At 40.1% G+C, this 72089-nt stretch overlaps 1 protein-coding gene and 1 pseudogene across 3 annotated transcripts; one reads left to right on the top strand and one right to left on the bottom strand.

Moving 5' to 3' along the window:
* Nucleotides 1-4151: 4151 nt before the first annotated feature.
* LOC100663152 (tripartite motif-containing protein 75-like) lies at nt 4152-6113 on the top strand (annotated as a pseudogene).
* Nucleotides 6114-27529: 21416 nt separating this feature from the next.
* On the bottom strand, nt 27530-62592 carry TMEM192 (transmembrane protein 192). 3 transcript variants are annotated; one of them, XM_064273598.1, is made up of 7 exons: nt 62462-62577; nt 60664-61644; nt 56257-56403; nt 51088-51352; nt 46873-47007; nt 43203-43305; nt 27530-37366 (listed from the first exon to the last, which is right to left on the bottom strand). In XM_064273598.1, exons 2-7 carry the CDS (start codon nt 60724-60726, stop codon nt 37228-37230), a joined length of 852 nt encoding a protein of 283 aa, XP_064129668.1. In that variant the 5' UTR covers nt 60727-61644; nt 62462-62577; the 3' UTR covers nt 27530-37227. The 3 variants fall into 3 exon arrangements, with proteins under 3 accessions (XP_064129668.1, XP_003415887.1, XP_023410729.1); XM_003415839.4 differs by lacking the exon at nt 60664-61644 and having other exon boundaries at nt 62462-62592; XM_023554961.2 differs by lacking the exons at nt 60664-61644; nt 62462-62577 and adding an exon at nt 60486-60653.
* Between the last annotated feature and the right edge of the window lie 9497 nt (nt 62593-72089).

Genomic DNA, 72089 nt, shown 5'->3' with positions numbered 1-72089 from the left:
TTTAAATAATATCATGTTTAAGGAGCAAGGCATGTACTCCACTGAGACCTTTGCAACTGAAAGGTAAAATTCAAAATTCCTTGTACTGCACAGTACAGAAAATCGCATACTATAATTAGATGGTTGAACTGTGGGTTCCAGCGGTAAATAGGCCTCACAAGCCCTTCAGGTCTTCAGATACCTCATCAGCAAAGATGGTATTAAAGAATGCTTAGAGAATCAAATAGAACAACATAGGTGTAAATGAGATCCTGACTATTAACACAGTGCCCGGCCCACACGATTTGATTAACAGAAGATCCTTTTCTTCACCAACCAACCATTCTCTCCCCCACTGCCCAGCCCTCTCCTCCCTCCTCAAGTGAGGAGCCACCAATCCTTTGGGGGAGGAGGGCTTGGAATCCTAAGAGCTCCGCCCTTCAAGTGGCGTACATGTGCCATGGTCCAACCACAGCCCAGGCCTTCTGGTGCAAGGCTGACTGTGAAGATAGTCTGGGAGAACCACCACAGCGACCGTCTGCAGCAGCCACCTTCCTGAGTCCCGGTTTGCTCCAGGTAAGACGGCGATGGGCCTTGTGGGTGCTGGAGGCTGGAGGCTGGAGCATAGGATGAGCCCTGGCTTCTGAGCACCTACTCGGTACAGGGCTGAGATCGCCCCTCGAAAGTGAATCCAAACTCGGCTTTGCGGTATTTTAAAACACATACATATATTATGGTTTTAACTGCTTGCCAAAAATACAGATACCCAGATCCCACCCAAATTCTAAGGAGCAGAAAAACAAACGAAAAAACCCGTTGCAGTCCAGTCGATTCCGACTCATAGTGACCCTATAGGACAGAGTGGAACTGTCCCATAGGGTTTCCAAGGAGGGGCTGGTGGATTCGAACTGCCAACCTTTTGGTTAGCAGCTGTAGCTCTTAACCACTGTGCCACCAGAGCCACAAGGAGGCAGAAAAGGGGGCGACTAAATATCTGTGTCTGACAAACGCCAGAGGTGACTGTCCTGAAGCCCAGTGGAATTCCTTTCCAGGATGTCTCAGTGAGTGATGGTTTTGTGTATAGTCGGGGTGAACGGAAGAATAAGACCCATGAGGCTAGATATCCCTGATATTTGGGCCCTGTACAGACACTGATAAGGAGCCCTGACGGCACAGCAGGAACCCACCAGCTGCTCCACAGGAGAAAAAAGTGGCAGCCTGCTTCTGTAAAGATTTACATCTACGGAATCTCTATGGGGAAGTTCTACTCTGTCTTACAAGGTCTCTATGAGTCGTAATTGATTTGACTGGCAATAGGGCAGATTTGATTTTCCTTAATCCTCACAGTGAGTCATCCTGCTCACACAGAACAGAGGCTCAGAGAGGTTAAGTAGTTTGCCCAGAGGCACTCAGCTCCCAAGGGAGAATGAGAAAGCTGGCCCAGTTTATTCATTTAATAGCTTTTTAGGTTAAGATTGAAGAAATACTGGAAGATACAATCATGATGGGGGTTAAGGGAGAGTGCTAGCCTACCTTCATGAAGGTTAGCAGTTTAGTTGGGACTTCAGACCTGCAAAATGTGGATAAAGTCACAACAGTCATTAAGAGTTCAAAGGAGAGGTGCATGATACTGTACTTGCTATACCTGGATGTGGTATGAGGGGAGTCCCCCAGACAAAGACATCAGGAGAAGCTTGGCTCTGGAGAAAGTGACAAAGCTTTTGAGAGCTCAAGGCAGCACAGGAGACAGCTAAGGCATCAGCTTGTACAAAGTTGCTGGGGCCTGGGGGAGCTCAACTTGCTGGAGACAGTGAAGGAAGGAGAGAGCTGCAGAGAACTTGTGCTGCAAGAAGCTGGGATGTAGGGAGGAAATGTAGTCCTCACGAGGACAGCAATCCTTGAAGTCTTTTAAATAGTGTTGTGATTAAATCCCTGTGAGTGGAGAGTGGGTAGGAGCCCCAGTTGCCTGTGGCTGGAGAGGTATGCAGGTGTTCAGAAGGAAGATTTGGTGGCTTTGATAAGGGAGTGGTTGTGACTGCACAGTTTGTGTCCTTTGATGATAGGATACTGAGTGTGGAAAGCCTGAGGCATTGCTGGTTTCCATTGAGTGCCTTCTATGTAGAGGCCTGATGCTAGAACACTTCTCCCTCTTCAGTCAGACCTTTCTGATCTGTCAAAGGTCACATCCCCATAAAAGGAGGAGCCAGGATTTCAGCCCAGGCAGCCTGGGTCAGAGTCTCTTCTCTCTCCACCCCGCCAAGGCTTCTCTTACTAGAGACTTCCGATGCCTGTCTCTACTGCCCATGTGTTAGCAATCTTTTAAAACTTTGCCAATCAGATGAAATACAAAGGATAATCTCTCTCTCTTTGTATTCTGGACTTTCTGGATTATTAAAAACAATGTGCATTATTTTCCTAATTGGCCATTTGTTTCTATAACCTTCCTCCTTTACCTTTTCTTAATATATAGATAGAATTGTTCATTATGTTTTACTTGAATTCATTAATGTATAGGATCTGTTTATATGTTTGAAAAACTATAGATTTTTTAGTTTCAATCAATCATAGTAATGGCTTCCACAACCAGATTAAAAGTATTCTTCCATAATTTATTCTCGTAGTCTATGAGTTTATTATTTTTACTTTTTGCTTTTAATGGACCTGCACACAAAAATTTGCACATATGTATAATGCTATATCCACCATCCAGATTAAGAAATATCATATTCCTAGGTCTCCAGAAGCCTCATACTTCCCAATCACTAGCCCCATCTTCTTCTCCAAATAAAAGCATTGTTGTCATATCTAACACTGTGAAGTAATTTTGCATGTTTTCAACTATGTAATCAGAATCCTACAGTCTATATTATTTTGTGTGTGTCTTTTTTCACACAACATTGTATTTGTGAGATTCATCCACTTTGTTGGATGTAATTAGTGCCTTTTCTTTGCTGATATAGTTCATTGTGTGAATAGGCCACAATGTATCCAGACAATTGCAGTGCCTTGAAGCTTGGGTCTGGAATGGAAAAGGCTGTCATGAAGATTTTATGTCCTAGTAAACAGATTTGTTCACATTTCTGATAGTTACATAACCTGTAGTATAATAATGGGGTCATAGGATACATATGTATATATAATATATATTTAAATTTAGTTGATAATGCAAAATAGCATTCTAAAGTGGTTGTACCAACATACATTCTCACAAACTGCATGAATATTTCAAGAACACTTCAATATTTCACCAACACTTCAAATTTTTAACACATTTACTTTCATGTTGGTCCTCACACAATCAAACCCAGATTGCCTTAATTCAATCTAGGCCTAAAATGATTAAATCAATCTGACCATTGAAAGGCTGGCCTATTATGGTTCATTCTTACTCCTAGCGAAAGCTTGTTGTGGTTGCCAGGGTTCACCTTCTATTGGGTGCCCTGAACTCCAAGCTTCGTTCCCTCAGCCCTGATAGTCAGCTGAAGCTCTACTCAGCCTCCTAGCCTCCATTTCAGGATCAATAATTACCTCTTAGGGAGAGCTCTGCTCTCCGGGCTTCCCATCACTTTTCCTGGATCTTGTCCCTACAGATCCTCACTAGTTGATAGCTTACCAATAACTTCAAAGAGTAGTTGTGTGTGTGTACATATGTGTCTGTATTTATGTTTTCCAGCTTTATTTTACTTTGTAATCCTGATCTCGCATTTCTTTTTGTGCATGTGAGTTTTCCCAGTTGACAGGGTCTTCCATAAATCTAATCTAATCCAGAATTTGATATCTACAGTTTAATATATCTAGCAATTGAGAAGCTTAGGTGAAAAGCAAGTAAGCTTTGCTCTTTTATGAATTCTTTCCTATCAGAAATATCTGTTGTTTAAGCCAAAAACTGTCAGATGCCTTTGTTCTGTGTTCAACAAGATTAAAATGACTAATACTGGGATTTTTATCCTTGTTTACCTGATTCTCTTAGAGTCAAGGATGTTAAAAAAATTTTCTCAGATTCCCCAGACAGTAGGTGAGTGACAAAGGCTAAAATCTAACCCAGTACTGGAGATCTAGTCCCAAAGCTCCTGCTGTTTCCATAGTCCCATGCAGCCCCAATATGGCTGATTTGGCAACAGGCAGATTGGTGGGGTGGAGACTAGAGTCAGTGGTTGCCTCAAATGTGGCACTGAGCAGGATCTCAAAGACAAATGGTAGCATTTTTTAAATGAAGGAATATTTTCTCATCTCCAGGAACAAATCAGCACCTTGAGGTCACGACTGGTTTCTGGCCAAGAGAATTGTTTAGTCCAGCTTCATACCCTCTGAGCTGCCAAAGGGCTGGAAGCCTAGCTGACCAACTAATGTGTGATCAGCGGCTGGTTGTGAGCAGAACCCCTATTGACACCAACCTCTGCAACTGAGACCAGCAGCCTCAAAGGATATCAAGGGGAGTACCTGCACAGCCCAGCCCTCCTGAAGAAAAGCCCCTCAGTCGAGACCTTCATTCCAAGCAGAATGGCAGTTGCGGCAGCCCTGGCAGAACTCCAGGCTGAAGCCAACTGCTCCGTCTGTCTGGATTACCTGAGAGACCCTGTTACCATCGAATGTGGGCACAACTTCTGTTGTTCCTGCATCCAGCAGTCCTGGGAGAATCAACAGGACAGATTCCCTTGCCCTGTGTGCTGCCATCCATCCCAAAAGTGGCATCTCAGGAGAAACACCCAGCTGGGAAATATAGCTGAAGTTGCCAAGCTACTCCACATCACCAGGAGCAAGAAGAAGAAGGAGGAAGAGACACGTCTGTGTGAGAAACATAATCAGGTTCTGACCCATTTCTGTGAGGAAGACCTGGAGGTGTTGTGTCCCCTGTGCACTCAGGTCCCAGGGCACCAGGATCACCATGTGAGGCCCTTAGAGGAGGCTGCTTCTCATCACAGGAAAAGGCTCATGAGTTACATGGAGCCCCTGAAGAAGCAAGTTGCAGACATTCAAAAACTAGTAACTACCCAAGAGAGAGAACCATTAGAGCTGAAAGAGAAGATGGAAAAGCAGAGGCAGAAATTACTCTCTGAATTTGAGCACCTGAATGAGTTTTTAGACCGTGAGCAAGAGGCAGCTTTCTCCAGGCTAGCTAATGAAGAGGAGCACATTCAACAGAAACTACATGCAAACATAACGGCGTTTTCCGAGTCCATTTCCACACTCAACAATCTACTAAAGGAGGTGGCAGGGAAGAGTGTGATGTCAGAAGTGAAATTGCTGACAGATATCGAGAGTATCTGTGACAGATGTGAAAGTCTGAAGACCCCACTCTCTATTCCTTCCAGTTAAGGAAGGAAGGATGCAGCCTTCCTCTGCAGTACTCGGCTCTGCAGAAAATTATACAGAAATTTAAAGAAGATGTGACCCTAGATACTGAAACAGCACATCCTAATCTGCTTGTATCTGAGGACAAAAAGTCTGTGACGTTTGTGATGAAAAAGAAAAGAATTTATCCTAATCCAAAAAGAGGTTTAAAGTTTACCCAATTGTCCTGGGTTCTGAAGCTTTCAATTCTGGAAGACATTACTGGGAAGTTGAAGTGGATGAGAAGCCTGAATGGATGGTGGGAGTTTTTGTAAGTTCCCTTTCCAGGAGGGGAAAGCAACCCCCCAACAAGGCAGAAGAGATGCTGGACAATTTAGCTGTGCGATGGTGACTATGTTGCACAAGGTGCTGTTCCAGTCACTCTGGTGATAAAAAACCCAGAAGAATTGGTATTTATCTGGACTATGAGTTGGGTGAGATTTCATTTTACAATTTGAATGACAGGTCTCATATTCATTCTTTCACTGATAGATTTTCTGGAACACTCAAACCTTATTTCTATATTGGACGTGATTCCAAATCTCTCACAATCTGTGCAGTCACGGATTATGACCGATAAACTGCCTGCGAAGCGGTCACATTGCTTAATTTTCTTTAATTTATGGGTTGTAGGTAGAATATTGTACAACGATCAGTGAATCCAGCACTAACAATTTTTATTTAATACTTCAATGATATGAAGAAAGTTGTTTTATCTCATTTTGCTTTATAGCAACAGAGATGTTGTAGGAATGAACACAAGTTTGGAGAAACTAACACAGAAACTGAGGTATTTCTGGAATTCTGAGACTCGAATGTAAAACAATGTAACTTCACAGTTCCAATAAATATATCTTGGGTACATTTACATATATTCTATACATTTGCCTATTTCTTAAGTACCTTAAAAATTCCAGGTGGAGGAGAAGTAATTATGGACAGAAAATTCTCTGGAGGTCTTTCACATTTTTTACATCTTGTAACAGAGGCACTGACTGCTCTACACTAACTTTACAAGGATGGTTGTAAGGGGAGCAACCTTGGAAGACAGAGATAGTATCTCCATCCAGAGCCAAGGGCAGATGTGTTTGCTGTTCTGTATAAAAAATATAATGTCTCCTTAAATGGCAGAAATCAGGCAAATTTACTGCCTATGATAAAGAATTTGGTTTTTGCTGTTTACCAGTGGTATGTTCTAAGTCAAATTTTCACATGAAACATGGAGCTAAGGCCCATCCTATGGAGTAATTATGAAGATCAAATGAGATGATATACATATCTTTGGGACATATTTACCTCAAAAAAGACATGTCTTCTTTTATCTATTATAAATATCACTTTGTATTGGTTTTTACTTTTTTTTAGCCCAATACAATTTTAATTTTTTTTTTAAACAGTAAAAGCAACAGATTGTTTCCATTTCTTTCCCATTCTCTCTTCATGTCTCCACGTTTCTTTCTCCAGTTCCAGAGTTAAGTATCTTTCCAGTCCACTTCTGGTTAACATGGTTATTTCAGTTTGAGTGTGGTTGGATTATTGTTATTTTTATTAAGAAAAGAAACTTACAAACAAGAAAAAAATAAAACATATAAATATCATTTAAAGACTAATAAAATGAAAATCCACATATAAAACACCCAGACTAAAAAGTATAACATTACACATTAGCGCTGACCCCCCTATGGACGCCTCCACGTGGCAGCACCCTCCTTTCTCTCACTCTTAGGGCACCCACTATCTTGATTTTGTATTAACAATGCCCTTGATTTTCTTCATAGCTTTATCATGTATGCATCTATTCACCAACAATATGCTGTATACTTTGAAAAAGCTGCTAACCAAAAGGTGGCCAGTTTGAATACACCAGGTGCTCCTTGGAAGCCCTGTGGGGCAGTTCTGCTGTGTCCTATAGGGTCACTAGGAGTCGGAATTGACTCAACGGCAATGGGTTTGGGTTTTTGGTTAGATGCAATCAACAGAAACCCCTGCCAGAAGCTCAGCTTTAGAGGGCTCTGCATATTGCAAATACACACATGCACACAAATTTATTAAGGAGTACATGGTTGTCGCTGTCACTCAAGATCTGTTGCTCAAAGCTAAGCACCTGTAAAACTAAATATCCACTCATGACTAACACTAATCTGGCCCCAGAAAAATGCTTTCCAATGTCTTGCCTTCTGTTCTCTAAACAAAAGGCTACTGTTTTGGAATGTCTTGGGGACTTTTGGGTTGTACTGCTGCCAACTTGAGAGGCCTCTATTTTGAATATTTTATAAAATTAATTAAATTTTTCAAAAAAGATTTAATAAAAAATTCAGCTGTAATTAATTTTTTAAATGTTCATACTCATATTTAATTTATATTTTTCCTTTAATATTTATAGATAATTTTGAATATTTTAAAGAAAAATAGTTTTGAAAGCAGTTGTTGCTGGGTTTATGCCATATTCAGAATAATGAATATCTTCATTATCCCCAAATGTTTCCTCCTTTCTCTTTATAATCCCTCTTTCCTACCCCGACTCCTATCCTGTCCCCAGGCAACAACTGATGTGCTTTCTTTCACTATAAATTAACTTGCGTATCTAGCATTTCATATAAATAAAATCATACACCATATACTCTATTTTTATCTGGTATCTCTCTCTCAGAATGATTATTTTGCCATTCAGCCATGTTGCATGAATCACGAGTTTTTTTGTATTCCTTTGTATTACTAAAGTATTCCATTGTATACGTATACCACAATTTATTTACTTATTTACCTATTGATGTATATTTAGGCTGCAAAATGTCTCTCCATTGAGAGAGACGGAGGGCTGACTTTATTTATAATAACAATGTCCTATGTCTTGCCCTTGTAATTACTGGCAATGACTACAAAGATCAGCAGGTCAGTCTAAACTCCCTTGCATAGGTTATAATGTAAACTGGAACAGCCTTAGACAACACAGAGAAGAAAATAATCAGAACACCAATAAAAATAAGCAAAGACATCAACACAGTTCACATGCACACAAAAGCTATACAGATAGCCTTTAAGCAAATGGAAGTTGCTCAACTGATAATGTAATTTCCTACACAACAGATTTGTCCGGAAGCTTGACAATATACATTGTTGGTGAGGCTATGAAAAACAGGCACTCTCATACATTACTGATGGGAGTGCAAAAACAGCACAAGTTCCATGAAAGGAAATTTGGATATACCTACCAGCATGCATTTATCCTTCATTCAGCAATTCTACTTCCAGTGTATATCCTGAAGCTACACCTCCACAAATATGAAGCAAATATGTATAAGGGTATGCATTCCAGCATTTCAGTCATTTCACGGTATCTGCAGGGGATTGGTTCCAAGACCCCCAGGGATACCAAAATCTGCGGACGCTCAAGTCCCTTGTATAAAATGGTGTAGTATTTGGATATAACCTACACACATCCTGCCATATATTTTAAGTCATCTCTAGATTACCTATAATGCCTAATACAATGTAAACAGTATGTAAATAGCTGTTAATGCTTACTTTTAATGCTCTCTCAGTCTTTACAAGCTCAAACATCAAGTTCTGGAGAGAGACTGAGGATCTGTGAAATGGCGGGAGGCTACAGCAGGGTATGCATACACATCATTTCATTCACGTGGATTTAGCATTGTGCTCCGCACCTGGTAAATTCAAGTTTTGCTTTTTAGAACTTTTGCTTTTTGAATATTTTCCATCCATGGATTCTTGAATCCACAGATGTAGAACCTTCAAATACAGAGGGCTGACTTTATTTATGATAGCAAAACAAAACAGATTTCCATTAAATTTCAGAAAGTGTGCATCAGAAACAATAAATTTAAAAAGAAACCCATGAGTCCATAGTTGTATTCCTAATATTAGTAATAATAAAGAGAAGGGAAGAGTGTGGCAAAAAAAGAGAAAAAGTCATTTTATGGAAGAATGCCAGCTAATTGTTAATATAGAAGAAATTATGGAATAAAAAATCAACATCCCCAATGTAATGAATGATTCATGTAAGAATCAACAGTGGTTGCGAAATCACTGTGTGAAAAGTTGTTGGCAAACAGAATATTCACTCAGTACCAAAATATCACCCTACAGACTTCTTACTAATTATAAAGGGGGGAATATTCCTTTATAATAGAGCTACAGTGTGGTTACCATCTTTATCAAGTGATCGACTTAGTTAAGCATCTCTAAGAGTGGGCCATCCTAATATGTCTGCCTGATGAAATGCAAGATGGTGTTCACAGCATCTTCATAATTATGCTTAACCTGAATCAAGCCTCTAGACCTAACTTCTAGTTGACAGGAAAACAGTGTAAAAGTGGATAGAGGGACTAGTTTTGGGAGGACAAATGAGGGTGTGACCAATATAGGACCTGCGAGCTGTCTCCAGGCTTGAAGCTAACCACAGTGCTGGCAAATACTCCATTCCCAGAAATGAGTAGGAGGTTGGGGAACATAACATCCTTGTCTCAAGAAACCATATCCTTGAGGGAGCCTGGATCCAAACCATAACATCTGGATATTTTGGACTTGGGGGAAGTGGATGTTGTGTCACAAACTCACATTAGCAGTAGTGCAGAGATCCACCCATTCTACTGCTGCACAGAACACCCATAATAAATCTTTGACTGCTTATCCAACTTGGAGTGGTCTGTCTCTCTCTTTGGTCTGTCTCTACCTTCTGCTTACAACGGTCTATTTTGGATTTCTTCCCAGGGAACTCCCCTGCCCACCACCACCTGACTAGTTAAAGGACACCATGAGAAAACAAATCAGACAAATCCAGAACTTTGGTTATTTCTACATGGCAACTAGGCTAAGTCTTCAAAAGCGCATAACTCTAGAAAACAAAAAGGGGAGCGGTTTTCCAGATTAAAAGAGACTACAGAGACATAACAACCACATACAATGCATTAACTTTAATTGGAGCATGGATGGGGGATCTATAAATGGCATTTGGGGTACTACTGGAGAAACTTGAAAATAGAATGAATATTAGACAACATTATGGAATCATTGTTAATTTTGTTGTCTGTAGTAAATGGTAAGCCATTAAGTAGGGGAATGTCTTTATTCTTAAAAGATGCATGCTGATGTATATGGAGGTGAAATGTTATTGTGTTTGCAATTTAATTTCAAGTTATTCAGTCAAAAAGGAAGAAGAATATAAATATACACACGCAGATAAAGCAAACGTGGTAAAATGTTAACTGTTGAATCGTTAAGTCTAAATGGAAGAGTGTTCGGTATACTATTCTTTCAACTTTTCTGTATGTTTAAAAATTTTCAGATTAAAATGTTGCAAAAAGAAACATAGTCATTGTATTTCTAGGCCCTTGGCTTAGTACCTGGCATGCAATAGACACTCACTAAACATTTGTTGAATCAATAAAGCCTGGGTTAGATTGCTGGCTCTTCTTTATCATCTGGGTGCCTTGGGGAAATCTCCTCAAGTTCTTTGAGCCTCACGTTTTCCTCGGTAAACAAGTGAACTGGAGGTAGGGATAAGGAAGATAAGTATTTAAGGTTTTTTATTCAACTGTTTACTGTTTATATTATATAACAGACATCTCAAAAATAGAAAATTCCCCAACCCTCACTGCCATTCCCAGGAACCTGTTCCTCCCTCAGTCTTCTCCACCTCAATCAATGGAACCTCCATTCTCCTAATAGCTAAGGCAAAAACCTAGAAGTCATCTTGGATTTCTCTTACTTCTTAACTCTTCACAGCCAATCAACCATCAACTTCTGTTGTCTTCCCTTCAGACTATGTTCCTGTATTCTGATACAGTCTTCTGGCAGACGCCTGGGAACGCCTTCTTGGATTGCCTGACTCCATCTTGTCCTCCCTCATATCCCTCAGCCCCTCCTTCAGAATCAGTGTTGTCATGTGGGATCCTGATGTGAGGCAGAAGATCTATTAAGAACACTAGTATTATGTGAGAACAGAACAAAGGACACAATAGAATCTAATGGAGCAAGCAGAGGAAATTGTCTCCTGAATAGAAAAAGTAATCTAAAACTGGTTGATAAAATCAAGTTCCTGAGAGATCAAAAAAAATTTTTTTAAGGGACTAAGAAACAATCATTGGACTTGGAAACCAGATACTGATGAAACCCTGGGGGTCGGCAATTTGATTCCACCCAGTGCTGCTTGGAAACCGTATGGGGCAGTTCTACTCTGTCGTATATGGTCACTGTGAGTTTGAATCGACTTGATGGCAACAGTTTTGGTTATTTTTTTATCCAGCGCAGTCATAAGGAAGAAAGCCAAAACACCTCTGGCAGAAGGTGTAAGAGGATTATTAGCTCTTCAAGGTAAGTATATCAGAAGATACAAGTGGAACAATTAATTTTTGAGGTCAATTTGCATTTGTGATATGGAACTACTACCCTCTATAATTCTGTCTGATTGGCCCCATTCTACAGACCAAAGAAAGGAATTGTCTTACACAGTGTGAATACCAAACATGAATTATCGTAATGTCTTGAACACTGATGGGGAAGTCTCACCTAGGCTATATTGTAATATTTGCTTTATTTTCCCCCTGGGGAAAGGACAAGTATGTCGAAATGAATGATAAGTTGAGTATATCAGAAATTTTAATCAGTTTATAGCCTTGGTATTCTAACCCTAGATATTTTTTTCCTGTGAAAGCTTACAAATTCAAAGGCTTTGATTTACCACCAGTTGCAGTCAAGTGGATTTGGACTCATAGATACTCCATGTGTGTCAGAGTAATACTGTGCTTGATAGGGTTTTCAATAACTGATTTTTGAAAAGTAGATCACCAGGTCTTTCTCCTGAGGTGCCTCTGGGAGGACTCAACATCCAACCTTTCAGTTAGTAGCTGAGCATGTTAACTGCACCCCCAAGTTCTCCTGGATCTTACTAGGGTACAAAAAATCCAAAGCGTCCAAATAGATTCTCCTTTCTCTCAAAACTGCAATTCCTTAGTACATTTTATGTCAGAGATTGCAGTAGAGAAAATGTGTTTCTTTTGGCATTTTTAGTATTGGAATAAAATAATAATTGGAATAGAGAAAATATATTTCTAGTGTTTTAGTATACTTGTATAAACTGTGATTAATTTCTAGTTTTTGAAACATAATTACATGCTCTGAAATCTCTCTCATGATTGTTTCTATGAAGAAGAATAGGGTAATCAATTTTTAGTTGTTGATTAAACTACGTTCCTCTTCCAAGGAAGAAAAAACACACAAAACCAAGGTAGCTGAACAAAGCTTAGATTCATCTTGTGACAGAAACCAGGATGGTGTGAATGGACTTGCAGGACTCCAGCATGACATGCAAAGACTTGCAGAACTTCAATAATAGATCACTTTATCATCATGTCTACCTCAAAGGAAAACCAACATGCCTGAAAACCTCTAAACCCTGACCTTACCCCTATAAAAACCCTCTAATTAGTCCTCTAGTTTAGACAGAAATTGAAGGAAATGTAACCCTCTCTGTCTCCTGTATACTGAAATTCAATAAAGCCCTCTTGTTGCTTACCTCCTCCTGTCTCAGAACTGGCTTTGTGGCAGGCAGCACAAATCCACAATTTGTGGTAACAAGATTGGCACCACCATTCAAACAGAAGTTGGCCATGCCAGAAAGCCAGGCCTCATTCCTGCCGTCTCCTTCTTCCTCACCCTCTACACCCAAGCATAACCGTTGCCTGATTAGGGTCTGTGCCCTGGAGCAGTCAAGCCAATGAAACATACTCCAAGTAAGTGAAAGAGAGAGAAAGTTTATTTAGGAGATGGCACCAACGGAAAGTCTGACAGCATTGCAGGCTATCTTCTTGGAATCCTGAAAGGCAGTTTTATATTACAGCTTACATATGGCATTTACAAGAGTTAAAAGTGTTTTTTTGGCACGTAGCCCACAGATAGCATGGCCAGATGAGTTATTCATTACAAAATAATTACAAGAGACACTTCATCAGACTAAAGAGATACATGCCAGACATCTCCTTATTAGGCTGAAGATATACATGCCAGACATCTGGGCTCTAATCTTCATGTAGGGGGTCATAAGTCATGGGTGGCCATACAGAACAAAACAAAGTCATTAACAAAAGTATGCAGAAAGGAAAAGCCGGGCAGAAAAAAAAAAAAAAAAACAGGTTCATCATGGTATTAGTTATGTCAAGCTCTCAATTGCCCATTTTGAAAAGGAGAAACATGTTGCGGAGTATTGGGATCACATAACCATCACTTCTTTAGTGAAGTCCTCACTGATCATTCCATAGTAGATAAGGTAAGCCTGCCACATGCATTCACGGTGCACTGTTCTATGTCACTCGTGACTTACATCACATTAAGGAAATGGCTCATTTTGTACCTGTCCTGTCAGCTAGATTATAAACTCCTTCCTACACTGTAAAACTCAGTGAAAGCAGACAGGACTTATCCAACTCTGTTTGACCATTTGACCAGTGCTTTAAGTGAGCATAGTGTCTTGAACAGTAATCGTTGAAAGAATAAACCAGCAAATCAGTGCCACAGAAATAGCCCATGGCACTAGAGAAATCACTTATATTTTAGAGTGAAAATCTTTGAACCCTGGGGGGTGGGTGGGAACATACAGATACAACACACAGAAGGAATCTAAAGATGTCCTCAAGCAGATAAACTGTAAACTCACATCTGACCAGCTGCCCACCCGGCCCCCAGCAATCCGTATTTTATTTCTGTAAGGGAGAAGACATTCTGGCCAGGCCCTTGCCTGACCATTTTCTCCTATTTAGATCCTTCTTCCATATCAGTATCAACCCCATGGCAATGGGTTTGTTGTTGCCTTTTGTTTTGTTTTAATTCTCTACCAAGGTGGACTCTCTGGGTGATGCAAACAGATAACACTGCTAATGAAGCGTTGGTCATGGAGTCCACCCAAAGGCAGTTCAGAAGAAGGCCTGGTTGGCTACTTTCAAAACTATGTTATTGAAAACCCTATGGAGCACATTTTTACTCTGACATTCATGGGGTTGCCATGAGTTGGAATCCATTACAACAACTCGTTGGTTCTCTATCAAGTTAACTGTGTTTTCTTTCACATCTAATGGCCACATAACCCTCCAGATTCCATCTTCTCTTTTCCTCCCTTCCCACACCCTGGGAACTGGAAATTACTAAATCAGACCTGGACTATATAAAAAGCAAGGTATTTGCATTAGAATAGACTTTACATGGGTTGGAGTCATACTTTCTACTTCCCGCCTATCTCTGTACTCTGGTGTAGTAAGTGGTTTAACATCCCTGGCAGAGATTCAGGGACACAGGGTAAAACTTTCATAACCTTCCTTCCTGCTTTGTTTTGAAGGTAAAGCAAGAATGTATGAAGTTAGTGGGATATTGTCATGTAGGATTTTATCTCAGAAAATTAATAGTCTTAAAGATGTTGAAGACTATACTTCCAGTAGTAAAGAGGGCACTGTTAATCCATGGTATGAAGTGGCAATAGAAATATGAAAAATATCCCACCAAGAGATTAAGTATTGCTGAGAGGCAAGGTTCTGGGGGATCAGGTGTTTGATACCTTTCTAAATTTTTCAGAACTAAATTAAAAAAGCGTTTTGGTTGGTCCTACTTTGGCTCGACAAAGTGGTGAAAGAAAGAGATGAGCACAGGGCTTCAGAGTCACAGCTCAAGCGCTGTATAAATGACCTCAAAGTTTCTACTTGTGCCTTGAAAGCCTTGTATCTTGTAGTAACAGAGCTGATATTGCTGAAAACCAAACCCAGAATCCTGTCATAAGAATGGCTGAATTACAGTGCCAGGTGAGTGGTGTCTGAAGTTAAAGTAAGGGCATTGATTGGGAAGAAATGTGACCCTGAAACTTGGGATGGGGACATATGGGCAGATAATCAGGAATCTGGGGACACTGAGTGCCTAAATTCTGTTGAATCACTCCTGCCCACAGAACCAGCCATCTCACTCCCATGTGAAGAGATTACTCCATCTTTGGCTGCTAAGCCATCCTCCCCAGTAAAATCATTACCCCTCCACCTCCATTTGATGAAATTAACTCAGCTGCGTCTGAAGAGCTTTTGTCTGAATCATCCCCTGGGGAGGCATCTGAGTGATTGCCTGAGGCAAACGCCCTACAAGACGTTGCTGAATGTTCTCAGAACACATCTCCAGTATACATTTTGCTTCTAAACCTCTACTAAATTTAAGTCCCAGTGAGTCCCAAAAGGTGAAGTACAAAGCGTAACCCAGGAGGAGGTAAGCTACACTCCAAAAGATTGGCTTAAGCTTTCTAAAATGTACAAACAGAAACCTGGGGGAATATGTGTGGTAATGGCTATTAAGGATGTGAGATAATGGTGCAAGAAACATAAAGTTGGATCAGTCTGACTTTATTGATATGAGCCCACTAAGCACAGATCTTTTATTCAGTGTTTCAGCTAGAGAGGTTAGGAAAGGATCTAATAGTTTATTTGACTGGGTCACTGAAGCATGGATTATGTGCTGGCACACACTCTCAAGTTGAAGCGCAAAACCTGAAGAAAACCAAAGGCTTTGGGAAACTGGTATGTACATTTATCAGGTTAGACCCACAGACCCACACTTGGAGTGCCCAGAGGACACACCTTTTACCATAACAATGAGGAACAAATTTTTGAAGGAAGCCATGGCATCTTTGAACACTGCTGTGATTGCCATTTTATGGAAGTCAGATTTTATTGCGGGAACTGCCCTAACTGAATTAAGACTCCTAACTACAAAGGGCGTGACTGGACCCAGTGGTGGAAGGGGCCAACTGGTGGCACTCACTCAACAAAGACAAGGTGGACTTCGTTACTATAATGGACAGTGGAGTCAAAGCAGTAATCAGGATATTCTGACTCATATAGCTGTATGGCATTGGCTATTTAATCATGGTGTCCCTAGGAGTGAAATGGACAGGAATTGTACTAAATACTTATCTGAACAAACAGAAGAATTGTAGTCAAGTGAATGGCAGTCTAACTTGAATTGCCAGATACAGAGTCACGGCCCCTCAATCAAATCCCAGACTTGAACCAGTTAACAGACCCACAACCCCTTGAATGAAGGGGAGGCTGGGTTCCCCTGAGGAAGGACCCTACTATATTGCCAAAAATACATACTGTGAATCTTTCTCCAGCCTTCCCCAGAGGGATCTATGGCCTTTTATGAGAATGACTGTTCATTGAGAAAAAGGAAAAAATCATACTTTTTAGGGGATTACTGGATACTGGCTCTGAACTGACACTAATTCCAGAAGATCCAAAACGTCACTGTAGCCCAATAGTCAGGATGAGGGCATACGGAGGTCAGGTTATTAATGGAGTCTTAGTTCAGCTTCAGCTCACAGTGGGCCCAGTAGGTTCCCCAAACACATCCTGTAGTGATTTCAGCAGTTCCAGAATGCTTAACTGGAATAGATATACTCAGCAACTGGCAGAAACCTCACATTGGATCCCTGACAAGAGGAATAAGGGCTACTATGGTAGAAAAAGCCAAGTGGGAAGCCAATAGAACTGCCCCTACCTGGGAAAATAGTAAACCAAAATCAATATCACATTCCTGGAGGGAATTGCAGAGATTACGGCCACCAGCAAGGACTTGAAGGATGCAGGGATGGTGATTCCTACCACATCCCCATTCAACTTACCTATTTGGCCTATGCATGAAACAGATGGATCTTGGAGAATAACAGTGGATTATTGAAAACTTAACCAGGTGATGACTCGAATTGCAGCTGCTCTTCCAGATGTGGTTTCATTGCTTGAGCAAATTAATACATGTCCTAGTACCTGGTATGCAGCTATTGATTGGGCTAATGCCTTTTTCTCCATACATGCTTTGAAGGACCACCAGAAGCAGTTTGTCCTCAGTTGACAAGGCCAGCAATACACGTTTATTGTCCTAAATCAGGGGTATATCAACTCTCCAGCCCTATGTCATAATTTAGTCCACAGGGATCTTGATCACCTTTCCCTTCCACAAGACATCACAATGGTCCGTTACATGGATGACATTATGCTGACTGGACCTAGTAAGGAATAAGTGTCAATGACAAAAATTCTGGCGCCTTCCACGTCAGTGAAATTTCTAGGGGTCCAGTGGTGTTGGGCATGTCGAGATATTTCATATAAAGTGAAGAATAAGTTATTGCACCTGGCCCCTCCCACAACTAAAAAGGAGGCATAAAGTCTTTTGGGCCTTTTTGGATTTTGGAGGCAACATATTCCTCATTTGGGTATCCTACTCTGGCCTATTTATCAACTGACTTGAAAAGCTGCTAGTTTCAAGTGGGGCCCAGACCAAGAGAAGGCTCTGCAACAGGTTCAGGCTGCCATGAAAGCTACTTTGCCACTTGGGGTAGGTGATCTGGCTGAACCAGTTGTGCCATTGAAGTGTCAGTGGCAAATAGAGATGCTGTTTGGAGCCTTTGGCAGGCCGCTATTTGTGAATCATAGCAAAGACCCTTAGAATTTTGGAGCAAGCTCTGCCATCCTCTGCAGATAACTACTCTTCTTTTGAGAAGCAGCTTTTGGGTTGTGTCTTAGGCTGGGTTCTCTAGAGAAGCAAAACAAATTAAGTTCATAAATATACGTAGGGAGAGATTTATATCAAGGAAGTGGCTCATGAAGTTGTAGAGGTTGCAAAGTGCCCAGTCTGTGGGTCAGGCTGGAGGCTTCTCCTGACTCATGCAACTACAGGGGCTGGCAAACCTAAGATCAACAGGTCAGACAGCAAGGCACTGGCTCACAGGCTGCAAAGACCAGCGAATCCCAAGATCGGAAGGCAAGATGGCAAATAAGCTGCTAGTTCAAGTCCCATGAAACAGAGGCCAGACAAACAGGAGCCAGCTGCAGGATCCAGAGTTAACAAAAGCCGATGCACCCTGCAGAAAGTCCACCTATACTGAACGCAGGCAATACCCCCAAGGAAACTCCCTTTCAACTGATTGGTTGCTCACAGCAGCTCCCATCATGGTTTTTGTCGTTAGGTGCCGTCCAGTCAGTTCCAACTCATAGCAACCTTATGCACAACAGAATGAAACACTGCCCAGTCCTGAGCCATCTCTACAATAGTTGTTATGCTTGAGCTCATTGTTGCAGCCACTGTGTCAATCCACCTCGCTGAGGGTTTTCCTCTTTTTCACTGACCCTGTACTCTGCCAAGAATGATGTCCTTCTCCAGGGACTAATCCCTCCTGACAACATGTCCAAAGTATGTAAGACGCAGTCTCATAATCCTTGCTCCTAAGGAGCATTCTGGTTGTACTTCTTCTGAGACATATTTGTTCATTCTTTTGGCAGTCCATGGCATGTATATTCAATATTCTTCGCCAACACCACAATTCAAAGGCGTCAATTCTTCTTCGGTCTTCCTTATTCGTTGTCCAGCTTTCACATGCATATGATGCAACTGAAAATACCAAGGCTTGGGTCAGGTGCACTTTAGTCTTCAGGGTGACATCTTTGCTCTTCGACACTTTAAAGAGGTCCTTTGCAGCAGATTTACCGAATGCAATGCATCTTTTGATTTCTTTTTTTTTTTACAAATTTTGATGCTTCCTGTGTTGTTTAATATTTTCCCCATAGAATCCTTCACTATTGCAACGTGAAACTTGAACTTTTTCCTCAGGTCTTTCAGCTTGAGAAACACTGAGCTTGTTCTTTCCTTTTGGTTTTCCATCTCCAGCTCTTTGCACATGTCATTATAATACTTTACTTTGTCTTCTCAAGCTGCTCTTTGAAATCTTGTGTTCAGTTCTTTTACTTCATCAATTCTTCCTTTTGCTTTAGCTGCTCGATGCTCAAGAGAAAGTTACAGAGTCTCCTCTGACATCCATCTTGGTCTTTTCTTTCTTTCCTGTCTTTTCAATGACCGCTTGCTTTCTTCATTGATGATGTCCTTGATGTCATTTCACAACTCGTCTGGTCTTGGGTCACTAGTGTTCAATGCGTCAAATCTATTCTTCAGATGTGCTCTAAATTCAGGTGGGATGTATTTAAGTTCATATTTTGTCTCTCGTGGACTTCCTCTGATTTCCTTCAGTTTCAGCTTGAACTTGCATATGAGCAATTGAAGGTCTTTTCCACAGTCAGCCCCTGACCTTGTTCTGACTGATGGTATTGAGCTTTTCCATTGTCTTTTTCCACAGATGTAGTCAATTTGATTTCTGTGTGTCCCATCTGGAGAAGTCCATGTGTATAGTCGCCGCTCATGCTGGTGAAAGAAGGTATTTGCAATGAAGAAGTCGTTGGTCTTGCAAAATTCTATCATTTAATCTCCGGCATTGTTTCTATCACCAAGACCATGTTTTCTAACTACTGATCCTTCTTTTTTGTTTCCAACTTTTGCATCCCAATCACCAGTAATTATCAATGCATCTTGATTGCATGTTAGATCAATTTCAGACTGCAGCAGCTGATAAAAATCTTCTATTTCTTCATCTTTGGCCATAGTGGTTGGTGTGTAAATTTGAATAATAGTCGTATTAACTGGTCTTCCTTGTAGGTGTATGGATATTATCCTATCACTGACAGCATTGTACTTCAGGATAGATCTTGAAACATGTCTGTCAATTTGTCATAGCGTGTTGCTGTGATGCTGGAAGCTATGCCACCGGTATTCAGATACCAGTAGGGTCACCCATGGAGGACAGGTTTCAGCTCGGCTTCCCATCATGGAGGTGATCACATTATATCAGATCTCATTACAGAGGTGATCGCATCATAATAGGACTGCCAAACTACATCACAACTGCCAAACCACGGAGAATCATGGCCCAGCCAAGTTGACACACCACATTAACAATTATAGCTTTTTACTGGGCCTTAGTAGAGACTGAATGCTTAACTATGAGTCCTAAGCTGCCCGTCACAAACTGGGTGTTGTCTGACCCACAGAGCCATAAAGTTGGACACGTATAGCAGCACTCCATCATTAATTGGGAGTGGTATGTATGAGATCGGGCCTGAGCAAGACCTGAAGGCACAAGTAAGTTGCATGAGGAAGGGCCCAAATATTCACAGTCTCCACTCCTGTCACATTACCTTCCACCTCCCAGCCTGCACCTACAGCCTCTCGAGGAGTTCCTTATGATCAGTCAATGAGGGAGGGAAAACTCATGCCTGATTTACAGATGGCTCTGCATGATATGCAGGCACCACTCAAAAGTAGACAGTGACAGCACTACAGCCCCTTTCTGGGACCATCCTGAAGAACAGTGGTTAAGAGAAATCCTCCAAATGGGCAGAACTTTGAGCAGTGCACCTGGTTCTTGATTTTACTTGGAAGGAGAAATGACCAGATGTGTGATTGTATACTGATTCATGGGCTGTGACCAATAGTTTGGCTGGATAGTCAGGGACTTGGAAGTAACATGGTTGGAAAATTGAAGACAAGAAGGTACGGGGAAGAAGTATGCCGACAGGCCTCTCTAAATGAACCAAAGGAGTGAAGATATTTGTGTCTCATGTAAATACTCACCAAAGGATGACCTCAGCAGGGGAGGATTTTAACAATCAAGTGGGTAGGATGACATGTTCTGTTACCCTCTTTCCCCAGCTCCTCCCATCATTGCCCAATAGGCTCATGAACAAAGTGGCCATGGTGGTAGGGATGAAGGTTATCATGGGCTCAGCAACATGGACTTCTACTCACCAAAGTCAACTTGGGTACAGCCACTGCTGAGTGCCCAGTCTGCCAGCAGCAGAGACAAACACTGAATCCCCAATATGACACCATTTCTCGAGGTGATTAGTCAGCAACATGGTGGGAGGTTGATTACATTGGACAGTTTACATCATGGAAAGAGCTGCGTTTTGTCCTTACTGGAATAAACACTTGCTCTGGATACAGATTTGCCTTCCCTGCACGCGAACCTTCTGCCAAAACTACCATCTGTGGACTTACAGAATGCCTTATTCACCATTATGGTATCCCACACAGCATCACCTTGGATCAAGGGACTCACTTCACAGCAACTGAGGTGCAGCAATGGGCTGATGCTCATGGAATTAACTGATCTTACCATATTCCTCATCATCCTGAAGCAGCTGTCTTGATAGAATGATGAAATGGCCTTCTAAAGACACAATTAAGGCACCAGCTAGGTGACAATACCTTGCAGGGCTGCGATAATGTTCTCCAGGGAGCTATATGCTCTAAACCAGTGTCCAACATAGAACGCCATTTCTCTCATAGCCAAGATTCATGGATTCAGGAATCAAGGAGTGGAAATGAGAGCGGCACCACTCACTATTACCCCTAGTGAGCCACTCACAAAATTTTTGCTTCCTGTCCCTGAGACCTATGCTCTGCAGGTCTAGAGGTCTTAGTTCCAAAGGAAGGAATGCACCCATCTGGAGACACATCATTGATTCCATTGAACTGGAAGTTAAGAATGCCACCTGGCCACTTTGTGCTCCTTGCACCTCTGGATCAACAGGCAAAGAAGAGAGTTACCAATTGGCTGGTGTGATTGATCCTGATTACCAAGAGGAAATTGGACTGATATTACATAATGGAGATAAAGAAGAGTATGTCTGGAATACAGGGGATCCCTTAGGGACATTTCTTAGTACTCCCATGCCCTGTGATTAAAGTCAATGGAAAACTACAGTAACCCAATTCTGACATGACTACTAATAGCCCACATCCTTCAGGAATGAAGTTTTGTATTACCACACCAGGCAAAGAACCACACCCAGCTGAGGTGCTTGGTGAGGGTAAAGGGAGTAAGGAATGGGTGGTGGAAGAAGGTAGTTTTAAATTCCAGCTACATCCATGTGACCAGTTGCTGAAACAAGGATTGTAATTGTTATGAGTATTTCATTCTTGTATGTGTGTATCAATTTTTTTTTTTTTTAATATAAGAGCATTTTTCAGTTCATGTGTTAGTTGTATCATGTTAGGTGCAAGTATGACTTTATAATTGTCTTTATTTGGAGATATTTATGGGTGCCCAGTTGACAAACTGGTCTGTGATGGCTAAGGTTGTGTGTAAACTTGCCTTGGACATGATTTTCAGTGTTTTGGCAGTTATGACGTAGTTTGGAAGCTATGTAATGATGCAATCACCTCCATAATTAGATTTGACATAATGTTATCACCTCTATGATGAGATTTGTTTTGAGCAGCCAATCAGTTGAAAGGGAGTTCCTTGGGGGTGTGGCTTGCATCCAGTATAGGTGAACTCTGGCAAAGCTTGCTGGTTTTTGCATGCTTTGGATCCTGCAGCTGGCTCTGGTTCATCTGACCTCTGGTTCTTGGGACTTAAGGTAGCAGCTTACCTGCCAATCTTGGAACCTGTCAGCCTCCACAATTTCCTTGATATGAATCTCTCTGTATATATATATTTATACACTTCACTGGTTTTGCTTCTCAGAACCCAGCCTAAGACAGAGATACTCATGTTTATCATGCATAAACTCCTTTAGCTTATTGCAAGGTAGTCATGGAAATACATGCAAGTAAGACCTCACAACATTCATTTGGAACCAGAGAATCAGTATTAACAATTACAGTGTTAGTTAAATGACTAGAGTCTAAACGTTCAGATGTCAGGCTTTTGTCTTTAACAAGAGGTCTCTGGAAGAAGCCTTAACCATGGTTTGAGCTCAGTAGAGGTCCCTCATAGCTAGGGTCTGAGGCTGGAAACAGCAGGCAGAGTCACAGTAATTCAGAAATTACTCATCTAGGAAATTATTCTATAGAAGAATAATTGCAAGGAATTTTCCTGTAGTCTTAGATCTAATGTCAAAACTTTGAAAACAACCTACATGTTGATGGAGGGAGGGGTTATATAACTTATGCAAAACTTATATAATGGAGTGTGATGTTGCTGGGAAAGAGATAAAGGAGAACTAAATGTATTGCCTGGAAAAAGTCCACAACAAATTGTTTGAAAAAATACATGAAATGCAATGTGGTATCCTATTAGATCCTGGAACAGAAAAAAAGAAAAAAAATTGTGGATGTAAAAATGGCATGGAGGCAGTGTCTGACCTCCTCTAATTTCACAGGAGGGAAGAGGAATCAAGATCTCATAGCCTAAGGTTGATTGCTATGAACTGGAGGTCAGACATGCCTCCTCTCTCTGCCATTTTTACCACTTCTGACATCAATCATCCCTCCCATGGTACCCTGCTTCTCTTCTGGGTTCTATAATTCATTGCAACGGCCACACAGAACTCACAGACAATACTCATGGTTATGGAGTTTATTAGGGAAGTAACAGGTTACAATTCAGGTTCAGGAATGCTCAGGAGGATACTGTTCTTCCATCAGGCAGCCTCTTCTCAGCTGTGCCTGCAGGCACACCTCTCTCTGGCTCCTCGTCGTCTGCCCTGCTCAAGCAAGTGTTACAAAGCTCTTTAGCTCTGCCAATAAGTGCCCAGAGGCACCCCACTCTGCCAGTAACCCTTGGCCTGAAGCCGCTCAGCTCTAGCTCCTTGGGTCAGCAAACCTAGCCCCACTGAGTTCTCAAAAGCATCCTACTCTGCCAGCAAGCCTTCTGCCCAAAGGCACTCAGCTGGGGAGCCCACCATTTTGTCTCCTACCGCCGTTTCTCTGCCACCACCTCTCACCGTTGTCTTCAGTGTTATAGCTCTCTTTCTGTCTCCTGGTTCCAGGAGCTTCTCAGCACAGGAATCCTGGTCATAGAATGCACTCCGCTCTTGGGTCTTCTTCCTTGGTGGTGGTGAGATCCTCCCCCTCTCACCTCTGAGATGGCTCATTTTAAGCCTAGTGGGATGGTAAAACTGACTAATCTCCTTGTTAGGGTTCCATATACCTTATTAGCATGGTCTCACCCCAAAATTTGGTGGAAGTTACTAGAAGATCATGGCGAGAAAAGTCACGCAAAAGCAATCCATTGCACCTCAGTGCAAACACTAGAATGCCAGGTAAAAACTGTAGTTAGTTAATACTATTGTGCAAATGTTAATTTCTTTGTTTTTACAAATGTACCATGGTTCTGTAATATGTTAACATTAGGGGAATCTGGATAAACGGTATACAGGAATTCTTTGTATTGTCTTACAACTTTTCTATGAATCCAAAATTATTTTAGGTAATATTTCTTTTAAATGAAAAGTTTTTTAAAAATAATTTCACTGGTTTTATTAGCTAACATTATTTCTAGCGAGGAGGATATAGAGGATTTTACTTTCTTACTACACTGTTTTATATTTTTTTAGATATGCATTTTTTAAACTAGAATGCTTTATTTTTATAACATTTAGATAAATCCATTTTATACAAATTAAGATGCTATCTAGGTCAGCTGGCATAAAAAAGTATATTAAGAAAACGTTCCGCATCCCAGTTTGGTGAGTGGCCTCTGCGGTCTTAAAAGCTAGGAAGCGGCCATCTGAGAAGCATCAGTTGGTCTCAACCCACGTGGAGCAAAGGAGAATGAAGAACACCAAAGGGTCAAGGAAAATATGATCCCAAGAGACAGAAAAGGCCCCATAAACCAGAGACTCCATCAGCCTGAGGCCGGAAAAACTAGATTGTTACTGCCAATTGCGGATTTGTGCCTCCTGCTGCAAAGCCAATACTGAGACAGGAGGAGGTAAGCAGCAAGAGGGCTTTATTGAATACCAATATACAAGAGACAGAGAGGGCTAAATTTCTCTCAAATTCTGTCTAAACTAGAGGACTAATTGGAAAGTTTTTATAGGGGTAAGGTCAGGATTTAGAGTTTTTCAGGAATGTTGGTTTTTCCTTGAGGTAGACATGATGATAAAGTGATCTATTATTGAAGTTCTGCAAGTCTCTGCATGTCATCTTGGAGTCCTGCAAGTCCATTCACACCGTCCTGGTTTCTGTCACAAGATGGATCTAAGCTTTCTTCAGCTACCTTGGTTTTGTGTATTTTTTCTTCCTTGGGAGAGGAACATAGTTTAATCAACAACTAAAAATTGATTACCTTATTCTTCTTCATAAAAACAATCATGAGACAGATTTCAGAGCAAGTAATTATGTTTCAAAAACTAGAAATTAATCACAGTTTATACGGGTATACTAAAACACCAGAAATATATTTTCTCTATTCCAAAACTAAAAACACCAAAAGAAACATATTTTCTCTACTTCAGGATGGTGCCTGGCTACCACCAATTACTGTCCTGACAGGGAACACAACAGTGAATCCCTGATGGAGCAGACAATAAGTGGGATGCAGACTTCAAGTTCTGGTAAAAGGACCAGAGTTAATGGTCTGAGACTGGAGGGACCCCAGAGGTCATATCCCTGGACTCTCTGTTAGCCAAAAACTAAAACCATTCCCGAAGACACCTCTTCAGACAAAGATCGGAGTGGACTATAAGACATAAAATGATACTGGTGAGGAGTGTGCTTCTTAGCTCAGGTAGACACATGAGACCATTGTGGGCCAGTCCTGTCTGGAGGTGACATGAGAAGGCAGAAGGCGGTGAGCTGGTTGAATGGGCACAGGAAATACAGGGTGGAGAGGAGTGTGGTGTTGCATTGTAGGGAGAGCAGCTAGGGTCACATAAAAATCTGTGCATGAGTTTTTGTATGAAAAGCTGACTTGAATTGTAAACTTTCACTTAAAGCACAGTAAAAGAAAAAATATTAAAAAAATAATAAAGGTGCTATGATGGAAAAGAATACTATTTGCATATTGTTGGAGGTGAAAAAATATATAATCTCAAATTACGCTAAAGTATTACCAAAGAGAAAAATGTCTGAATAGGCATACTTTAGAATATGAATATTTCCAATGATGGAATTATGATTCTTATTGTGTGCACATTTAGTTATTTTTAAACTATTTCTATGCTGTTCATATAGCAATAATGTTGATATTAATTCCAGGCAATTTCTGAGTATTGGGTAATTTATATATATGCTTATTTTTTCCCATACTTGTTTATTTTTTTAAAGTAGTCAGAAATTGCAAACACATACACAGCAAAGAGAATAGGATAATAAACTCCCATGAATCACTTATTTTCAACAGTCATTGACATGTGGCCAATCTTCTTCATCTGGTTTTCCCCACCCCTCCGCCACACAACCCCACTCTCAATCTAGATTATTTTGAAGCTAATCACAGACATTAGGTCATTTCCTAATGAATCCATCAATATCTACCTCTAAGAGATGATGAGACCTTTTAAAAATCATAATATCATAATCACATTTAAAAAATTAAATGTAACTCCAATATCACCAAATATCCCTTCTGTGTTCAAAGTTCCCAAGCTGCTCACAGTTTTTTATTTTTTTTAGAGTTTGTTTGACTCAGGGCCCAAATCATATATTTTTGTTGAAAAAAATATGTAAATATAATGAAATTCATTGTATTAAGAAGTCATCCTTTGATATCTAAGTGGTTATGGATGTTAATTGCCAACAAATTCATCCCAACTCATGGCGACCCCATGTGTGCAGAGTAGAACTGCTCCATAAGGTTTTCAAGGCTGTGATATTTCCCAAAGCAGATCACCAGGCCTATCTTCCTAGGTGCTTTTGGGTGAGTTCAACTGCCAACCTTTCAGTTAATAGGTGGAGAACCTTACAGTTTGCAGGAACTGAAAACATTCAGGTTCACTCTTAAGATGAAATCACCACCCTTCTTGGACTCAAAACCCTGTAGGTGGGGAAATTCTGTAGTTCCAACCATTTCATCTACACGGCGGGGGCAATAGCTAAATGGAATTATCCGATAGGTGGGAGAGCAGAATTGAGATGGAATTACCAACCTTCTGAGATGCAAATTAACAGAAAAAAAATCCATTATTCCACTTTGATTTCATGATTTGGGCTAATTAATTTTATAAGGTTACTATGAGTTGAATTGACTTGATGGCAAGGGTTTTTTTTTTTTTTTTTCATATTTTGTTTTTAACACGTAAGGCATTCTGGCTTTTACCCCTATCAGTCTGCTGAAATTATTTCTACTAATGCATCATTATCAGTCCACCACCCATCTGTCGGTTCATCATACTGTGGTGGCTTAGGTGTTGCTGTGATACTGTGCCATCAATATTTCATATACCAGCAAGGCCACCCATGGTGGACAGATTTCAGTGGAGCTTTCAGACTAAGACAGAGTAGGAAGAAAGGTCTAGTAATCTACTTCTGAAAATTAGCCAATAAAAACTTTGTGGTCCAAAAAGATCAGACTTAATGGTCTGACTGAGACTAGAGGGACCCCAGAGGTCAAAGTCCCGGACCTTCTGTTATCCCAAGACTGGAACCATTCCCGAAGCCAACTCTTCAGACAGGGATTGGACTAGACTGTAAGACAGAAAATGATACTAATGAGGAGTGAGCTTCTTCGCCCAAGTAGACACATGAGAATACATGGGCAGCACCTGTCTGGAGGCGAGATGAGAAGGCAGAGGAGGACAGGAGCTGGTTGAATAGATACAGTGAATACAGGGTGGAGAGGAAGAGTGTGCTGTCTCATTAGGTGAAGAACACCTAGGAGTACACAGCAAGATGTATATAAGTTTTTGTATGACTTGATTTGTAAACTTTCACTTAAAGCACAATTAAAAAAAAAAAAAAAACCTTATGGTCCAACTCCCTTGCTTTGGATATGTCATCAGGAGGGATCAATCACTGGAGGAAAACATGTTTGGCAAAGTAGAGGACCAGCAAAAGTGAGGGAGTCCCTCGGTGAGATGGACTGGCATAATAGCTACAATGATAGACACAAACTTGCCGGTGATTGTGAAGATGACTCAGGATCAGGCAGTGTTTCATTCTGTTGTACATGGGATCACCATGAGTTGAAGTCAACACAATTCATCAGTGATCTGGTTTATGAGTCCAATGAACATTTTTTCAGTTCTGAGAAACAGTTTTAATTCTCCTGGAATTCAGATATCCAGGGTCCATGGAGGTTGGATAACTTACCCAGGCCATTGCCCTTAGATGTCCTTTTGAACCTTGAGCCTTGAGCTGACTGGTTTCCTAAAGTCACCTTTAAGTCAAACAATAGCCTACTAAGCAGCTTAGTGAAGACTGTTTTGCCTTGGGCATTGGGCTCTTCTGAAGAATTATCTATGTGCAGTCAGTTTCAAGCAACAGGAGCTCCAGGGTCAGGGTGAAAGCTGTGTTTTAGGGTAAATTGTTATTATGTAAACACTGTCCCTGGGTCCTTTTCCAAGGCAATGTTAATAAGATGGGGTATAAGAATTTTTGGAAGTTTTCTTATCTTTGGAACATTTTGACTCCCTAGTTAAAATGTTAACCCAATTTTCAAATCATATATTAAACTTTAATCAGTTTCTATTACTGGCTTAATATTATTTTGAACAGTCCCTTTTTAACTTGTTTTGATCCCTCAGAAACTTGACCTTGTTTAGTTGTCGTTACTTCTCTTTTGACAGACTGCTTTTCCTGTCTGTCCCTTCATACTTCTTTTTCCTAAGAATGTGCCCTTGGCCAGTACTCTCGACCCATCTTCTATCTCAACAGGACTCACATGAAGCCAAACCAAAAAATGAACAAACCCATTGCAATAGAGTCAACTCTGATGCATGGTGACCCCAGGTGTTACAGAATAGAACTGCTCCATAGGGTTTTCTTGGCTGTAATCTTTACTGAAGCAGTTTTCCAGGCCTTTCTTCTGTTGAGCAGCTGAGTAGGTTCCAATCACCAATCTTTAGTTTAACAGCCGATGACAAACCACTTACCCTATCTAGGGACCTTGAAGCCAAACAGACTCCACCCAAAATATCCCACACCGTGATTCTGAAGGGGAGGGACAATCTTGGGGGAGGGACCACAGCCAAGTAACCCAGAAAAGGTGTTCCCAGGTATATATGTCTGTGGGGGGAGGAGGAGGGGTTATATCAGAATTCAGGGACTTAGTCTGAAGGGAAGACAATGAGATGCACAGATGCACTGGCTACGAGAAGGAGTAAATCAAATATACCTCCTAGGTTTTTGTCTTAGTCATTAAGAGAATGTAGGTACCATTGATTGAATGGAAAAGAATGGAGAAGGACAAGTTCCTGGGAGTGGGGGCTGGGAAGAAATCAAGATTTCTACCTTCGACCTGAGAATCTGGAGATGCCAGTTAGAAATCCAAGTGGATGCGCCCAGTAGACAGTTGCGTATAGTTGCAAATACATGTCTTAAAAAGTGGTAAGAAAAGTGGGAGAAAAGTTAAAGAAAAAAGAGAGCCCTCCAGACAATTCATGAAAGAAATACAAATTAACAAATGGACAAATTCTTAAACTCATAATCAGGGAAAAAAGCATTAAATCAAGATAAATTTTTCCTGTCAGATTAACAATAATTGTTGCGAGGTCTCACTAGGGTGCCTTGCCATGTCTACCTTGCAATAAACTGAGTTTATGCATGACAAACCTGAGTATCTCTATTAATTTTAAAACTTAAATCTTACACATAGTGGTTAGTGGAGCAGACCTGGACCTCACCAAAAATTACAACTGTCATTAAGTGTTACAAAGGGCAAGTGCCAGATGTTGTACCATGGAATTGGGTTACGGGAGTGAGGGTGAGATCTGAAGAAAAGAGGAGTTAATGAAGAAAACTGATCAGAGGACGAGAGGGCCTGGGGCCAGAGGGAGCTCAACCTGGAGAAAGTGGAAGGCAAGACTGGGGCTGATGCTCTTGGTGCTAAATGAAGCTGGAAAAGTGGGTGAGGGACAGGCAGTAAGGGGCCCTGTGAGCCCGGTGAAGGATCTGGGAAACCTGGAAGCGTTCTGAATCAGAGTAGATAATGATTGGACCTATGTGAGCAGAGGCAGGATGCAGGGGCCTCGTAGATGCTGGTACCCAGGTCACACGGTATCCTAACTGCAGAGCCAACAAGGCCTTACCATCAAGTCTGAAACCCAAAATGCACTAAAAAAAAGGTTTTTATAAACTTGGTACAAGGTGGATTTGGTGGCAAAACGTCAGAAGATATGGTGATGTTTACGTATCTTTTTAACTTCCCATTTAGTTTGAATACACAGACATTCAGTGGTTATTGTTAGGTGCCGTTCAGTCGGTTCCAACTAATAGTGACCCTATGTACAACAGAACAGTCCCCTGCCTTTCTCATAATCGTTGTTTGAGTCCATTGTTGCAATCACTGTGTCAATCTGTCTCATCAAGGTTCTTCCTCTTTTTCGATGACCCTCTACCTTACCAAGCATAATGTCCTTCTCCAGGAACTGGTCCCTCCTGATAAAATCTCTCCATCCTTACTTCCAAGGAGCACTCTGGCTGTACTTCTTCCAAGACAGATTTGTTCTTTCTTCTGGTAGCCCCTGGTATATTTAATATTTTTCACCAAGATCATGATTCAAAGGCATAAATTCCTCTTTGGTCTTTCTTATTCATTGTCCAGTTTTTGCATGCAGATGAGGCAATTGAAAATACCATGGCTTGGGTGAGGCGTACCTTAGTCCTCAAAATGACATTCTTGCTTTTCAACACTTTAGAGAGGTCTTTTGCAGCAGTTTTGCCAATGCAATAAGTCCTTTGGTTTGTTGACTATTGCTGCCATAGGCTTTGATTGTGGATCCAAGTAAAATGAAATCCTTCACAACTTCAATATTTTCTCCATTTATCAAGATGTTGCTTATTGGTCCGGTTGTAAGGATTCTGGTTTAATTTGAGATGTAATCCATACTAAAGGCTGTAGTCTTTGATCTTCATCAGTAAGTGCTTCAAGTCCTCTTCACTTCCAGCAAGCAAGGTTGTGTCATCTGGATAGCGCAGGTTGTTAATGAGTCTTCCTCTAATCTTAATGCTGCATTCTTCTTCTTATAGTCCAGCTTCTCAGATTATTTGCTCAGCATACAGATTAAATAAGTATGGTGAAAGGGTACAACCTTGACGCACACCTTTCCTGATTTTAAACCATGCAGTGTTCTCTTTTTCTAACGACTGCCTCTTGTTCTATGTACAGGTTTTGCATGAGCTCAATTAAGTATTCTGGAATTCCCATTCTTTGCAATGTTATCGGTAATTTGTTATGATCCACACAGCCGAATGCCTTTGCATAGTCAGTAAGCCACAGGTAAACATCTTTCTGGCATTCTCTGCTTCCAACCAAGATCCATCTGCCATCAGCAATGATAATCCTCATTCCACGTCCTCTTCTGAAACTGGCTTGAATTTTTGGGAGTTCCCTGTCTATGTACTCCTGCAACCGTTTTTGAACCATCTTCAGCAAAATTTTACTTGCGTGTGATATTAATGATATTGCTCAATAACTTTGGCATTCTGTGTTCAATCACCTTTCTTTGGAATGGGCACAAATATGGATCTTCTCCAGTTGGTTGGCCAGGTGGCTGTCTCCCGGATTTCTTGCCATAGACGAGTGAGCGCCTCCAGTGCTGTATCTGTTTGTTGAAACATCTCAACTGGTATTCCACATTCTACTGAATAAATATCATTGTGTTAATTAAGAAGGAAATGATTTTTCCAGACCCTCCTGAAGATGTTAACACATAATCTATGTACCATATCAGTTTTCTAAAATATAAAATTCTCAGTGCTGTGGACCAGTGGTCCAGGGAAATAGCTGAGACTACAGCGAAGAATGAGTAGGAAGAGAATTTAATATCGAAACTCACTTTTTTCATACTACAATATACTGTATGCATCTTTCTATATTAATGCATTGGTGCTGCCTTCTTTAAAACCTATTTGATATTCCTTTCTATATTGTATGTAACATGTACGTAGTGGTTTATTCAGCCAACACTGAGAATAGTCATTTCAAATGTTTCCAATTTTTTGAAGTTCAAACCAGTGCTAAAGAGAACACCTTTGTATAAACTTTGAGTATTTGTTCAAGTTATTCATGTTTTTATAGGATTGGTAGAATTGCAAGGCAAAGCAAAGACTGTTTTCAGTTTTGATGAATTCTCACATCCCATCTACTTCCTAGTCACCCCATGAGAACTTCAGGTGTATTCCTTTCTCACTGGACAGGACCTGAAGAGTGAAACGTTCCTGAAGAAATGCCCCCTTAGTTTGGACCTTCATTCACAGCCCAATGGTGGTCACAGCACGCCTATCAGGAGTCCTAAGAGTTCCACCCTCCAGGTGGTGTATACATGCCACAGTCTCACACAAAATACATTCACCTTTTCCCAGTATCCCCAAGTGTTAACCCATTACAACTGTATTACTGGTTATATGACTTTATCTGTGCATTTTTCACAAGCCACAGAACTGTGTACCAAAACAGTAAATTTTACTGAATTTTTAAAAGGGATATAGAAAAAGAGGAAACAGCAAAGGATAATGAGAAGTCACCAATAAGATAGGAAGAAAACCAAACGATTGTGGTGACCTGGAAGCCAAGCCAAGAAAGGATATCAACAGTGGAGTGACAACGAGGGCTGAGAATTGGCTTACAATGTGAAAGTTTCTGCTGACTTTGACAACAGTATTTTCATTGGAGCCATGTAGTCGAAAGCCAGATAGAAGTGCATTCAAGAGAGAGTATGAGGAGAGGACCTATGAATGGTTTATATGGATCAGTGCTACTCAAAGTAGCCAATATCCTATTCGTTATCAGTCCTCAAGAGGGTAAGGTGTTTGCATCAGAATGTAAACCAACACACTGCTTCCTTCACTGAGAAAATGTATGGAAAAAAAAAAAAAAAGCTGATCTAAGCAATGCTTGGAAACCCTGGTGGCGTAGTGGTTTAAGTGCTATGGCTGCTAACCAAAAAGTTTGGCAGTTCAAATCCACCAGGTGCTCCTTGGAAGCTCTACGGGGCAGTTCTACTCCGTCCTATAGGGTTGCTATGAGTCGGAATCGACTCGACGGCAGTGGTAGTGGGATGAGCAATGCTTAGTAACAACGATGATTTACATTCTGGCACAGGTCCTCATCCCCTCATGGACTGGTAGTAGTTTTCAGATCAGCACAGACCAAAGACCACACTTTGAGCAGGAGGGGCCCTGCTGGCACAGTGGTTAAGGTCAGCAGTTCAAATCCACCTGCTATTCCTTGGAAACTATAGAGTCGCTACAAGTCAGAATCAACTCGATGGCAATGGGTTTAGTTTTTGGATTTATGGCAATGCTATGGTGTGCTCTGCTGCTTTATAATTTCTACATTTTTTACAGTTGTCTCTTCTATTCTCTGGTCATTGTGAATTTATGCCTTAAAAAATCCTCTACTACCATTTTAGTGGAGTTGCAGGAGGAAGCAACAGTAAATTTGAATATCCCATTCATCCACCATCTTTCCTCACAAATACCAGGTTTTCCTTCGTATGTCTGCCATTTATTATTTTAAAAAGCTGTACTAAATGTACTGAGTTGTAACTTGAATTTTTTAATTTAATACATGTTGAACATTTCTTTATTAGAAAATAGTCACTGTAAAAAAAATAATACAGAAGCAGAATAAAAAGCCCAAAGTCCTTTGATTTTATTTTCTTCCCCTTGTTCCACCTCTCCTCCTTTCATTCTCTTATTCCAGTCACATACCCTTTCCAGTGTAAACTACTGCTAGGTTTGTCTTATATTTTTATGGATCAATTCCTGTAAATTTACATGCGCACGCACACACACACACACACACTTCATTTTTTAACCTAAAGGGAATGTCTGACATTATATATATAAATATTATTCAACAATCTGCCCTTTTCACTTAATATATTCAAGACAGTTTCATGTTGCTCCATATACATGTATGTCATTTATTCAAAAAAAAAAAAAACAATGCTACAGGTTTCCTTAGGAGAAATGGGGGTGGGGGGGGCAATAAAAAAGGAGAAAGAGTTAACTTGATTCAAATAAAACTCTGATTTGAATTCCTGGTAGAAAGAAAGGGGTCTATAGCAGAAGCCTGGTATTAAAATCCACTCAAGTCACTGGTGGCTCTCACATGACAAGATGACATCTTATGTTGCATTTAGGGACTCACTGGTGTGAACTTTTTCACCAGTGCTGCGGGAGGTAGATTCTGGATTGCAGTGTTTGAGGAGTCAATTGCAAAAAGAACCCAAAACAAATGAGGAAATATTTCCAACACATACAAACTGAGGACTATCCTTAATCCTTAATATACCTATAAAAAAAGATTACATTTGTTAAGAAAGAAAAATATTCCAGGAGAATAAAAAGCAAAGGATTTGAATATACACATCACAAAGGATTTATGAAAAGCTGAAAACTATGGGGGAAGAAAATGCTCAACTTCATTAGTACAATGACTTTTTTTTTTAATACATCAGACAAGCTACGATTAAAGAGGCTGATAACAGCCATGATTGGTGAGTGTAAAGAACAACAAGCAGTATAAATTGGTATAATCCCTGGTAGTGGGGTCTCAAATAATTTTTTTCTTCTCTGTACTTTTCAATATTACCAATTTAAAAAAAACGAACTTAGAAGTTTATAATAAGCCATGATGCTATTGCCATTTGAATAAAATCTCAAAATTAACACTATATATATATATATATATATACACACACACACATATTTATAATAAAAATATTACTACACCCACTGCAGTTTAGGGGCATATCTTTCTGGTTCCCATCTTTCCTCCACATTGTACTGCAATCTGATCCTCCTAAAACAAAAGCTGACTCTGTCACCCCCTTGCTTGAAATCCTTCAATGGGTCCTATTACCAACAGGATAAAGCCCAGGCTCCTCAGCATAGCATCAAGGCCCTCAAACATCTGACCCTGTCCGCCTCTCCGCTGGTGCCCTGCCTCACACTTTTGTTTCAAGCTACACATACTGCTTACAATCCTTTGTAGTCTTTTTGCCTTGCTTCTCATTAATTTGCCTGGAATATCTAAAACTCTCCACCCACTAGGGTACTCTTTGACCTGGAGTGCCCGTAGTACCTTGGGCTTAGTACCATTAGTTCACTTTCCACGGAGCCTAGAAATCCTGCACCTCTCCTTCCTTAGAATATAAGCCACAGGCCAGAGTCTGTCTTATTAATTTTTGCACCACAGGGAAAGCACAGTGCTTGCCTAGTGTATGAAATGCCTAACAGTTAAATGCCTGTTTTATCCATCTGCTGTTTCCTAGTTCTGATCCTTAGTTTGATTTTCACTTATTTTTAGAAATGTTCATTATTGAGTTTAGAAATAAGTATGGGTGATTATCTCACATCAGCACCCAAGTATCCTAACTTAACAACTTTTCTCTGTAAACCAAAGTTCATCCCATAAAGCTTAGAAACTGATTACAGATGCAAACTGAATTTCAAAATAAATCAGAATGAATCACCTACCACCAGTGTTCTCCTTTTGAGAAGAGAAATAGCTGAAGGCAAAGTCTACAGGCTCTTCTGGAACACAGAAACAGATTCCAGAGAAGGTAATGGCTTTAAGATGAATGTATTACAGAGAAAGGAAGAGAGGAAGAAAAGAAGGAAGAAAAAGAGGGAGGGAGGGAAGGAGAGAGAAGTCAGGAAACTTGGATACCACCTGAATTTAGCTTGTGAAAGTTGTGATTTTGGGGATTCAGCTGTGTCACCGGCAGGTGACGTGCAATCAGCTTTACCTTAGCAGAAAACTCTTTCAAATCAAATGCTGAGTATTTGGCTAATGGCCAAAAAAGGTTAACACCTACGTAATTAAAATATCCCTTCTCCCATACTAAGCCTTCAACCAAAAGTATTTCTAAGGCAGCACGTAAAGGTGCTGACGGCAAATAAAAAGTGGCACACTAGAACACTGGAGAGATAATGCCATTTACCCATAAAAATATTTACTTCACTTTATCCAGAGAACTTGATATATTTAATACCTTTACTAAATGGATATATTTTATTCCTATTGAAAAAGGTGTCTTTTTTTTTCTTTTTTGTTGTTGGGTGTCCCCGAGTCAATTTTTGACTCATAAGCAATTCCACATGTCAGAGTGAACTGTCACATGTACTGAAGGGTTTTCTAAGCTTCAATCTTTATGGAAGCAGATAGCCAGGTCTTTCTCCCACAGAGCCAGTGGGTGGGTTTGAACCACCAACCTTTCGGCTAACAGCCAAGTGGTTAACTCTTGTGTCACCAGGGCTCCTTTTAGACAGATTTAAAATCATAATATTCCTTTTCCTATAACTGAACTTACTGATCCAACAAATGTAAAGTCAATACTGAAAACACAACAACTTCTTGAAGAAGGGCAAAAAGAAAGACAAAGTTGTAAATTCTTCTTTGAATTCTGCAGCTATTGCCAACGGAAGGTGTTGCCAATGTAACAGGCAGCACTGTTTAGTCTAACATCAGTAATCATATTTTATTTCTGGAGAATGGAAAACTGTAGGAGTTCACATAGTAAATCGCCTAATGAGACCCTTAGTCCTACAGCGAGGACATTCTCTAGAAGAACTACCTGGACCAAGCTGTCATCCAATACACATAAGCATATACATGATAAGGTTCTGTGGAAATAAACACATTAACCATACAAAATAATGACTTCTCTCATTGCTTCAGAAGAGGAAAGAACTGAATTGATCAAAACCCTGTTCGAAATAGACCGTCATGTCAGACTTCCTCCGTAATTAGCCAGCTTATTACAGGGTTCTAAAACATGGGGTCACCCTTAATCAGAATTAACTCGATGGCAATGGGTCTTAAAGTCATGTGGAAGAAGTGTTGGCCATAGAAACGTTTAAACTGTATCTCCGACTCTAAGACAAACCAAGGAGTTAAAATCGTTTCAAAATGTACAAAACAGATACTTTCTTCAAGTTAATAAGGTTTCTACAAAGTGCCTTTCAAATGATTCACAGGTCCTACACACTAAACAGCCACACAGGTGAGAACCAAATTCAGGTTTCTAACATAAATTGTAAAATGTTATTCAGCAAAAGCTACAATGCCCTATGGCAGCTTGCCAGGTAGTCAGTCGGTCCAAATTTCTCTGGGTTCTCCTTGCAATTGCTGTGATGACTTTGAGCGTCTCACATTCCACCTGGCTGAGAGCCTAGGTCAGAGGAAGTGAAGGCCAATAACCGCTTACTCAACAGTGCATTGTGTCGCTTCAGGTATACTATTATGTCTCCTTGCTTTTCAACAATTTCTTCTAGGCTCGAAATAGTCCTGCAAATAATCAAGATATGAATGGGTTACACATATTCACCAATACTCATTAATCTCTTTGCAAATGGGTCCACACTAATTTTCAGTGCAGTAAGTTGTACTTGTTACTTTTTGTCTTGGAAATTTTCCAAAATGAGGTTCTTTCATGACCTATGTTAGTAATTTCCACTCTTAAAACAAATTTAAAAATTTCAATTTGAAATTAAGAAAAAAATTATACAACTCTTAATGCTTTAAAAAGACCATTATCACTTTTTTTAAGCAGCATTCTAATTTGCTAGAGTACGATAATTGAATCTAAGCCCCCGGACTCTCTGTTAGCCCAAAACTAAAACCACTCCAGAAGCCAACTCTTCAGACAAAGACTAGACTGGACTATAAGACATACAATGATACTCGTGAAGGGTGTGCTTCTCAGCTCAAGTAGATACATGAGGCTAAATGGGCTGCTCCTGTCCAGAGGCGAGGTAAGAAGGCAGAAAAGGACAGGAGCTGATTGAACGGACATGGGAAATCCGGGGTAGAAAGGAGGAACGTGCTGTCACATTATAGGGATGACAACTAGGGTCACATAACATGTGTGTATAAATTTTTGTATGAGAAACTAAAAAATAAATAAATACATAAATAAAAACTTGAATCTAAGTGATCAATATAAATAGCAAGACAAGGCTCATAGAATAATCAAGTCAAGTGATGATCTATCATAAAAAAGATGACTCTGACTACAACAAGCTTTTTAAAAAGCATACATCGTTTCCAAAGAAACTGGCTTAAGACACTATCTAATGTTGTAGATTTCATCAATATAACTGCCAATAATTCATCTCATTGCCATCACAGTGACAGGTTTACAATACACAGGGAAACCACATCAGATGACAAAATGGTAGACAATCAGACAATACTGGGGATCATGACCTTGTCAAGTTGATACACGTACTTGTGGGGAACACGATTCAATCCATGACAAATGGTAAATAAGAAAAGGTTTTAACTTAAACCCAGCAGCATTTTCTCCAACCAGCAGCATGGTTGTCTTTAAATGCCTTGAAATCAGGCATCAACTTCGCTTCTCTGTGAAACAAGCCTGTTTCATCCAGGTTGAAAATCCATTCTGGTAGATAGTTTTCATCTTTTAGTATCTCATCCAGCTCATCATTAAATTTTTCCGCAGCTTCTATGTCTGCACTTCTGCTCCTCCAGTTATACTCATGGTATGTAATCCAACTCTGCATTTGAAGTGATGAAACCAACCTTTGCTGGCATTAAAGAGCTTGCAGGTAATCTTCTCCTTGCTGTTCCTGCAGGTTTTCAAAAGCGCTGCATGCTTTCATTTGAATTGTCAATAAACTCACAGGAATCCTCTTCTGGATTTGGTCTTCTATCCAAATCATCAACAGCTTCTCCATCTCGTGGATTGGTCCCTGCCTCTTCATTGTTAAATTGGTGATTTTATGCCAATACCTCCTTTAGCTGCCTTCAAAATCCTATTCTTATCCTTAATGATTGTCAAAACCGCTGAATGAGACAGCCATTCCTCACATGGTATTTCACCAACTTTCTTTACATTATCATAGGCCCTAATGATCTTCACCTTTATATTCATCTCTAGAGCCTTCCTTACCTCTTTTTTATATTACAACTTTTACTGGCATGACTTCTTTTGATATATTTTTGGGCATATAAGTGGTACAGATGTTACAGTCAGAGAAACCTGAACAACTTGGCTTCAAATTAAAAAGGATGTTCTTATGGTATGAAATGATGAATAAGATCAAGCTATAGGAATGGTCTTGCGGTGATGCTGGAAGCTATATCACCAGTATTTCAAATACCAGCAGAGTCACCATGGTGGACAGGTTTCAGTGGAGCTTCCAGACTAGGACAGACTAGGAAGAAGGACTGGGCAGTATACTTCTGAAAAAATTGGCCAATGAAAATCTTATGAACAGCAGTGGAATACTGTCTGATACAGTGCCAGAAGATGAGCCCCTCAGGTTGGAAAGCACTCAAAAAACAACTGGATAAGAGCTGCCTCCTCAAAGTAAAGTCGACCTTAATGATGAGGATGAAGTCAAGCTTTCCGGACCTGCATGTGCTGATGAGGCATGACTCAAAATAAGAAGAAACAGCTGCAAACAGCCATTAATTATCAGAACATGGAAAGCACAAAGTATGAGTCTAGGAAAACTGAAGTTGTCAAAAATGAAATGGAATGCATAAATATCAATATCCTAGGCATTAGTGTGCTGAAATGGACTGGTATTGGTCATTCTGAATCGGACAATTCTATGTTCTACTATGCCAGGAATGACAAATTGAAGAGGAATGGCATCACATTCACCTTCGAAAAGGAGATTTCAAGATCTATCCTGAAGCACAATGCTGTCAGTGATAGGATAATAGCCATACACCAACAGGGAAGACCAATTAATATGACTATCATTCAAATTTACACACAACCCAATAAGGTCAAAGACGAAGAAACTGAAGGCTTTTACCAACTTCTGGAGTCTGAAATTGATCAAACATGCAATCAAGATGCACTGGTAATTACTGGTGACTGGAATGCAAAAGTTGGAAAGAAAGAAGCATTGGTAGTTTGAAAATACAGACAGAAACAACACTGGAGATTGCATGATAGAATTTTACAAGTCCAATGACTTATTCATTGCAAATACCATTTTTCAACAATATAAACAGTCACTATACACATAGATCTCACCAGATGGAATACACAGGAATCAAATAGACTACTTCTGTGGAAAGAGACAATGGAGAAGCTCAAAACCATCAGTCAGAACAGGGACAGGGTCAGCTGCAGAAGAGACTATCAACTGTTCATATGCAAGTTCAAGTTGCAGCTGAAAAAAGAGAGCCAAAATACAACCTTGAGTATACCCACCTGAATTTGGAGACCATCTCAAGAGCAGATTCAACACATTGAACATTAATGACCAAAGACCAGTCAAGTTGTGGGATGACTTGAAGAAAGCAAAAGTTCACTGAAAAGACAGGAAAGAAAGAAAAGACACGGCCAACTGACTGGAAGAAATCCATATCTGTGCCCATTCCAAAGAAAAGTGACCCAACAGAATGTGGAAATTACTAAAAGATATCATTAATATCACACACAAGTAAAATTTTGCTGAAGATAATTCAAATTTGGCTGCAGCAGTATATCAACAGGGAACTACCAGAAATTCAAGCCAGATTCAGAAGAGGACATGGAATGAGGGATATCACTGCTGATGTCAGATGAATCTTGGCTGAAAGCAAATAATATCAAAAAGACGTTTACCTGTGTTTTATTGACTATGCAAAGGCATTTGACTGTGTGGATCATAAAAAATTATGGGTAACATTGTGAAGAATGGGAATTCCAGAACATTTAATTGTGCTCATGAGGAACGAAGTTGTACTTAGTATCATAACAATGAATTTGGAGTCCTAACAGCCGTTGGGAGCACGCACAGTTCAACTGTTATATGTCATGAGAGTTAAACATTGCCCAACCTTCTATTATGACTCCCAGCGCTGACATCGATTTCATTGTAAATCAGGCCATAGCCTGCTATGTGGCAGTGTTTTGAACAATAAATCATAAAATTGAACATGTGCAAGTAAACATCTGAAAACGATAACATCAGCATATTACACACAGCAACATTTTATGTAGTACATGTTACTAACAATGAGATACAAAAAAAAAAAAAAAGAGAGAGTGACATGGTCGTTAAGTGGTTTGTAGTAACTGAAACAGGTCTTAAGTCCGGGAATACCTGTATTAAGAATGGGATGAAGAAAAAAAAGAGTAAACTAAATAAAAATATAGATCATGATGGTGAAAGCTGACAAAAAAAAAAAATATATATATATATATATATATTAGATGATCAAAAATCCACTAAGCACACCTCCAGCTTTCTATGAGTTCTGTACATGGTAAGAGTCAAAGAGAGTATAATCCAGCCTCAAGAAGCCAGTGGTAAAGGATTCTGGAACAATCATCAGATCAGACTTTGGGACAGAAATAATCATTCCAAGATGAGGAATCTTGGATTTGTCTCTTATTATTTACATCTCACATTGTAATGAAAATCAGCATGCTTCCTCACAGTCAACATTATTGAGAGAGCTGGCTTTCTAATTAACTACGACTTTCTACCTGTGTCTAACAACAGTTAAACTTCCTAAGAGCCAATTCAAAAACGACTCATTACTAAATGCTGATAAACTGAATTATGTTTATTTCAACTTTAAAAAGTGATCCCTTTTTTCATCTATAGTTTTCTTTTTTTACTAGTATATCAGTATTGACAGAGTCAATTTCTCAAGCCTGTAAAAAACACTTGCTGACTTTAATCCCTCGTAACCTGGCATCCAATTCAGATGATGTAATGAGTAAATTGGGCTCCAAATTATTTAAACCCAACGGCTGGATGGGGACAACCACGGACATAGTATAGACAAAGAAGAAAAAAACTCCTAGGCCTGAGCTTTGGGGCTAACAAGTTTTAGAAATCGAGAAGGAGAAGAGGAGACTGAAAAAAGAGAGACAGGTGAGACAGGAACAAAACTGAAAAAGTCTCAAAGAGCCAGGAAGAGCAGTTTCACAAAAAAGGCAGTGGTTAACGACATCCAATGTCATTGAGAGGGCAAATACACAGACTGAGAGTCAGTTCACTGGATTTGGCAAAGTAGAGGCCACTGGTATATGTACTGTTACGTGGAGAACTCAAGGGGGCTGAGATAGAGCAGGGATACTGGTACGGAGACTCTTATACATCCAGGGAAGAGATGGTGAGCGGTGACTAGATTTGGGATATATTGTACAGACAGACCCAATTGGACTTGCTGATGGACTACCTGGAGTGAGTCGGTATGGGGTGAGGGAAACAGGAGTCAAAGATGATGCCTACCTTTCTGGTGTGAGCAACCACTGGATGGTGATGCCACTTACTAAGACAGAGGAGGAGAGGGATGGGGGTAGGGAGAGGTCTGTTTAACACGTTAAGGTTGAGAGATCTATTTTACGCAGCCAAGTGGAGATGAGACAGCTAGTGAGACTGCCAGATACGTACGTCTAGACCCTGGGGGAAAAGTCAGGGCTGAAGATTCGCTTTTGAGAGCCATCAGTGTATTTATGTGATCTATTTATTTATCTATAACCACTTAATTCTCATACAAAGTTAAAAAAAAAAAAAAAAAAACAGTCAACTATTCCTAACTACACAATGTTCACAATGAAAAACCGCAGTCCCGTGTCTCACTTCTCACTACCCTCCACCTCCTCTCATGTACAACCTTCTATTTTCCCTGGCTTTCATAACTGCCTCAAGTTTTGTATTTATATTACTTTTTGTGAGTTTTTTATCCCCAAACTCTTCAACAGATATGGATGACATTTAAATCCACAGAAGTCACCTAGGGAGAGACTGTGGATAAAATCAGGTAGAGGGCAGAGAGAGGGCAGGTCCTCTGGTACTCTAGAATTTGGAAGCTCAGTCAGAGAAGAAAGGGTCATCAAAGGACAAAACCCAGGAGAGTATAGTATAAAAGCCTACCAAAAAAAAGGGTTTCAAGAAGGAAGGCTTAATTAACTGTGTCAAAAGCTTCTGAGAGTTGAAGTAGAAGGTTAATCTTACTTTGTGTCAGATACACTGTTTTAGACTTTGTTTCACCACAGCTAAAAGGAAGTAAACAAATCAAACTGTACATAAGCACAGTCATAAACGCCAAGCGTTAGAATGGTTTCTAGATTTCTGGGGGAAGGGGGAAACTTTTCATTCTCTTTCTCCAATCTTCTTTTACTCCCCACCTGAAACCTTACCTGAATCCAGTCTCCGAGTTAATATTGTTGGGGTAAGCATAGATTTTTTCTTCTTCAAGTACATCAGGCTTCGGTTTAGCTTTATTAAATTTATGAATTTTCACTAAAATAATAAAATTATTATTAGTCGGATTATCTAATTATGGAAAATGTTCTGTTTTCAATTGTTCAAACTACATTAATTGGCTTTTTTTTTTTCAAATATAAAGTTGCTTCATAAAGTGAATAAACAGGTACATACCATAGCAACTTTGGACATTTTATCAGGAGGGACCAGTCCCTGGAGAAGGACGTCATGCTTGATAAAGTAGAGAGTCAGTGAAAAAGAGGAAGACTTCAATGAGATGGACTGACACAGTGGCTGCGACAGTTGGCTCAAGCATAACAATGATTGTGAGGATGGCACAGGACTGGGCAGTGTTTCATTCTGTTGGACATAGGGTTGCTACAAGTCAGCACCTAACAACAACAATTCACTCAAACACTGCCAAGCCTACTATGTGCCAGGCCTCTCTACTTAGCATTAAGATGGAGCAGCCAGTGAGGTAGGAGGTGAAAACAGGAAAGTGGAGAGTCCCAGATCAAGTGTCAAATGTCACTGAGAGGTTGAAGGAAGATGAGGCTGAGAAATGACTGTCATATGAGAGCTGCTGGTGAATCCAACATGAGTTGTTTATGTTCACATATTATCTCCCTAAAATGGTATCTTCCACGTAATAATTGCTAAGTAAATGAAGAAATTTAGCACATATTAATCTCTTAGACATAGAAATTTCTGGGACTGGAAAGAGAATAACAGTTATGTGGTATTAAAGTACAAGTAAAGAGTCAGAAATAAAAGACATACCCATAGTCCAATAATATAAAAATGTCAACCTTTCAGACTCATCTTTGCAATTTTTAAAATATATTAAATTGGATGAACTCAGTATTTTTCAGATCCCAGGTCAGGCAGTAACACCGATACACACAAGGAACAACAATCTTCCACTTGTTCTTTCCATATAAGCCAAGGAAAGCATGCATGCGAGACCATCAAAATACCAAACAGGACAGGTGGTTTTGCTCACTATTTACATTTTCTTTCATTCTGTGCTGAAGCTCTGACAACTTCAGGTCAGCGTGACCAGCTGCTAGACAGCTCATAAGGAGGTAGCAATCATTTATTGATTTATTTGTTGATTTTTAAATCAATGGAGAACTAATCAAATTTATTATCATCGAACTGTTATTTCTCCTAGTTCTTCCCTCTAGAAGTATACACGCAATTTCTGTGAGAAGAGTTCACTTTGGTTAGCTGTAGAGGTCAACCGCTTACAACACAAATAAATTGGTCCAGTTTAAGTTAGAATCATTGTATCAAAGAATCATGTCCTAAGAACTACCACCAACATTACTAACACTAGCTATCTTTTAAAATCTTTTTTTTTTTTTTTTTGGTAAAGAGAAGCAAGATAAATGCCTGTGTTGGAAAACCAGCCTTAAATTATTTGTGACACAATGAACAAAGCAACACTTGTCCCTAGAAGTTACTCTCTAAATTCTCTCCTGCCAGACCCAATGGTACATTTAAAGGCACACTATAATTTAAAAAGTAAGCATGTTATCGCGACTGTGGAGAAAAAAGTTACACTTAAACCCTCCACAAAAATTCAGTATTTGCAGGAACCCTGCACTAGCTTAAAATAATTGCAAAAAATGTAAATCTTTCTTATGTAAATCATTCCAATTTAGTTTGCAAGCCCAAATTACCAATTGTCAGGTCTTCTTAAATTAAGGAGCACATCAATGTGAGATTTTAAAAGACAATATTTAATAGTGCATTGTATTCAAATAAAATATTTTAAAATAAACGTAAATAGATTCTCTATGGACCAAAGCAATTCTTTCTAATTTAGGAAGACAAAAGATTAATATAAACGCTATATGCTAAGGGAAAATTCTTTTTCTGTTCAAGTTTGGGTGTCATGTAACGAATACGTTTGTGCCCAAATATAAAAATCCGTTCCTCTCAGGACTCTTGGAACATCTGCTCCCTTTGCCTCTTTTTAAATGGACTCAGGTTTTTGTCTTTTTGTTTTAAACTGGACCCATCTTATTTCATAGTATTATGAATTATTAAATGCTAAAGTAAATCCTTTAGAAAGACTAGAATGCATCCTAGAGGAATGAATCTTGGAGTACATTTTAACCATATAAATTTCCTCTGATTTACATGATGGCATCTGCATGATCTTTGGAATACAGCTGTCACCTCCTTCCGTGTCACAGAGCTTTATATAGGTACTACACGAAGTACTTTTAAAAAATTACCACCTCAAGAAGAGGAGTGTGCTGTCATATCATAGGGAGAGCAACTAGGTCACGTAACAATATGTGTATAAATTTTTGTATGAGAAACTGACTTGAATTGTAAACTTTCACTTAAAGCATGACCAAAAAAAAAAAAAAGTTATCCACCTGGTATTTTTTACTGAAGGCTTGCACCCCTTGCGATAAATAAGAATTGTACAAATACTATAAAGTAACATACTAAATGAATACATGTTCAATCTAAACTCTAATCCCAATTTACAGCAACTGACACATAGTATGTCATAGGAAAGAATTGGTCTCAACAAGATAGTTTGTTCCCGACATATGGATCACTTTGTTGAAGTACCGGGCAGTTTCCTATGTACTAAACAACTAGTTACTTTAAAATAAAGCCTCATTCTTTTCTATAAAGTTAATTCTTTAATTTTTTTGAATTCTCTACCTAATTTTGCTAATTGTTAGCTGATAAGTACAGAATTATAATAGTCAATTAAGAACGAGAAATCAGTCATATTTATTCAAAGTGGACAAACTACTCGGTCCATTCCATAACCTTAATATCCTTCTCTGGCCACAAGGAGATACACAAAAAATACGCAAAAGGAAACACAAACTAAGACCCCTGTGACTTCTTTCTCGATAACTAGAAAAAGAACCTCTTTCAAGATGGTCATCTGGATTTATGAGGCATTTTATTATCACAAAACAACTATCGGCTCAATGCTACCAAGTTAGGTGCTATTACGGGCAGGTTTTATTGCGTGTTTATAGCGTAGAAGGAATTAAATCTAAATCTCTCCGGGGTCGGATTTTTTTCTGTTAACGTATCCTTCCATATGATTTTTCATGTTAATGTATCTGAAGCCTACTTTAGTTTCACCACTGAAGGTTTTGTGTGAGAGAGAGAAACACAACCCTCAGGCAGTCCTAAACGTAAGAAGAAGTGAGTTGCAAAATGCTTTACCCAAAGCAAGCTTGGGCTAAACACAAGTTTGTGTGTATAATTTATTTATTTACTGATTTTTTTGTTTTCATTTTATAAACCTCAGCTGCCTCTGGGGAGGCAAAACTTTTCTTTTGTTTGTTTTTTAACAAAAAGACTTCACTTTGGTTGACAAAAATTTGTTGATGACACAAATTTAGAAATGGAACTCACTGGTGGTTTTATCTTTCCGTTGGTTAGAAATTAGAGAAGTCTGGATGTGGTTAGCAGGGGGAGACACCGGTGCTAAACAGGTTCTCAGCTCCAAAGAAAAATGTCCCTGTCCCTAAGATAATGGGCTAAGCTTCAAACTGGAAGGAAATGAAGCAGTTAAAGATCTACTTATAAAGACAGCTCTGTTGTAATTCTCACCTGTGTAAATGAGCAGACATGTCAGGGAACAGATCAGCTCCAGGGCCAGGATGGCCAGGATGAAGTCGAGATACAATTTACTGGGCTCAGGAAAGGAATGCTGAATGCACAGTATGAGGAGAAGTGCTGTGTTGCCTGACAAGGAGAAACAGTGTTAGCCAGAGCCCAACACTGACACACACACGGGTATACACGTACAGAGAACCATTTACACTTAGCAGCAAAGGAAGCTAAAGGACGAAAACCAAAATCTGCTAAACTTTTAAGGAAAAAAAAAAAAAAATCTAAGAGCTAATGATACCACACAATTCAAATATTAAATAATCTGAACTTTCTCAACAACTAAGGAATGATTTTTTTTTTTTTTTTGGTTTATAGAATTATTAACAATGACTCTTCTTTGGGTCCCCTGTGAATTTAAAAAGGAATGTAGTTTTTAGAAACTTGCATTACACTAGTTCTTCAGGGTCCACGGAGCCCTAGTGGTGCAGTGGTTAAGAGCTTGGCTACTAACCAAAGGTCGGCAGTTCGAATCTACCAGGTGCTCCTTGGAAACCCTATGGGGCAGCTCTATTCTGTCTTACAGGGTCACCATGAGTAGGAATCAGCGCAACGGCAATGGGTTTGGTTTTGTTTGGGTTCAGGGTCCACAGGCACAAGAGGATCCTAGTAGGCCACTCTGGCTGGCTGGGAGGTAGTGTGGTGACAAGGAGCACGTGCTCTCTACGCTAAGTGAAACACCTAGACGCCCACTTCACTGTGCCCAGGAGCACCAGGCAGACAACAGTGAGGACTCCAGCAGGCGTTTCTATAAGGCCTCTGAGAGCCTTGGGCCCTCCTGAGGAATGGGGGGCCCATGAGAGCTCAGGGTATGTAGGACACAATCACTCACGATATGGGGTCCTAGAATTCTCACTAGGACCTGCTTTGGAAAATAAGTATTCCTTCCAGGATTTACTTTCTAGAGTAGTTACCCAAAACTTGTGCATGTTCTCAATTTCTGGGTTCACCCTTTCAGGTCACTGAAAGGAACTCGGCTTGTCTGGGACCATCTGAAAGGTTGAAAATCACTGCTTTTCAGTGATGGGCCAAGTTTTCATTTCAGTGGAGAAAAAACACCTAAATATGCAACTTTCTATGTAATTATAAAAACTTATTAGAGTTCAAAATATATTTAGATCTAAGGAAGGAAATAGATAAACCAGGTAAATACTTTCAACTTATTTAGGAGGAAAGCAAAACCCAGTATTCTGTTTCCACTCACACACAGAAAATTTTTCCCCCTCTGGAAAATGAAAAGTTAGTCAGTATCCAGCAGTACTACCACATGTGACAAATAAAATGGTTTCATTTTTTCTGGTTAGCTGTAAGTGCCATATCCCAAGAGGTTTACCTTTTTTTTCTTCAAGTCAGAAAAAAACACTCAATGAAATAGAGATAAGGTAAATATATGCCCCATTTTTTTTTTATTTTTCTGGATTCCTACATGAGTAATATAAAAGGGAAGTCATTTGGAATTAAACCCTGGTGGTATAGTGGTTAAGTGCTATAGCAGCTGCTAACCAAAATGTCAGCAGTTCGAATCCACCAGGCGCTACTTGTAAACTCTATAGGGCAGTTCTACTCTGTCCTATGGGGTTGCTATGAATCAGAATCGACTCGAGGCAATGAGGCTTCTTTTTTTTTTTAATCATGATTAAGAAGAGCCCTGGTGGCACAGTGATTAAGCACTCAGCTGCTAACTGAAAGGTCAGAAGTTTGAACCCACCAGCCACTCCATGGGAGAAAGATGTGGCAGTCTACTTTTGTAAAGATTTACAGCCTTGATAACATAGTTTATAAAGAAAACATTCTACATCCTACTTTGGTGAGTAGCGTTTGGGGTCTTAAAAAGCTTGTGACTAACCATCTAAGATACTCCACGGATTCCACCCTGTATAAAGCAAGGGAGAATAAAGAACGAAGGACACAGGGAAAGATCAGTCCAAGAACTAATGGACCACAACTACCACAGCCTCCACCAGGCTGAGTCCAGCGCAACTTGGGTGCTCAGTTACCACCACTGACTGCTCTGACAGGGATCACAATAGAGGGTCCTGGACAGAGATGGAGAAAAATATAGAACAAAATTCTAACTCATAAAAAAAGACCAGACTTACTGGTCTGATAGAGACTGAAGAAACCCCAAGAGTATGGCCCCCGAACACCCTTTTAACTCAGTACTGAAGTCACTCCTGAGGTTCACCCTTTAGCCAAATATTAGGCAGGCCCCTAAGAACAAAACGAGGCTAAATGGGCACACCAGCCCAGGGGCAAGGACAAAAATGCAGGAGGGGACAGGAGATCTGGTAACAGGGAACCCAAGGTCGAGAAGGGAGAGTGTTGACATGTCGCAGGGTTGGTAACCAACAGCACAAAACGTGTATTAATTGTTTAATGAGAAACTAATTGGCTCTGTAAACCTTCATCTAAAGTATGAAAAAAAAAAAAAAAGATTTATAGCTTTGGAAACTCTACAGGGCAGTTCTACTCTGTCCTCCAGGGCTGCCGTGCGTGAGAATCGACTACTGGAAGTGGGTTTGGTTTTGGTTATCATGACTAAGGATCTCAAGTTTAACGAGAATTTGAATTTCAGAGGAAAGTAAAAACCAGACAATCTCCTTGTAGGCCTAAAAAAAAAAAAAAACACTATTTCCAGACAAAACCTGAGTGAGAAACTGAATACTGTTTTAGTGATAGAGCATATATGTTCTTTCAGTAGAAACAGGTTTTTGCTTTTATCTTTGGGGAGAAAAAGGTTATAGTGACATCTTCTGGCCACAATGGAGTACTACACAATTAATGTTTGAACATATAAGCCAAGTTCATCCTTAGAGGGGCAGAGGGCAGTATCCGCTTCTTCCAGATCAGTCAGGATCGTTTATTTCTATGAAATGGCTTGGCCTTGCTTCTACCTGCTATAGTAATGGGTCTTTAGCTTTCACTGAGAACTTCACTGAGTGAGTGAACTTGCAATGTGCCCTTAAAGAAAATTCACACAGTAACAGAGAAGAAAAATTTAAAACTCTGTAGAGCTCGGTTTTTCTGAGGAAATACTAATTTCTAACCTGGCTTCCAATCCTGGTTGTGTAGTGGTTAAGTGCTACGGCTGCTAACCAAAGGTTCAGCAGTTTGAATTCACCAGGTGCTCCTTGGAAACTCTATGGGGCAGTTCTATTCTATCCTATATAGAGTCACTATGAGTCGGAATTGACTTGACACAACATTTTTTTTTTTTTAAACCTGGCTTCAAATTTTTTAAAGATTTATTCTGAACTCAAATTGAAAGAGGGTCTTTAAGAAAGGAACACTTTTACACCAAGTAAAAAATACCTAAAGGAGTTCAATAAAATTCCATTGAGCCTTCAGAGTATGATACCTCCAACAATAAAGGAAAGCAGGTACTCATGCCTTGTAAGTCCTGTCTGGACCTTCTGATCTTACCTTCACAAGTTACAACCTGTATGCTTTTCAAGAGGAGCCCTGGTGGCACAGTGGGTTAAGGGCTCCGCTGCTAACCAAGAGGTCGGTGGTTCAAACCACCAGCCACTCCACAGGAGAAAGATGCAGCAGTCTGCTTCCCTAAAAGATTTACAGCCTTAGAAACCCTATGTGGCAGTTCTATTCTGTCCTACAGGATCACTATGAGTCAGAATTGATGGGATCCTTGAGACGAATAAACCAGCAGATACCAGAAAAATCTATATTTCACAAAGGAATGCATAGACACTATGTTCATAACAAATATAGATTTCAAATAAAAAATTAAGGCTGTACAAATTATCAGAAAAGCTTCAAGACATTGGAGGAAAAAAAAAAAAAAACAGTTGCCATTGTGTTGATTCTGACTCATGGAGACCCCGGGTGTTTCTGAGTAGAACCGCTCCAAACGGCTGTGAGCTTTCAGAGGGAGATCATCACAAGCCTTTCTTCCAAGACACCTCTGGGTGGATTCAAACCGCCAACCTTTAGGTTGGGAGCTGAGCACTTAACTGTTTGGGCCACTTAGGGACTCCCTTCGAGACGCTAAGGTGATTCAATTTTTAGTGGCCACATCACTCTCACAGAAATGACAGAATGTGTTGGATTATAAAACTGAACTTCACATTTTCTTTCTGCATCATTGCTGCCACTTAAGCAAGCCCCAGAAAAGTCGAGAAAGACGACGGAGCTTACCCGCAGAGTGTACCATTAGTGCAAGTCTTTTAAGATGCCTTGTGGATCGGTAGATCATGTTATAGCCTCGGTTTCGCACTTTGCTGTGGTGATACTGGATGTAGCGTTCGAGAAGTATATGTAGAATCCACAAAATGACTTTTCCAAGGATTATGACTGTCTGAACTTTCAATGGGTTAGTGTAGTTTCCTGGACACTTGTCCTCATGTGGATTAGGGTAAGAACAAAATACACCTGCTAAAAATGCTAATATAACATACACAACCTGGTGGAAAGAAAACAACAGGATCAATATTCAATATTTGGACTTAGAAAATAATAACCACCATTCCAGCACATACTCTCATGCCTCTTGTCTTTACCCTGCTTTTATAAAAAAAATTAGAAGCAGAGACCTTTCGCCATTTCTATGAACTTTTCTTATATAAAGATTTGCAGAAAATTTGGAAAACAGACAAAATCACAGGAAAAAAATCACCCATCTAACAAGGCATGATCACTTAATGCTACATGTAGTTTCCTGCCCATCTGTCTCTTATTAAAAAATGTAAAAAAGCTAATTTATCACCTCAAAAGAAACTAATACAATCATGGTTTAAGAAGGTGCCGGGCTACAACAGATGACTACCCTGACAGAGAACGTAACAGAGAACCCCTGAGGGAGCAGGACAGCAGTGGGATGCAGACCCCAAATTCTCATAAAAAGACCAGACTTAATGGTCTGACTGAGACTAGAAGGACCCCGGTGGTCATGGGCCACAGACCTTCTGTTGGCCCAGGACAGGAACCATTCCCAAAGCCAACTCTTCAGACAGGGATTGGACTGGACAATGGGGTGGAGAGGGACGCTGGGGAGGAGTGAGCTTCTTGGATCAGGTGGACACTTGAGACTATGTTGCCATCTCCTGCCTGGAGGGGAGATGAGGGGGTATAAGGGGTTAGAAGCTGGCAGAATGGACATGAGAAAGAGCGGAGGGAGGGAGCGGGCTGGGAGCAATTGGGAGTATGTAGCAAGGTGTATATAAGTTTTTACGTGAGAGATCGGATTTGTAAACTTTCACTTAAAGCACAATAAATTTTTTTTTTTTAAATTATGGTTTAAAAGATTTATTTCTAGTTTGCAGAGAACAAGAATAACAATACAACTAGCTTGACAAAAATGTAAAGGACTGGTGCCGGAATACAGGCCAACAGGCATTCTCATATATTGGTGACTGAACTGGGACTTGCTTTTGGAAAAATAATTTAGAAACATCTTGACCCAAAAATCCTACTTTAAGGACTCCTGCCATCAGAAGTAAAAGCACCAGTATGTACGATATATGGATACAAGTATTTTCTATGGTATCTTTCCCCCAAAAATCCCCAGTGCCGTCAAGTCAATCTTTACATTTGCAAAAAAACTGAAAACTTCCCATGTCTGTCCATCCATAGTGGCATGCTTAAAGAAATTATGATGTATTCACCCACATTATAGGATATTACGCAGCAAAAGAAAGAATGAATTAAATCTGTGTATTGGTCTGGATGGATGCCTGTGATATACCGAGACTGAATGGCAGAGCAGTGGTGTCGTTTCCAAAGTGTCGTTTCCACTCCAACAGCATAAGCATCACCTGAGAAACTGTTAAAAATTCAAATTCTCAGGCTCCACCCCAGACCTACTGAATCAGAAACTCTGAGGGAGGGCCCAACAATCTGTATTTAACCAGTCTGCCAGGTGAGTCTGATGTACAGTGAAGTTTGAGAACTGCCGCTATGGATAATAAATACACTATCATTTCGTTTCTATTTTTAGTAAATAAATGGGGGAAATCTCTCCATATATGCATGCTAATCTCTCCGTATATATTTGTATGAACTTAATGAAAGGCCTGAAGGAGATACAACAAACTGATCTCACTTATTAACTCAGGGAGAAAGGCTGAAGTAGCAAAAAGGGAAGATTATAATTTTATCTCTGTACATTTCTGTAACGTTTTACTTGTTACAAAAAGGAAGCATTATTCTATATTTAAAAAAGCAAATAAAGAAAAATTTTGAAAGCTATCATTAGCATCCGTTGCCTAGGTTCAACAGCAAACAATATCAGCACATAATAAACCTATTAAAAATAAAAGAGATTTGTCAAGAGCAGTAATAACTGCTATTATGAATTGAACTGTGTGTCCCCAAAATATGTGTTTGAATCCTAGCCCCGTGGATATAATCCTGTTCAGAAATAGGGTTTTCTTTGCTATGTTACAGGGTCGCTATGAGTCAGAATCAACTCAACAGTGATGGGAGGGTATATTTTAAACTTCATCACTTCTAAGTTATAAAAAAAAATCAGGTTGGACATGGAGGTACACATACACACACATACATGGGGGAAGACAAACGCCATGTGAGGACTGCCAAGGAGCCAAGGAACATTGGAGGATACCGACAAGGATGGAACTGACACAGTCAAGACCCTGATTCGGACTTTTAGCCTCCAGAACTGTAGGAAAATTAATTTCTGCTCTTTAAAGACACACACTTGTGGTATTTCTGTCACAGCACCACTAAGAAACCAAGACAGTTGTTATGGCACCTTAGGATGTATATCATAAAGCAAAAAGTTGCAATCTATTTCTCGTACTATAATATAGTATTGTTTTAGTTATCTAGTGCTGCTGTAACAGAAATACCACAAGTGGATGGCTTTAACAAAGAGAAGTTTATTTTCTCACAGTAAAGTAGGCTAAAAGTCCAAATTCAGGGTGTCAGCTCCAGGGGAAGGCTTTCTCTCTCTGTTGGCCTTCTCATCAATCTTCCCCCAGACTAGGAGCTTCTCTGCACAGGGACCCTGGGTCCAAAGGACACGCTCTGACCCTGGCACTGCTTTCTTGATGATAGGAGGTCCCCCTGTCTCACTCCTCCCTTCTCTCTTTTATATCTCAAGAGATTGCCTCAAGACACAATCCAGCCTTGAGAAGGAGTCCTGCCTCACTAACACAACTGCTGCGCATCCTCCCTCATTAATATCATAGAGGCAGGATTTACAACATAACAGGAAAATCACACAATACCGGGAATCATGGCCCAGCCAAACTGATACACACATTTTGGGGGAGACATAGTTCAAACCATGACAAGGATACACAGCGTTGGGAGAAAAAATGAAGATGTGACCAATCCGGGATGTATGAAGCTGCTTCCAGGCCTGAAGCTGACCACAGTCCTGACAAACAACCCGCTCCCTGAAATGACTATGTTGGCACTACAAATAGGAGGCCAGGGAACCTAATATCCTTGATGCGAGAAACGTAACACTTCAAGGAGCCAGATCCAGGCGATAACTTCGGACTTGAGGGAAGGACGGTGGTGTGACAAAGTCACATAAGCTCCTCTATATAATCTCTGGAGCTTGGGGCAGCAGCATGGACATCTACCCGTCCTGCTGCCCTAGGTCTTCGGCTTGTACGTAAATTTTCTCATAATAAATCTTAGACCGCTTATTCAACCTGGAGTGGTCTGCCCCTTTCTTTGGTCTGTTCCTATCTTCTGCATACAGGGGCTGCTTTCGGACTTCCCCCAGGGAACTCCCCCACCCACCACCTACAGTGTACGCTGAACCCAGCTGACCCATTTTATAAAAAAGTAGCACATAAAGACATTAGTTTTTCTTGTTCTTTAACACTTGTCTTAAAATTAGGGCAGGCAATCCCACGGAATCAAAGGCATTGATATACATGTGTGTGTTGTATATTCATAGAGTATATTACACAAATTAAAGAGTACGTCATACAAAAAGTAGAATAAAATCTGGGCTACCCTGTACATGGTGGCACCAAGAACTAAGTGACTCAGCTGAGATCCAGGGGTCAGGGAGCCACGGCAGAACCATGCCACAGCTAGTATATGGACCTCTTTCCTCAAGGAACTCATTTCTTAATTCCAGTCTCCCATGACTGCACCTCACTGGAGAAGAATCCCAACTGCATGGGAAGCTGGGGAACTTGTCTCATTGTGCAGTTATCTGCAGTACAGGCTGCCATGTTAGAAGGACGCTGGGGCAGTGGCTAAGCTAGTCAACCAACCACATCCCTGTCTGTATAAACACCGAAGGAGTGGTGAGAATTTGCCCTCTTTGATTTTTCACATTGCAGCAAAGAACAATTACAACCCCTAATGCTTAAGAATGCCATAATCGAAATAAGGAAATAATTAACAGATCTGGAGCAGAGCTGCTACAACAAGACCTTTCACACACGTTTTTAAAAATCCCCAGACATGTAATTTTATTTTCATACAAATATGGGCAAACGTATGTACTGATCTGTTGCAGCTCGACTTCTCTGCTTTATTTTCTGTCTGTGGATAAATTTCTATGCCAGCCTATAGAGATTAATCTGCACATCTTTTATATAACTGAAAAAGTAATACAAATGTCAAAAAAAATTCAAATAGTACAAGAAGTAAACAGTAAAATATGTTGGGTCACTTCCACCAAGACCCTCAGTCTTTCACCTCAGCAGCAACTAGTGTTGTAACAGGGTCTCGTGAATGCTTCTGGAAATATTCCATTATATACAGAAATACATGTGTATAATATGTATTTCCCTCGTCTTTTAAAAACTTTTAAAAATTCCAAGTAGGAATATACACACTGTTGTAAAGCTGGTTTTTTTTTTTTTTAACTCAACAGGGCCATCGGGAAGATTGTTCTTTTCTAATACATACACACCTACCCCATTTCTTTTTTAACAGCTGCATAACATTCCTTTATACAGATGGGACACATAAAGTGTCCTCTTGAGGTGGGTACACTGCAGTCTCTTGATAATACAGACAACATTGCTATCATCAACAATATCCTTATGCATACACAAATATATCTACAATAAATTCTTTGAAGTAGAGATAAAAGCAAAAGCATGAACACTTTAAACGTTGATAAGCCAAACCCACTGCCTTCGAGTCGATTCCAACTCATAGCGACACTATAGGACAGAGCAGAGCTGCCCCACAGAGTTTCCAAGGAGTGCCTGGCGGATTCGAACTGCCGACCTTTTGGTTAGCAGCCATAGCACTTAACCACTACGCCACCAGGGTTTCCTTAAATGTTGATAGGTAAAGCCAAATTGCCCTCTGAGGAGCTTATAGGTTTCTTTATGAACATCACCTTCCCCCCAGCCAACTTACATGTATTAATAAGAGAAGATTTGCTATGATGACCGTAGGAAGGGGATGGAATCTGGGTCTAAAATGAGCATGTAATGAGTGATGTGGGAGAAGCTGGGCATCCAGGAGCGGGTCATCTTCAATACTCTGGGTAAGATCCAAAGAACCCTAGGGTGCAGAAAGCAGGAGCAAGTTATAATCACCATGACCGGATTATGTTTCTAAGACAAATCTACTAAACTATAAAGCTTTAAAAACCATTACACAAGTTAGAGGCAAGAGAATCCATTTCCCACTTATAGCCAATTAAAAAAATAAATACCCTAAACCTCCAGATAATTCTATTGTACACAACTTGGTGAAACAACAAGCATTAAAACAGGTGGAGGACATCCTAATTCAATGCTCTTCTACGCCTCACCAACAAGGTAATCCATGATGAGATAAAGTCAGGTCATTTTAAAAAGCCCCCCAAAATAGATATTGATTTATTTTAAGTTATTTATATTTTTAATGAAATAATTACACACAGTTGTGATACTTAACCATGTCTCTGATGTTCCACAGAATTTTGAAAAGTTGGTAGAGGCTTTATTAAGAGTGCCTGACAAAAACTTCCAGTTATGATAGAGATATTTTGGAGTATTAATAGAAACACATCATGCTGACGTATCCTCAATGAGAGTTCAGTTTGTAGATAACAGATTCTCAATGAAAACAATTAGTTGTAATGTCCCTGAAGTGGCAGACAAAGCTTGACTAGTGTGGGTTGTAATCCCGAAATTTTAAAGGATGAATTTTGTTTCTGGAATATTTTGGTGATGTCATGTTTTTCACTAATGGAATGGATGCTGAATCATTGTTTGTTGGTAGTTTTTTATCATCTGAAAAAATGGGGTGCCAACTGCAAGCGGGCCATATTGGTCCTATGTTCTACGAAGCACATCATCCACGTGGTACATATCGGTCCCATGGCCCAGGAAGTGCATAACAAACCGTTTTTAGGGAGGCAAGCACTTTATAAATGTTGTCATCAGGGAGGTGAGTAATGCAAGTGGGCCGTATCACTCCCGTGTTCCATGAAGCACATCACACACATGATACATATTGGTCCCATAGCCCAGGAAGTGCATCACAGTTTTCACCCCCAATATAACTCATTTATGTGAATATTTCCGAATGCTGGTAACCGTACCTTCCCAGTAACACCAAGGAAATAGTAAACATACTTGCAAGGCTTATCTTGCTGTAGAGAAGCCAAAAGACACAAAAGTTTCACACAATCACTCCTCCGGGAAGCATCCCCTCTTACAAATGGCTCTCAACACTCAAATGTGGTGCAGACCAACTTCTTGTTTTTTAGGCAGTTGTACCAGTATCGGCCATGATGCCAGAATGTACTAACGTGGTTCAAATACCTGCCAGTAAATTTCTAGGGGTGGAAAATGTGAGTAGTAGTTACATCTACAGTATGCACAAAAAGGTATTGTCTTAATAGGAACACTACTTCCAGGCCTCTGCTACACACAACGAGCCATAACAATCTCTCAGTCTTGGACCTTTACTGAATACCACTATGTATAAAAGGAGCCCTGGTGACATAATGGTTAAGTGCTTGGCTGCTAACCAAAAGGTCAGCAGTTCGAGCCCACGAGCCACTCCAAGGGAGAAAAGATCTGGTGGTTTGCTCCCACAAAGATTATAGCCTAGGAAACCCTACCCTGTCCTATAGGGTTGCTATGAGTTGGAATCAACTAGACAGCACACAACAATAAGACTATGTATAAAGCACTATGCCCAAGATAAAAGAATACAAGATGTAGACCCTATCCAAAAGGAGATTACCTTTTCACTTAGGAGGTTAGAGATAAAGGCATGAAGGACTAACAACAACCCAAGAATGTACAATAGAATATGATGCATGGAATACTATGGAGAAGTACAAAATAAATTAGCAAATGAACAGCACAAATGATGGAAGAAAGTTAGAAGGTTGGATACCTGCACTGGACTGAGGTGGAAATGAAAACTTCATCTCGAGAGGGAAAGCTTGAGCAGAGGATTTGGGTAGAGAGGATAAGGGCTCTTTTCTTTGGAAAGGGTAGGGTGGGACAAATAGAGTAAGGGATGGCTGTTCGCACAAGGATTACAATAATCTGGGCATGATCCACATCTGGGGTGGGTTCTTCAATTTCCAATCTCAGACATTCAGCACTGCTCTACAACTCTATACTTAGTGCCTAGATAACCCAAAATCAAACCAGTTGCTGTGGAGTTGATTCCAACTCGTGAAGACCCCATGTGTGCAGAGTAGAACTGCTCCATAGGGTTTTCAAGCCTATAACCTTTCAGAAGCAGATCACCAGACCTTTCTTCAAAGGGGCCTCTGGGTGGTTTCAGTCAACCTTTTGGTTAATTGTCAAGCGCTTAACTGTTTGCACCACCCAGGGACTACAATCCCTAGATAGTTTCCTAACTAGTATGCCTTCTCACACCACAGTATTATTATTTCTGTTTTCCTCAAGAATCTTCTGCCTCTAGCTCTCTCTCAGTCAGCAGATGTGCCAGTCTCCATACCTCTTCCTGTAGCTCATGTCTGTGCACCCTTCCAGGCCCAGCTGAGGTCAGCTAGCTTTCCTGGGAACTTCAGATCTAGATCATACCCACAAAAGCAGGGACAGAAGCAGTAAGTACAAACTGAGGACGATAGGTACCATGCGTTCCAAAGCATTCTGTGCTCACCTCCTCTGTCTCCGGGTGTCCTTGGGTGGTTTTCTTACTAGTGGGGTATCTGTCTTCCCAGCTAGAGCTCATTAGACCCACTAGCTACCCATCTCTTGCCTTCGTAATCCTAGCACCCAACAGTGTCTCATGATCAACACTCAGTGAACACTTGTTGAAAGAATGGATGTCCCAAACCTGTCCTTCCAATGTCCCCTAACTCGGTTACGGGCATCACCAAAGACTTGGGCTAAAATCTGAGAATCATCTCTGACCAGAGGCAGTAAGCACTGTAGTCCAGGGCCACGCCAAAGACAAAAAGCTGGTTCAAAGACAAGATCTACTGCTTACTAGCTGTGGGCAAGTTACTTTACCTCTCTGTACCTCAGTTTCCTCATATAACAAAGAGGAAGAATAATAGCACCTGCTTCATAGCTTTGCTGGGAAGATTCAATGAGTTAATCAGAACAGTACCGCGCGTTGTGAGAAGGCAAACTAATCAGAAAACTATCTAGGCATTGAATAGCAAGAGTTGCGGAGCAGCACCAAATACCTGAGACTGGAAATTGAGGGACCCACCCCAGATCTGGATCACGCCCAGATTATTGCGTTTATCTTTGTAATCCTTACCTCTGCCACAGCCTGCAAACTCTACGGCAGTAAGCTGAGGCAATCGTAGAGCTCATCTGTTTGTTTCTGATCTCTGAGATCACTGACCTTCGTTAGCTGAAGTCCAACATCTTTACAACTTGATTCATACATTTTGTGTGTTCTTTGGTGGTTTCAGGCAGCAACCATCTTGGCCAGGGGTGGAAGTCCCTCTTCTACATCTCTAAAACAACTTCCAATACTAAGCATAAGTGTTTCTATTTTAAAACTCCTATAAAAAGTACCTCACCCAGACGCCGTCAAGTCAGTTCCAACTCATGGGGACCCTGTGTGTGTCAGGCTAGAAGAGGGTTCCACAGCATTTTCAAGGGCTGGTTTTTCTAGGCTAGATCACCAGGCCTTTCTTCTGAGAAGTCCCTGGGTGGACTCAAAGTGCTAACCAGAAGGATGCCAAGTGTGTTGACCATTTGCACCACCCAGGCATCCTATAAAATTCACTGCCCCTATTATTCTTTTGGAATATTTCATATGCTGTCTTGTATTGTTTTCTTTTTTCTGGGTACCTCTTTAGCTCTTCCTGACTACACTGAAGGGTATGAAGACCATAGTATGGTTTTCTCTCTGTCATTTATTAGATGTTCAGTAAAGAAAATGTATGTGCTGGACATATCAAATATACAGTTATATAGATCCTATAAGAAATATCTAGCATAACCATGGAAATGGCACTCAGTCATTCTCTGTAACTTATCACCTGCAAGTGAAAGCTGAGAGGAAGAGGACTCCTGAATGCAGAAGTATTCTTCATGGCACTATTAATAACTACACTGTCACCTGCAGAAGACATCTGTTGTTTTTGCCCACATGGTATCTCTTCCCTCTTCTTTTATGACAAACTTCTATTTGCTTTGGGGACCTACCCATCTACCTCTGCATTGTCTCCCTGGGAACATTCTTCAATACACTTCACTCTTCTCTGGCCTACATATGGTCATGGAACCAGAGAGGATTGTGCCAATTGAACTCCTGTGAGCAACAAAGCAAAGAGAGACCATGGCTGAGGAGGATTAATTTTAGGACCAAAAGACCAAACCCAACCTGTTGCCACTGAGTAGATTCCCAATCACAGTGAGCCGACAGGACAGAGCAGAACTGCCCCATAGAGTTTCCAAGGCTGTAATCTTTACGGAAGCAGACTGCCACATCTTTCTTCTGTGGAACAGCTGGCGTGTTCAAACTGCAAACCTTTCGGTTAGCAGCCGAGTGCTTAACCACTGTGCCACCAGGACTCCTTAATTTTAGGACAGAACCCTGAAAAAAAAAACCTTTCGTCGCCTAGACCTTGTGAGCTACCCTGGTTTAGGTCCTTTCAGAGGTCTAGTTGTTAATCTACCCTGTAATCTTTAACATGTATTCCTTTCTTCCTTAAACTAGCCAGAACTGGTCCCACTGCTTGCAAATAACAAACCGTAATTAAAAGTCTTTGGCTCTTTTAACTCATTTATGTGTCTGGGCCTACTACATGGCTCAGAATTTTTAGATTTTTACTGAATGCTAGAAATCACATCTATAAAATACGAAAGCAGTCAACTTGCTCAGATCCAAAGTTATTTAGCTACATAATTGTTGGTGAAATATTAATCTCCAATGGTTTGATGAAACAGATTTCTAGGGTTAGTCATTATAAAGTTAAAAGTTACAGATCCAAGAATTCTTGGACATCTTTGCACCAAGAAGCACTTACTGCCTCCTTTTTTCAAAAAACTCTCTCATTTTCCTCTTATTCATTTTTTCCATAAATTTTTAGCTCTTGAATCTCACCCTTAAATACTCAAATATATCGGATTTTAAAAATATACATCTGTGAATCTCAAATCTACTTCAAGGTCTTACAGTTAATTTTCCATTCTCTCAAGTGAAAAAAAAAGACATTTTTAGTCTTACCGTTAGAAATTGTTCAGTTTTTATTTGCTCAAGATGATTTCGCTATAGTCAATATTTCACAAGAATATAAGGTCTTGCAGGCTGGAATCATGTTTTCTGCTTGTCTCATTCAGGGATGGAGTCACAGTAGTATTCCTATTAATTTATTAATCCAAAGTGCCTTAATGTAACCGTCATCTTTACATTTCTCAACGGCAAGTATTATTGTTACCGGCCAACGGGCACAAATACGTGCACCTCCTTAATAATATCTTAATACAGTTAAGCAAAGAAAAAAGATTTTTGCAATTGTGTATGACCCTGTATTATAAAAAACTACTGGGTTTTTCAGTTATCTGGTTTGGATTCTTCTAAGTAAGGAGATTTTTGTAATCTTTTTACTCCTACCATACCTAGATTCAAAATAGCACATGACACTGTTTTTCTCCAGTGTGGGCGTTTACAGTGACAGGTCTGCCCGCGGGGACGCTGGCGTCCGGCCCGCGCCTAGCAGCCGCTTCAGGTCCACAGTTTTCCGGAGCCCGGGCTGGGGACCAGGCAGGAAAGGGAGATTCGCCCCCCGCGCATCCGGGGGCCCAAAGACGCGCCCCAAAGCAGGACTGTCAGGTCAGACGCCCTATCACGTGAAGCGCCCAGTTCCGGAATCACAGACGCGCGCGCACGTGGGCTGGCACCGGCCTGGGGTCTCCAGGTTCCCGAACCCACCGCCCGGAAGCCAACCCCGGCGTCCACCCGGAGAAGCCGTGAGCGGCGCGGGCTGCGCACCCCTCGGGGTGGCCTGGCGGCTTCCCACCCAACGCAGCGCCCCAGCCTGGCCGCGGGCGCGGGCAGCGCCCCTCCAGCCGTGACGCCCTGGTTGTGGTAGCTTCCCCCGCAGTCCCCGCCCCGCGCGCCCCAGCACAGGAGGAAGGGGATTCCCGGGGACGGCCGCTCGCCACTTTCGTGCACTCACGTCCTCCGTCCTGCCTGCCACCGCCATTTCCGGACGCCCGAGGCCGAAGCCCGGGCCCCGAGGGCCGCTCCACCTGCGCCGGGCGGAGGAAGGTCGCCGCTCTCAGGGACCTGTCGGCCCCGCCCCAGACACACCCCCTTTGCCCCGCCCCGTCTCCAGGGGCGTCCGGGCCCCACCTCCTCACTCCCTATTGGATGAGGGCGGGAGATGGGCGTACCCGTCCCGCCCCGAAGGCCGGAGCTGTAGGCCGGAACCAACGCCCGGATGGCCTCGGTTCCTGGGGTTTCTGGCGACTTCCCCTCCTGTCGGCTGCTCGCCGGAGATCGGGGAGTTAAGGGCACTGAAGGATGCGTCCCTAGTTCAAGAATTTAACTCTTTTCAGCCGCCACTTGCCTCATTCTAAAAGGTTACATTTTTTGGTCTTAGTTTTTGTTTGCAAGCAGAGATCCATTCGTAGGTGGAACCAGCAGTAGAATCCCAGGAATCCCATTTACTTCCTGAAAGGCCGCCAGTAGGGAACTAGCAGAATAAAGATTCTACCTTCCATAACATATTTACGGGTTTCACCGATGGAAAATGAAGGAGTTCGGAATTTTTAGTGCTTTCGTTTATTTTTAAATGGAATTTTAAAAAAGAAAACTTTGGTATTTCTGATAATACACGATCGTTATAAAAATGTAAGCAAATAAGGAAAGTAATATTTTCCGTTAATACCACCTCCCCCACCCCAGAGATAACCCCCATGCCAGCTGGGGTATATACACTTGCATAGTTTTTAATACTTGTGTGTACATTATGTGTAGTGTGATCCTGTTTATGCCATTGTTGAAATAAACCCATTCAAATCTTAGCGAAGAAAAAGATGGAGTAATAAGACTCTGTGACCTTTAAAGTCTCATAATCCTGAGATTCTGTGAATTATTTCTGAAGAGCGTATTCTAGACACGTATTTCCCATCAACATTTAATTTTGAAAAATTTCCGACCAACAAATACTGAAAGACTAGTACAATGAACACCCATATACCCCTCACATTGATTCGCTAGTTGTGAACAGTATGCTGTATTTGCTGTGTGTGTGTGTTCACACACATTTTAACAGAACCATTATTTTATTTATTTGGAAGTTGAGGACATTATGAAGCTTTATTCCCAGATGAAGTTTTAGCATTATTGCATAAAAATTTGGGTATTTTTCCTATGTATCATGATGTCATTATCATACCTAAGAAAATTAACAGCAATTTCATATTTATTAATAAACAATCCATGGTAAAATTTTCCAAATTTTTCCCAGAATGTCTTCTTTAGCTGCTTGTCTTTTCATTATTATGTCCACACGTGCATTTTAATGGATATCGTGTACTGGTTAAAACCAGAGCTCTGGAGTTAGTCACAGAGATTTGAATTCTGTGTCTTTCTAAGGATGTGGACTTGGGCACTTTACGCTAAGACCCAGCTTCCTCATCTGTAAAACTGAAACAGTTAATAGTTCCAATTCATGGAAATTTTTGGTTGAATAATACCTGCAATGCTCTGAGCACAGTGTTTTCCCTGCTACCAACCAACCCACTGACCTATGAGTCCATTCTGACTCATAGCGACCCGATAGGGCAGAGTAGAACTGCTCCATAGAGTTTCCAAGGAGTGCCTGGTGGATTCCAACTGCTGACCTTTTGGTTAATAGCCATAGCACTTAACCACTATGCCACCAGGGTTTCTTCAGTGCTCAGCAAATACTGCTTTTTTAAATGAAGTTTGTTGAGATACGGGTAGTTCTCAACCTATTCCAGTTCCGAGGAACCACGCTTAGGACCATCTGTTTTTTCGTTGTTGTTTGTACATCCTAACTTCAGGATGTACTACCTACAATGTTGCAGCACATAACTTGTTGATGTTATCATTCTTAGATGTTCACTCGCAGAGGTTCAATGTTATGATTTATTGTTCAAAACACTGCCAGTAGAAGGCTATGGCAATAATGATGAAAACTAAAAAAAAAAAAAGTATTCGACTTACGTCAGAACCAGCTTCTGCAGAGTCGTTGGAACAGAACTCCATCGTAAGTCAAGCACTACTTGTATTATTAACAACTAGTCACTGTTTTAATAATGCACTAAAAATATTACATTATTCAAATGGTTCAGCAAATTCTTTTTCCAGAGGTTAACATTTTTCAAAATAAAAATGGGGGTAAAGCTGATGGTGTCCTTGATAGGCTACATGACTTGCTTACAGTTAATGGTAGGAATAATCTGTGATCACCCAGTATAAACCAGAAGTGAGCTATGGTGTCAGGAAATGGAATTCTGAACTTTGCAAGGTTCAATAGGAGGGCAAAAAGCATTGACAATAATATAAAGATTTTGAAAGGGCTGGTGGGGTCAGTGAGTTTCAGGGTAGATCATATGCTTCAGTTTGACACCTTGGTTTCCAGGAAACAGGGTGAGTGAAAGAAAAGGATGCTTTCTGGAAAGACAAGGGAGACTCTAGAAAGAAGAAGGGGAACAGATTCACCCTCGTCTCACCACTTTGCTTGTTGTTGTTGCTAGGTGCCCGTTGAGTCGGCTGTGACTCAAAGCAACCTTATGTATAACAGAATGAAATGTTGCCTGGTCCCGCACCATCCTTACAATTGTTGCTATGTTTGAGACCATTGTTGCAGTTACTGTGTCAGTTCATCTCCTTGAGAGTCTTCCTCCTTTTTCCTGACCCTCTACTTTACCTAGCATGAAGTCCTTCTCCAGGGATTGGTCTTTCCTGATAATATGTCCAAAATAAGTGAGACAAAGTTTTGCCATCCTAGCTTCTAAGGAGAATTCTGGCTGTACTTCTTCCAAGACAGATTTGTTCATTCTTCTGGCAATCCACGTAAATTCAATATTCTTCACCAACTCCGTAATTCGTGTCTGTCAATTCTTCTTCAGTCTTCCTTTTTCATTGTCCAGCTTTCTCCATGTTTACCATAACAAGGTCAAAAGTTAGAATTAAAGGGATATAAAATTGCCAGCTAAAAGTCATTGATATTCATTCTCAAGGAACATAAGCAAAAATAACAGGTTAACTACAAGAATATGGTTCTGTGGAATTCTCAGAAATGTACCCCCTAAAGTGTGTTTTTGGATAGTGGGGCAGAAGGGAAGATTACTGCTTATGGAGTACTGAGTTTCAGTTTACAGTGATGGAAAAATTGCATTGATTAAGGGTAGGATAGCACAGCTGATTATTGTTTAATTGTTGTCAATAAGTTGTAAACCTGTAAAATGTTGAACTGTCAAAAGTAGTGTGATAGCTATAACAATGACAAAAAAAAAAAAAAGAGTAGTTGCTGAGGCTGCTTATGTACAACCAAACACCTTATGCAATTTGATTTCTTGGTTTGGAGGTTTAGGGTTATGGTTTTGTGGAACATCTCAATTAATTGGCCTAATAACATGCTTAGTGCTTCTGCTCTACAGCCTAGTTTGTTGCATAGTGCCAGGGGCCTTAAAAGCTTGCAAGTGGTCATCCAGGACACAATGATTGATCTCTGTTTGCCTGGAGCAACAGAGGAAGAAGGAAAGTTGGGAATAGGAGAAGAAAAGGAATGTGTGGCTAATTGCCTCCGTGAACAACTGCCTCCTTTGCCATGAGACTAGAAGAACTGAATGGTGCCCAGCTACCATTACTGAAGATTTTAATCAAAGATTCTATAGAAGAATCCTGATCAAAAGGGGAAAAATGCAAAACAGAATTTCAAATTTTCATGGAATCCAGATTTCCTGGAGCCATAGACGCTGGATGAACCCCCAAAACTTTTACCCTAAGATAACCTTTAAACCTTAAACCAAAATTATCCCTTGAAGTCTTCTTAAAACCAAACAATGCACTTTGAAGATCTATCTATATGGGATCAAACTGACAACAACAATTGAAAGATTAGAAGGGAACCTTAGGGGGCAGTGAGTTTACATTAATGAGGAGGAACAACTCAGGAGGGTGAGAATGGTTGCACAACTTGAAGAATATACTCAGTGTCATTGAATTGCACATGTAGAAGCTCGAATTTGGTGCATGTTTTTTCTGGGCATATTCACAACAACAACAACACATTTTTTTTACAAAGGTATTTTTGTAGAAATTCAGACACAGATGATATGTATCAGGAATTAAAACTTCAACCTCAGTAGGAAATATTAAAATTATATGTCCATAATAATATTTTAGTGATTTTCAAAGCAATTTAGGTAAGCATAGCCCTGTAATGAAATTATATTTGTAAATGTTTGATATTTCTTTTTTGCATAATTAAAAGCTTTTCGGTCAAGATTCCTGAATCTTGTTTACATATGAGGAGTAAGGGATGAATTGGAGAACTTTTTTTTCTACCAAATGGTTCTCCATGAGATTTCAGTTTAAAGCTCTATCTTTCCTGCAAGTGCTGTTACCATCAACATTGTTCCAAGCACAGTGCTTAGTTCTGATCACAGATATTAAAATGCTAATAGTATCTCACTGATTTTTCCCAACATCAAAATGAAATATATCCTTAATTCACTATAGTTTCCATTATCTAGCCTACCACACCTAGTATCATTTACTGTGCAAACAACAGTGCTTAATTCCTTATTTATTTGAAAGAGGGATTTCTTCTGCTACTCATTGATTTCAACTTGCCTTTTTAATCAAATTTTAGATTGACCTGAGCCTACAGTTCTCTGAAGCTTTACTGCAGCTTTGTCAAGAACGCACATATCCCAAATACTGGCTTTGGGTAATGCCAAGTCCGGTAGCCAAGTCTCTCTTAGACATCCAGAAAGATGGTATTGAAATTTTCCCTATCAGTGAACAGATAAAAAAAGTTAAGGCAACAGTTACTTCAGTGTATCGAATTATTCTTGGTTCATGTACTTTTTCTAAGAAGGAAGAAATTTAAGAATATTGTGAACAATTAGAAATATTCCAAAGGTTCCATTTATTTCTTCCATAAATATCTATGTCTTTCAGATACAAAAAAATCCAGTTGTAACCAAGCATTTCAAATTTGAGCGAAAAAGGTCTATTAGAGGTCCTCAGGTCCCTATGACACTTTGGACTCATTATCCAACACCTCTTCATGCGTTATTGGCTTATATCCTCCAAAATTCTTGTGCTTTCAAATTCTGACATTTAAAAATATCTTGGTTTCACTGACTAATTCAAGAGTGGGAGAACAAATTATGGTAAAATTTCTAAAAATAAATATGTGAAATTTAAGACCAAAAACAAATTGTCTGTGAAAGTTCTTAAGAAACACGATATAGAAACTCAGGATGAAAATCAGTTTGTAACCTTTATGAAAATCAAGGCCACAATTTAGTTATCAAGGAGCTGATCTCACCCGACCTGTACTCACTCCTGATTCTACTCTAATGCTAAGTACCAGGCTCTGGATCCAGCCAAATCAACATACAGCATTTTCATGGGAGGATGTCCCTACTTCAGAAATAAATGGAAAATGGGGCATTAAGCTTTATGCAGTTATGTCTCTTCTAATTAAGTTCTAGACACTGGAGAAGTAACTTTTTTTTTCTTTTAGAATAATATTCATAATTCTGTGTGCTAAGATCTAAAGTACATTTGAAAGCATTCCCAATAATGTATAAAATAATTATCTTGACTTTCCGATGTAAGAAAAGCTTGTAACTTCAGAATCTATAAACACAGCTACTCGGAGTGTTAAAGAATTCTTTAAGGAGGAGAAAAAACAGGAGGCAAAAGAAATTAATATGCAACATTTGTACATGAGTGTGTTTTTGCTACCTCTCTCCAAGAAGGATTCTAGGTGCAGTGTTTCTGTGGTCGTAGCAATTTACAAAGCACTTAACGGATTTTAAAGTAACAGTTCTCTTTTGCTTTTTATGATAATTCTCGGAGGTGGGGTTAAGCAATATTATTACTTGCATATTACAGCTGAAAAAAACTGGTAAGAGAATTTAAATAAGTTGCTCAAGGCCAAAACCAAAAACCAAACACACTGCCATCGAGTCGATTCCTACTCATAGGGACCCTATAGACTACACCATAGAGTTTCCAAAAGGCACAAAGCGGATTTGAACTGCCGACCTCTTGGTTAGCAGCCATCACACTTAACCATTTCACCACCAGGGCCACCTGCTACTAATTGGGAAAGCTGGAGTTTGACTTCATATTCGGTGCTCACTCCATTCATTCATCAGTAAATATTTACTGAAGTTATCCAACGGGAGACACTGCGTAGGCACTGTGGGAAACTAAAAAAATCAGTAAGATAAGTCCTAGTTCCTTGTTTCTATTCCTTGCCTCCTAGCCACTCTTTGTGAACCCAGATCTCAGATTTGCCCTCAGACACATTTCTTTAGGAGCAGCTCCTAAATGGACTGAGTAAAAAGAGTAGATTACACTAAATAATTTCCATCAGACCTCAGCTCTTTCCCAATTATACTCCAACACCGTGTTCTGGTCCCCAGTATCAGCTCAGTTCTCTGGTATCTGCTGTTAGCCATTTCCCATTTTCAGTGTTAAAAAAAATTTTTTTTTTTTTTTTTTTCTCAGAGCTGATAGGATTCCTGCATATTCTAACGTGTAATTGGAGGTAGGGCCGGAGAAAAATTAGAAATTTTGTTGGAGAATGAGGAAATAATCATGGATGAGGTGGCAACTGAGTTGGATTTCACAATCAACGATAAGTAGAAAGAAGCCTTCTTTACAGAAATAGAAAATCCAATCCTCAACTTTATATGGAATGGCAAGAGGCCCCAAAGAGGCCCCAAACAGCTAAAGCAATGTTGAAAGAAAAGAAAGTAGGAGGACTCACACTTTCTGATTTTAAAACATACCCAAAACAGCCTGGTACTGGGATAACAATAGACACATAGACCAACGGAACAGAATTGAGAGTCCAGAAAAAAACTTACACACTATGGTGAACTGATTTTTGACAAGGGTGCTAAACCCATCTGATAAGAAAGAAAAGTCTCTTGAGTTAACGGTGCTGGGAAAACTGGATTTCCACATGGAGAAAAATGAAACGGAATCCATGCCTCATACCGCACACAAAAACAAATTCAAAATGGGTTAAGGACCTAAATGTGCAAACTAAAACCATAAAATTCTTAGAAGAACAAGCAGGGGCAGTGCTGTCAGGCCTAGGCTTCAACTATGGATTAGCTCATATAATAAAAAAAGCACAAATGGTAAAAGACAAAATAAATAAATTGAACCTCAAAAAAATTAAAAACTTTTGTTCATCAAAAGACTTTACCAAAAAAAGTGAAAAGACAAGCTACAGACTGAGAGAATATCATCAGAAACCATATATCTGACAAGAATCTAATAACCAAAATATGTATAAAATTTTGACAATTTAATAACAAAAATAAAATAACCCAATCATAAAATGGGCAAAGGACTTGAATAGACATTTCACCAAAGAGGACATTCAGATGGCCACCAAGCACATGACAAGATATTTAGTGTCATTAGCTGTCAGAGGATGGCTAATCAAAACCACAATGAATAATAAGGGAGATTCACCCTCTTAAAGTGTACTCCTGCTTCTGAGTCTGAGTCTTTATCCATGTAGTCTCCTAGGAGTCAAAGGGCCCTTGTTCCTCTTCAGCTTGAGCTTTGTATTTCTTTCATAAGTACGTACTAGTTGATACATTTTTTAATTAATGATGTTGGGAAAACTGGTGAGCCATTTGGAAAAAAAAAAAAAAAAAGCTGGATCACTCCCCCATTCCTTAAACCAAAATAAATTTCTAGTGGTTCAAGATATAAACATAAAAAGTGAATCAACAAAGTTATAGAAAAAAAAATTAGTCTTACAGTAAAGAAAGACTTTGCATGCACAACTCAAAACCCAGAAACAATAAACAAAATGTTTAATAAATTTTACTACATAAAAAGGTTGAAACTTCTCCACAGAACAAAAAGATAACACAAGGTTAAACATTAATAACAAATGCCAAATAACCGAAAGCAGCCTATCCAGTATTTGGAAAATGGCTAAATAAACTCGATATGCATTCCTAGAATACTACTCAATAGTTTTAAAAAATGAAGTAGATATATACACATTGGCAAAAAAAGGAAAGGCTCTATAATTAGGTATGTCATAAAAGCAGGATACAAAATGGTAGGGATGCTATATTCCATTCATGAAAAAAGAACATTCACATCATGCAAAACCCAAATATTTTTATATGCAAATATATGCTATAAGAAGCTGAAAAGTCTGGAATACACACCAAACTGCTTGCTGCGTAATCATGAATCACTGTAACTCATATAACTAAGAACTATACACAAAAAGCACCTTATTATACAAAAACACCTTAAAGCAGTGTTTTTTTTTTTTAAAAAAAGCCCCAAAGAAAAATGGACAAATTATGTGAGCAAGTAATCACAGAAACAGAAATGTAAATAGCATTAAAAAATACATTCAATTTCACTCATAATTTTAAAAACGTAAATTAAAACCACAAAAGCTACCATTTTACTTATCAAATTCACACAGGTTACAAGTACTGATGAGAGTGTGGGAAACATTCATATACTATTAACAGCAGGGTGAGTCAGTGCAAAATTCTGAGGACAATTTGGCCCAGCCAAGCCTATCAAATCAACATTTATCAATGTTGTAAATATTTCTCCTTTAACTCTAGGAATTTTTTCTGCAGCTATATCAGAAAAAGTACAAACGATATATGTTTACAGACATTTGATGCCACATTGTTTCCCAGATCTCCTCTTTATTAAAAACAGTCATCATCTAAACATCCATCAATAAGGGATTAAATAAAATATTGTTATCAATGAAACTTGCCATTAAAAAGCATAGAGGTTAGATCTATATGCATTGCTCTTTATGCACTGGAGAAGTATATGCCAAAACTAAACGTGTTTCTGTCAAGTCGATTCCAACTCGTGGTTACCCTAGAGGACAGAGTAGAACTGCCCTTCAGGGTTTCCAAGGAGCAGCTGGTGGATCTGAACAGCTAGTCTTTTGGTTAGCAGCCATAGCTCTTAACCACTGAGTCAAGTTTAAAGCGGGGATTAAGAGTTAAAAGGTCAAAAAGAAGACAAAAGCCCTTCTATCTATTTGGATCCCAGTTCACAATAATCTTTTTCTGTCTGACATCCAAGAATAATTATTTCCTGTAATCACTAAGCGTTTCCTTGTTACATTTTATCCTGTAAACTAAACTTCAGACCCTCTGAGATGCGATCCATCACACACAGACCAGCACTGAACACACAAAACATGGTGGTTGAATTGAACATAATCAAAGAGAAATGAGGGGGGAAGGATATAAAAATAAGATAACAATAGAAGGTAGCAAGATATGAGCTACCGAACAAGAAGGATAGGTAGAAAGAGACACATGGGAAGGAAGGAGAGAGATGAAAGGAATGGTAGAACAGAAAAAGCACTTGTAAAAGTTGAGGAGAGTAGGTATAGAAAATGAATGAGTGAGGAGAGATCTGAGAGGCCTGGAGTCACTCATGTTCTTTACTACATAGCTGGATCAAGATACTAACAATAGGATCTATACGAAACATTAAAAGGGCTGGTGAGGGCACAGGAAGCGTAAATGGCATAAATGCCTGAGGCAGGGCAGGGGAGA

Source organism: Loxodonta africana, chromosome 21 (genome assembly GCF_030014295.1).
Source record: "Loxodonta africana isolate mLoxAfr1 chromosome 21, mLoxAfr1.hap2, whole genome shotgun sequence".
Classification (NCBI taxonomy): Eukaryota; Metazoa; Chordata; class Mammalia; order Proboscidea; family Elephantidae; genus Loxodonta; species Loxodonta africana.
The sequence above is the reverse complement of the archived record's forward strand: the minus strand, read 5'-3'. Positions and strand labels throughout refer to the sequence as shown.

Bases quoted from the DNA above. Each gene is read 5' to 3' on its own strand.
- TMEM192 (XM_064273598.1), bottom strand. From the start codon at position 60,726: ATGGGGCAGTTCTGCTCTGTCCTGTCGGCTCACTGTGATTGGGAATCT. The intron at 47,008-51,087 runs GTAAGCTCCGTC...TCTCCTTGTCAG, and splicing joins ACTAATGGTACACTCTGCGG to GCAACACAGCACTTCTCCTC. The intron at 43,306-46,872 runs GTGAGAATTACA...TTATTATTTTAG, and splicing joins ATGTCTGCTCATTTACACAG to TGAAAATTCATAAATTTAAT.